A 72089-nucleotide genomic window follows, 5' to 3' on the forward strand; every position below is an offset into this window, starting at 1 on the left:
AGCCGCACTTCAATGTAGTGAAATAGGAAGATCTGTCAAGTAGTCTCTTATAGAAAAAGAAAGGTGTTCGTGCAACCATGATTTGACCATTCCGTCTACCCTCACTGGTACGTAAGGTCATTGTTAGCCACATGGGCCGCTCGCTGTGGCAAAAAAATAGGCGTTTTTTTTAACAAGCTCGAGAAAAGAATAGTTTCGGAAAAAACGGGGTAGAGTAACGATAGTTTTATCGCCAATAGGGGGGGGGGGGGGTGGTTTTACGTCACACGGACGCCGTAGTGGAGGTCTACGGAGAATTTTGCCCAACTGGGGATCTTTAACGTGCGCTACGATGTACACGGGCGTCTTCGCAGTGTGCCTCCATTCAAACCGCATTCTCCGGAGCCGGGGATTAGCCCGCAATTTCGCGCCGAGTATACTAGCGCCTTAGGTACTCAGCTACCCCGAAGGGTGACAGAGTAAGGTTATACAGGCATATGAATGTCATGAGTCCAGGTAGGTGTGCAGCGTTTCTCCAGCACTGCGGGTTTAAAGTGTATTTGGCCCAGGTTGTAGAGCTATTAGCTGAATATCTGGGGGTCATCACGAAAGCGATGGTTTGACATCATTAGGGCAGTTCGTGGATTTTCTCTGCTTTCTCGCCTACATGTACCATCGGGCCGTTTACTATCTCCTCACTATATCAATAATGAAGGGCTGTTTTCATGGCGAAACGGCATTACTAGCCTATAGGTGGAACAGGTTGTGTCCTAGGTATGTGACATTGCATATGCGCCTTTCTTAAGCGGACCCATTTGACGCGAACGTGTTTTCCTGGCTATATTTCGCTGATTACATATAGATCTTTCATAAAGTCAATGTAACCTCATTTAAATGCGTTGCCGAGACAGGGTACGTGCCACAGTTCAGTGGACGTATATAACGGCAATCAGTGTTACTGAAAAGGATACAGTTTTCATGTGCTTTCCTTCAAAAAACCGGCTCCGCCACACTTGCATCACTCAATGGGTGGGAGCAGGCTAGTGCCAGATTTATTGTACGCCCTTGACGTAAATATCGGTCACCGCATAGGCGTCTTTGCCATGTGCTTCTCTTCAACCAACCCAGCTCATTTCCACTTGCATAACTCGGTATACAAAACTAGGTGCGTGCCAAGCTGCAATGAACTTCCGTGAGGAGCATTTGCGCGACTGGAGATGAGCCACGAGCTATGTGGCCCTCTTATAAAGCTTGTTGACCCAAACGTGTAGAGCTACGTATGAGCCGCACTTCAATGTAGCGAAATTGGAAAGATCAGTCAAGTAGTCTATTACACAAAAAGAAAGGCGTTCCTGCAACCATGATTTGACCATTCCGTCTACTCTCACTGGTACGTAAGGTCTTTGTTAGCCACATGGGCCGCTCGCTGTGGCAAAAAATAGGCGTTTTTTTTAACAAGCTCGAGAAAAGAATAGTTTCGGAAAAAACGGGGTAGAGTAACGATATTTTTATCGCCAATAGGGGGGGGGGGTGGTTTTACGTCACACGAACGCCGTAGTGGAGGTATACGGAGAATTTTGCCCAACTGGGGATCTTTAACGTGCGCTACGATGCACACGGGCGTCTTCGCAGTGTGCCTCCATTCAAACTGCAATCTCCGGAGCCGGGGATTAGCCCGCAATTTCGAGCCGAGTATACTAGCGCCTTAGGTACTCGGCTACCCCGAAGGGTGACAGAGTAAGGTTATACAGGCATATGAATGTCATGAGTCCAGGTAGGTGTGCAGCGTTTCTCCAGCACGGCGGGTTTAAAGTGTATTTGGCCCAGGTTGTAGAGCTATTAGCTGAATATCTGGGGGTCGTCACGAAAGCGATGGTTTGACATCATTAGGGCAGTTCGTGGATTTTCTCTGCTTTCTCGAATACATGTACCATCGGGCCGTTTACTATCTCCTCACTATATCAATAATGAAGGGCTGTTTTCATGGCGAAACGGCATTACTAGCCTATAGGTGGAACAGATTGTGTCCTAGGTATGTGACATTGCATATGCGCCTCTCTTAAGCGGACCCATTTGACGCGAACGTGTTTTCCTGGCTATATTTCGCTGATTACATATAGATCTTTCATAAAGTCAATGTAACCTCATTTAAATGCGTTGCCGAGACTGGGTACGTGCCACAGTTCAGTGGACGTATATAACGGCAATCAGTGTAACTGAAAAGGATACAGTTTTCATGTGCTTTCCTTCAAAAAACGGGCTCCGCCACACTTGCATCACTCAATGGGTGAGAGCAGGCTAGTGCCACATTTATTGTACGCCTTTGACGTAAATGTCGGTCACCGCATAGGCGTCTTTGCCATGTGCTTCTCTTCAACCAACTAAGCTCATTTCCACTTGCATAACTGGGCATACAAAACTAGGTGTGTGCCAAGCTGCAATGAACTTCCGTGAGGAGCATTTGCGCGACTGGAGATGAGCCACGAGCTATGTGCCCCTCTTATAAAGCTTGTTGACCCAAACATGTAGAGCTACGTATGAGCCGCACTTCAATGTAGCGAAATTGGAAAGATCAGTCAAGTAGTCTATTACACAAAAAGAAAGGCGTTCCTGCAACCATGACTTGACCATTCCGTCTACTCTCACTGGTACGTAAGGTCTTTGTTAGCCACATGGGCCGCTCGCTGCGGCAAAAAATAGGCGCTTTTTTTAACAAGCTCGAGAAAAGAATAGTTTCGGAAAAAACGGGGTAGAGTAACGATAGTTTTATCGCCAATAGGGGGGGGGGGGTGGTTTTACGTCACACGGACGCCGTAGTGGAGGTCTACGGAGAATTTTGCCCAACTGGGGATCTTTAACGTGCGCTACGATGCACACGGGCGTCTTCGCAGTGTGCCTCCATTCAAACAGCAATCTCCGGAGCCGGGGATTAGCCCGCAATTTCGAGCCGAGTATACTAGCGCCTTAGGTACTCGGCTACCCCGAAGGGTGACAGAGTAAGGTTATACAGGCATATGAATGTCATGAGTCCAGGTAGGTGTGCAGCGTTTCTCCAGCACTGCGGGTTTAAAGTGTATTTGGCCCAAGTTGTAGAGCTATTAGCTGAATATCTGGGGGTCGTCACGAAAGCGACGGTTTGACATCATTAGGGCAGTCCGTGGATTTTCTCTGCTTTCTCGCCTACATGTACCATCGGGCCATCCACTATCCCCTCACTATATCAATAATGAGGGGCTGTTTTCATGGCGAAACGGCATTACTAGCCTATAGGCGGAACAGGTTGTGTCCTAGGTATGTGATATGCATATGCGCCTCTCTTAGCTGACCCATTTGACACGAACCTGCTTTATGGCTATATTTCGCTGATTACATGTAGATCTTTCATAAAGTCAATGTAACCTCATTTAAATGCGTTGCCGAGACGGTACGTGCCACAATTTAGTGAACGTATGTAACGGCAATCAGTATAACTGAAAAGGAGACAGTTATCATGTGCTTTTCTTCAAAAAACGGGCTCCGCCAGCCTTGCATCAGTGAATACATGAAAGCAGGCTAGTTCCAGATTATTGTGCGTCTTTGACGTAAATCTCGGTCACCGCATAGGTGTCACTGCCATGTGCTTCTCTTCAACCAACCAAGCTCATTTCCACTTGCATAACTGGGTATACAAAACTAGGTGTGTGCCAAGCTAAAATGAACTTCCGTGATGAGCATTTGCGTCACTGGAGATGGGTCACGAGGTATGTGCCCTTTTTCAATAAAGCTTGTTGACCCCAACATGTAGCGCTACGTATGAGCCGCACTTCAATGTAGTGAAATAGGAAGATCTGTCAAGTAGTCTCTTATAGAAAAAGAAAGGTGTTCGTGCAACCATGATTTGACCATTCCGTCTACCCTCACTGGTACGTAAGGTCATTGTTAGCCACATGGGCCGCTCGCTGTGGCAAAAAAATAGGCGTTTTTTTTAACAAGCTCGAGAAAAGAATAGTTTCGGAAAAAACGGGGTAGAGTAACGATAGTTTTATCGCCAATAGGGGGGGGGGGGGGTGGTTTTACGTCACACGGACGCCGTAGTGGAGGTCTACGGAGAATTTTGCCCAACTGGGGATCTTTAACGTGCGCTACGATGTACACGGGCGTCTTCGCAGTGTGCCTCCATTCAAACCGCATTCTCCGGAGCCGGGGATTAGCCCGCAATTTCGCGCCGAGTATACTAGCGCCTTAGGTACTCGGCTACCCCGAAGGGTGACAGAGTAAGGTTATACAGGCATATGAATGTCATGAGTCCAGGTAGGTGTGCAGCGTTTCTCCAGCACTGCGGGTTTAAAGTGTATTTGGCCCAGGTTGTAGAGCTATTAGCTGAATATCTGGGGGTCATCACGAAAGCGATGGTTTGACATCATTAGGGCAGTTCGTGGATTTTCTCTGCTTTCTCGCCTACATGTACCATCGGGCCGTTTACTATCTCCTCACTATATCAATAATGAAGGGCTGTTTTCATGGCGAAACGGCATTACTAGCCTATAGGTGGAACAGGTTGTGTCCTAGGTATGTGACATTGCATATGCGCCTCTCTTAAGCGGACCCATTTGACGCGAACGTGTTTTCCTGGCTATATTTCGCTGATTACATATAGATCTTTCATAAAGTCAATGTAACCTCATTTAAATGCGTTGCCGAGACTGGGTACGTGCCACAGTTCAGTGGACGTATATAACGGCAATCAGTGTGACTGAAAAGGATACAGTTTTCATGTGCTTTCCTTCAAAAAACGGGCTCCGCCACACTTGCATCACTCAATGGGTGAGAGCAGGCTAGTGCCAGATTTATTGTACGCCTTTGACGTAAATGTCGGTCACCGCATAGGCGTCTTTGCCATGTGCTTCTCTTCAACCAACCCAGCTCATTTCCACTTGCATAACTGGGTATACAAAACTAGGTGTGTGCCAAGCTGCAATGAACTTCCGTGAGGAGCATTTGCGCGACTGGAGATGAGCCACGAGCTATGTGCCCCTCTTATAAAGCTGTTGACCCAAACATGTAGAGCTACGTATGAGCGGCACTTCAATGTAGCGAAATTGGAAAGATCAGTCAAGTAGTCTATTACACAAAAAGAAAGGCGTTCCTGCAACCATGATTTGACCATTACGTCTACTCTCACTGGTACGTAAGGTCTTTGTTAGCCACATGGGCCGCTCGCTGTGGCAAAAAATAGGCGTTTTTTTTTAACAAGCTCGAGAAAAGAATAGTTTCGGAAAAAACGGGGTAGAGTAACGATAGTTTTATCGCAAATAGGGGGGGGGTGGTTTTACGTCACACGGACGCCGTAGTGGAGGTCTACGGAGAATTTTGCCCAACTTGGTATCTTTAACGTGCGCTACGATGCACATGGGCGTCTTCGCAGTGTGCCTCCATTCAAACTGCAATCTCCGGAGCCGGGGATTAGCCCGCAATTTCGAGCCGAGTATACTAGCGCCTTAGGTACTCGGCTACCCCGAAGGGTGACAGAGCAATGTTATACAGGCATATGAATGTCATGAGTCCAGGTAGGTGTGCAGCGTTTCTCCAGCACTGCGGGTTTAAAGTGTATTTGGCCCAGGTTGTAGAGCTATTAGCTGAATATCTGGGGGTCGTCACGAAAGCGACGGTTTGACATTATTAGGGCAGTTCGTGGATTTTCTCTGCTTTCTCGCCTACATGCACCATCGGGCCATCCACTATCCCCTCACTATATCAATAATGAGGGGCTGTTTTCATGGCGAAACGGCATTACTAGCCTATAGGCGGAACAGGTTGTGTCCTAGGTATGTGATATGCATATGCGCCTCTCTTAGCTGACCCATTTGACACGAACCTGTTTTATGGCTATATTTCGCTGATTACATGTAGATCTTTCATAAAGTCAATGTAACCTCATTTAAATGCGTTGCCGAGACGGTACGTGCCACAATTTAGTGAACGTATGTAACGGCAATCAGTGTAACTGAAAAGGAGACGGTTATCATGTGCTTTTCTTCAAAAAACGGGCTCCGCCAGACTTGCATCAGTGAATGCATGAAAGCAGGCTAGTTCCAGATTATTGTGCGTCTTTGACGTAAATCTCGGTCACCACATAGGTGTCACTGCCATGTGCTTCTCTTCAACCAACCAAGCTCATTTCCACTTGCGTAACTGGGTATACAAAACTAGGTGTGTGCCAAGCTAAAATGAACTTCCGTGATGAGCATTTCCGTAACTGGAGATGGGCCACGAGGTATGTGCCACTTTTCAATAAAGCTTGTTGACCCCAACATGTAGCGCTACGTATGAGCCGCACTTCAATGTAGTGAAATAGGAAGATCTGTCAAGTAGTCGCTTATAGAAAAAGAAAGGTGTCCGTGCAACCATGATTTGACCATTCCGTCTACCCTCACTGGTACGTAAGGTCATTGTTAGCCACATGGGCCGCTCGCTGTGGCAAAAAAATAGGCGTTTTTTTTAACAAGCTCGAGAAAAGAATAGTTTCGGAAAAAATGGGGTAGAGTAACGATAGTTTTATCGCCAATAGGGGGGGGGGGTGGTTTTACGTCACACGGACTGCGTAGTGGAGGTCTACGGAGAATTTTGCCCAACTGGGGTTCTTTAACGTGCGCTACGATGCACACGGGCGTCTTCGCAGTGTGCCTCCATTCAAACTGCAATCTCCGGAGCCGGGGATTAGCCCGCAATTTCCCGCCGAGTATACTAGCGCCTTAGGTACTCGGCTACCCCGAAGGGTGACAGAGTAAGGTTATACAGGCATATGAATGTCATGAGTCCAGGTAGGTGTGCAGCGTTTCTCCAGCACGGCGGGTTTAAAGTGTATTTGGCCCAGGTTGTAGAGCTATTAGCTGAATATCTGGGGGTCGTCACGAAAGCGACGGTTTGACATCATTAGGGCGACAGTTCGTGGATTTTCTCTGCTTTCTCGCCTACATGTACCATCGGGCCATCCACTATCCCCTCAGTATATGAATAATGAGGGGCTGTTTTTATGGCGAAACGGCATTACTAGCCTATAGGCGGAACAGGTTGTGTCCTAGGTATGTGACATGCATATGCGCCTCTCTTAGCTGACCCATTTGACACGAACCTGCTTTATGGCTATCTTTCGCTGATTACATGTAGATCTTTCATAAAGTCAATGTAACCTCATTTAAATGCGTTGCCGAGACGGTACGTGCCACAATTTAGTGAACGTATGTAACGGCAATCAGTGTAACTGAAAAGGAGACAGTTTTCATGTGCTTTTCTTCAAAAAACGGGCTCCGCCAGACTTGCATCAGTGAATACATGAAAGCAGGCTAGTTCCAGATTATTGTGCGTCTTTGACGTAAATCTCGCTCACCGCATAGGTGTCACTGCCATGTGCTTCTCTTCAACCAACCAAGCTCATTTCCACATGCGCAACTGGGTATACAAAACTAGGTGTGTGCCAAGCTAAAATGAACTTCCGTGATGAGCATTTGCGTAACTGGAGATGGGCCACGAGGTATGTGCCACTTTTCAATAAAGCTTGTTGACCCCAACATGTAGCGCTACGTATGAGCCGCACTTCAATGTTGTGAAATAGGAAGATCTGTCAAGTAGTCTCTTATAGAAAAAGAAAGGTGTTCGTGCAACCATGATTTGACCATTCCGTCTACCCTCACTGGTACGTAAGGTCATTGTTAGCCGCATGGGCCGCTCGCTGTGGCAAAAAAATAGGCGTTTTTTTTAACAAGCTCGAGATAAGAATAGTTTCGGAAAAAACGGGGTAGAGTAACGATAGTTTTATCGCCAATAGGGGGGGGGGTGGTTTTACGTCACACGGACGCCGTAGTGGAGGTCTACGGAGAATTTTGCCCAACTGGGGATCTTTAACGTGCGCTACGATGCACATGGGCGTCTTCGCAGTGTGCCTCCATTCAAACTGCAATCTCCGGAGCCGGGGATTAGCCCGCAATTTCGAGCCGAGTATACTAGCGCCTTAGGTACTCGGCTACCCCGAAGGGTGACAGAGTAATGTTATACAGGCATATGAATGTCATGAGTCCAGGTAGGTGTGCAGCGTTTCTCCAGCACTGCGGGTTTAAAGTGTATTTGGCCCAGGTTGTAGAGCTATTAGCTGAATATCTGGGGGTCGTCACGAAAGCGACGGTTTGACATTATTAGGGCAGTTCGTGGATTTTCTCTGCTTTCTCGCCTACATGTACCATCGGGCCATCCACTATCCCCTCACTATATCAATAATGAGGGGCTGTTTTCATGGCGAAACGGCATTACTAGCCTATAGGCGGAACAGGTTGTGTCCTAGGTATGTGATATGCATATGCGCCTCTCTTAGCTGACCCATTTGACACGAACCTGTTTTATGGCTATATTTCGCTGATTACATGTAGATCTTTCATAAAGTCAATGTAACCTCATTTAAATGCGTTGCCGAGACGGTACGTGCCACAATTTAGTGAACGTATGTAACGGCAATCAGTGTAACTGAAAAGGAGACGGTTATCATGTGCTTTTCTTCAAAAAACGGGCTCCGCCAGACTAGCATCAGTGAATGCATGAAAGCAGGCTAGTTCCAGATTATTGTGCGTCTTTGACGTAAATCTCGGTCACCACATAGGTGTCACTGCCATGTGCTTCTCTTCAACCAACCAAGCTCATTTCCACTTGCGTAACTGGGTATACAAAACTAGGTGTGTGCCAAGCTAAAATGAACTTCCGTGATGAGCATTTGCGCGACGGGAGATGAGCCACGAGCTATGTGCCCCTCTTATAAAGCTTGTTGACCCAAACATGTAGAGCTACGTATGAGCCGCACTTCAATGTAGCGAAATTGGAAAGATCAGTCAAGTAGTCTATTACACAAAAAGAAAGGCGTTCCTGCAACCATGATTTGACCATTCCGTCTACTCTCACTGGTACGTAAGGTCTTTGTTAGCCACATGGGCCGCTCGCTGTGGCAAAAAATAGGCGTTTTTTTAACAAGCTCGAGAAAAGAATAGTTTCGGAAAAAACGGGGTAGAGTAACGATAGTTTTATCGCCAATAGGGGGGGGGGGGGGTGGTTTTACGTCACACGGACGCCGTAGTGGAGGTCTACGGAGAATTTTGCCCAAGTGGGGATCTTTAACGTGCGCTACGATGCACACCGGCGTCATCGCAGTGTGCCTCCATTCAAACTGCAATCTCCGGAGCCGGGGATTAGCCCGCAATTTCGAGCCGAGTATACTAGCGCCTTAGGTACTCGGCTACCCCGAAGGGTGACAGAGTAAGGTTATACAGGCATATGAATGTCATGAGTCCAGGTAGGTGTGCAGCGTTTCTCCAGCACTGCGGGTTTAAAGTGTATTTGGCCCAGGTTGTAGAGCTATTAGCTGAATATCTGGGGGTCGTCACGAAAGCGACGGTTTGACATCATTAGGGCAGTTCGTGGATTTTCTCTGCTTTCTCGCCTACATGTACCATCGGGCCATCCACTATCCCCTCACTATATCAGTAATGAGGGGCTGTTTTCATGGCGAAACGGCATTACTAGCCTATAGGCGGAACAGGATGTGTCCTAGGTATGTGACATTGCATATGCGCCTTTCTTAAGCGGACCCATTTGACGCGAACGTGTTTTCCTGGCTATATTTCGCTGATTACATATAGATCTTTCATAAAGTCGATGTAACCTCATTTAAATGCGTTACCGAGACTGGGTACGTGCCACAGTTCAGTGGACGTATATAACGGCAATCAGTGTAACTGAAAACGATACAGTTTTCATGCGCTTTCCTTCAAAAAACGGGCTCCGCCACACTTGCATCACTCAATGGGTGAGAGCAGGCTAGTGCCAGATTTATTGTACGCCTTTGACGTAAATGTCGGTCACCGCATAGGCGTCTTTGCCATGTGCTTCTCTTCAACCAACCCAGCTCATTTCCACTTGCATAACTGGGTATACAAAACTAGGTGTGTGCCAAGCTGCAATGAACTTCCGTGAGGAGCATTTGCGTGACTGGAGATGAACCACGAGCTATGTGCCCCTCTTATAAAGCTTGTTGACCCAAACATGTAGAGCTACGTATGAGCCGCACTTCAATGTAGCGAAATTGGAAAGATCAGTCAAGTAGTCTATTACACAAAAAGAAAGGCGTTCCTGCAACCATGATTTGACCATTCCGTCTACTCTCACTAATACGTAAGGTCTTTGTTAGCCACATGGGCCGCTCGCTGTGGCAAAAAATAGGCGTTTTTTTTAACAAGCTCGAGAAAAGAATAGTTTCGGAAAAAACGGGGTAGAGTAACGATAGTTTTATCGCCAATAGGGGGGGGGGGGGTTTACGTCACACGTACGCCGTAGTGGAGGTCTACGGAGAATTTTGCCCAACTGGGGATCTTTAACGTGCGCTACGATGCACACGGGCGTCTTCGCAGTGTGCCTCCATTCAAACTGCAATCTCCGGAGCCGGGGATTAGCCCGCAATTTCGAGCCGAGTATACTAGCGCCTTAGGTACTCGGCTACCCCGAAGGGTGACAGAGTAAGCTAATACAGGCATATGAATGTCATGAGTCCAGGTAGGTGTGCAGCGTTTCTCCAGCACTGCGGGTTTAAAGTGTATTTGGCCCAGGTTGTAGAGCTATTAGCTGAATATCTGGGGGTCGTCACGAAAGCGACGGTTTGACATCATTAGGGCAGTTCGTGGATTTTCTCTGCTTTTTCGCCTACATGTACCATCGGGCCGTTTACTATCTCCTCACTATATCAATAATGAAGGGCTGTTTTCATGGCGAAATGGCATTACTAGCCTATAGGTGGAACAGGTTGTGTCCTAGGTATGTGACATTGCATATGCGCCTCTCTTAAGCGGACCCATTTGACGCGAACGTGTTTTCCTGGCTATATTTCGCTGATTACATATAGATCTTTCATAAAGTCAATGTAACCTCATTTAAATGCGTTGCCGAGACAGGGTACGTGCCACAGTTCAGTGGACGTATATAACGGCAATCAGTGTAACTGAAAAGGATACAGTTTTCATGTGCTTTCCTTCAAAAAACGGGCTCTGCCACACTTGCATCACTCAATGGGTGAGAGCAGGCTAGTGCCACATTTATTGTACGCCTTTGACGTAAATGTCGGTCACCGCATAGGCGTCTTTGCCATGTGCTTCTCTTCAACCAACTAAGCTCATTTCCACTTGCATAACTGGGTATACAAAACTAGGTGTGTGCCAAGCTGCAATGAACTTCCGTGAGGAGCATTTGCGCGACTGGAGATGAGCCACGAGCTATGTGCCCCTCTTATAAAGCTTGTTGACCCAAACATGTAGAGCTACGTATGAGCCGCACTTCAATGTAGCGAAATTGGAAAGATCAGTCAAGTAGTCTATTACACAAAAAGAAAGGCGTTCCTGCAACCATGACTTGACCATTCCGTCTACTCTCACTGGTACGTAAGGTCTTTGTTAGCCACATGGGCCGCTCGCTGCGGCAAAAAATAGGCGTTTTTTTTAACAAGCTCGAGAAAAGAATAGTTTCGGAAAAAACGGGGTAGAGCAACGATAGTTTTATCGCCAATAGGGGGGGGGGTGGTTTTACGTCACACGGACGCCGTAGTGGAGGTCTACGGAGAATTTTGCCCAACTGGGGATCTTTAACGTGCGCTACGATGCACACGGGCGTCTTCGCAGTGTGCCTCCATTCAAACAGCAATCTCCGGAGCCGGGGATTAGCCCGCAATTTCGAGCCGAGTATACTAGCGCCTTAGGTACTCGGCTACCCCGAAGGGTGACAGAGTAAGGTTATACAGGCATATGAATGTCATGAGTCCAGGTAGGTGTGCAGCGTTTCTCCAGCACTGCGGGTTTAAAGTGTATTTGGCCCAAGTTGTAGAGCTATTAGCTGAATATCTGGGGGTCGTCACGAAAGCGACGGTTTGACATCATTAGGGCAGTCCGTGGATTTTCTCTGCTTTCTCGCCTACATGTACCATCGGGCCATCCACTATCCCCTCACTATATCAATAATGAGGGGCTGTTTTCATGGCGAAACGGCATTACTAGCCTATAGGCGGAACAGGTTGTGTCCTAGGTATGTGATATGCATATGCGCCTCTCTTAGCTGACCCATTTGACACGAACCTGCTTTATGGCTATATTTCGCTGATTACATGTAGATCTTTCATAAAGTCAATGTAACCTCATTTAAATGCGTTGCCGAGACGGTACGTGCCACAATTTAGTGAACGTATGTAACGGCAATCAGTATAACTGAAAAGGAGACAGTTATCATGTGCTTTTCTTCAAAAAACGGGCTCCGCCAGCCTTGCATCAGTGAATACATGAAAGCAGGCTAGTTCCAGATTATTGTGCGTCTTTGACGTAAATCTCGGTCACCGCATAGGTGTCACTGCCATGTGCTTCTCTTCAACCAACCAAGCTCATTTCCACTTGCATAACTGGGTATACAAAACTAGGTGTGTGCCAAGCTAAAATGAACTTCCGTGATGAGCATTTGCGTCACTGGAGATGGGTCACGAGGTATGTGCCCTTTTTCAATAAAGCTTGTTGACCCCAACATGTAGCGCTACGTATGAGCCGCACTTCAATGTAGTGAAATAGGAAGATCTGTCAAGTAGTCTCTTATAGAAAAAGAAAGGTGTTCGTGCAACCATGATTTGACCATTCCGTCTACCCTCACTGGTACGTAAGGTCATTGTTAGCCACATGGGCCGCTCGCTGTGGCAAAAAAATAGGCGTTTTTTTTAACAAGCTCGAGAAAAGAATAGTTTCGGAAAAAACGGGGTAGAGTAACGATAGTTTTATCGCCAATAGGGGGGGGGGGGTGGTTTTACGTCACACGGACGCCGTAGTGGAGGTCTACGGAGAATTTTGCCCAACTGGGGATCTTTAACGTGCGCTACGATGTACACGGGCGTCTTCGCAGTGTGCCTCCATTCAAACCGCATTCTCCGGAGCCGGGGATTAGCCCGCAATTTCGCGCCGAGTATACTAGCGCCTTAGGTACTCGGCTACCCCGAAGGGTGACAGAGTAAGGTTATACAGGCATATGAATGTCATGAGTCCAGGTAGGTGTGCAGCGTTTCTCCAGCACTGCGGGTTTAAAGTGTATTTGGCCCAGGTTGTAGAGCTATTAGCTGAATATCTGGGGGTCATCACGAAAGCGATGGTTTGACATCATTAGGGCAGTTCGTGGATTTTCTCTGCTTTCTCGCCTACATGTACCATCGGGCCGTTTACTATCACCTCACTATATCAATAATGAAGGGCTGTTTTCATGGCGAAACGGCATTACTAGCCTATAGGTGGAACAGGTTGTGTCCTAGGTATGTGACATTGCATATGCGCCTCTCTTAAGCGGACCCATTTGACGCGAACGTGTTTTCCTGGCTATATTTCGCTGATTACATATAGATCTTTCATAAAGTCAATGTAACCTCATTTAAATGCGTTGCCGAGACTGGGTACGTGCCACAGTTCAGTGGACGTATATAACGGCAATCAGTGTAACTGAAAAGGATACAGTTTTCATGTGCTTTCCTTCAAAAAACGGGCTCCGCCACACTTGCATCACTCAATGGGTGAGAGCAGGCTAGTGCCAGATTTATTGTACGCCTTTGACGTAAATGTCGGTCACCGCATAGGCGTCTTTGCCATGTGCTTCTCTTCAACCAACCCAGCTCATTTCCACTTGCATAACTGGGTATACAAAACTAGGTGTGTGCCAAGCTGCAATGAACTTCCGTGAGGAGCATTTGCGCGACTGGAGATGAGCCACGAGCTATGTGCCCCTCTTATAAAGCTGTTGACCCAAACATGTAGAGCTACGTATGAGCGGCACTTCAATGTAGCGAAATTGGAAAGATCAGTCAAGTAGTCTATTACACAAAAAGAAAGGCGTTCCTGCAACCATGATTTGACCATTACGTCTACTCTCACTGGTACGTAAGGTCTTTGTTAGCCACATGGGCCGCTCGCTGTGGCAAAAAATAGGCGTTTTTTTTTTAACAAGCTCGAGAAAAGAATAGTTTTGGAAAAAACGGGGTAGAGTAACGATAGTTTTATCGCAAATAGGGGGGGGGGTGGTTTTACGTCACACGGACGCCGTAGTGGAGGTCTACGGAGAATTTTGCCCAACTTGGTATCTTTAACGTGCGCTACGATGCACATGGGCGTCTTCGCAGTGTGCCTCCATTCAAACTGCAATCTCCGGAGCCGGGGATTAGCCCGCAATTTCGAGCCGAGTATACTAGCGCCTTAGGTACTCGGCTACCCCGAAGGGTGACAGAGTAATGTTATACAGGCATATGAATGTCATGAGTCCAGGTAGGTGTGCAGCGTTTCTCCAGCACTGCGGGTTTAAAGAGTATTTGGCCCAGGTTGTAGAGCTATTAGCTGAATATCTGGGGGTCGTCACGAAAGCGACGGTTTGACATTATTAGGGCAGTTCGTGGATTTTCTCTGCTTTCTCGCCTACATGTACCATCGGGCCATCCACTATCCCCTCACTATATCAATAATGAGGGGCTGTTTTCATGGCGAAACGGCATTACTAGCCTATAGGCGGAACAGGTTGTGTCCTAGGTATGTGATATGCATATGCGCCTCTCTTAGCTGACCCATTTGACACGAACCTGTTTTATGGCTATATTTCGCTGATTACATGTAGATCTTTCATAAAGTCAATGTAACCTCATTTAAATGCGTTGCCGAGACGGTACGTGCCACAATTTAGTGAACGTATGTAACGGCAATCAGTGTAACTGAAAAGGAGACGGTTATCATGTGCTTTTCTTCAAAAAACGGGCTCCGCCAGACTTGCATCAGTGAATGCATGAAAGCAGGCTAGTTCCAGATTATTGTGCGTCTTTGACGTAAATCTCGGTCACCACATAGGTGTCACTGCCATGTGCTTCTCTTCAACCAACCAAGCTCATTTCCACTTGCGTAACTGGGTATACAAAACTAGCTGTGTGCCAAGCTAAAATGAGCTTCCGTGATGAGCATTTGCGTAACTGGAGATGGGCCACGAGGTATGTGCCACTTTTCAATAAAGCTTGTTGACCCCAACATGTAGCGCTAGGTATGAGCCGCACTTCAATGTAGTGAAATAGGAAGATCTGTCAAGTAGTCGCTTATAGAAAAAGAAAGGTGTTCGTGCAACCATGATTTGACCATTCCGTCTACCCTCACTGGTACGTAAGGTCATTGTTAGCCACATGGGCCGCTCGCTGTGGCAAAAAAATAGGCGTCTTTTTTAACAAGCTCGAGAAAAGAATAGTTTCGGAAAAAATGAGGTAGAGTAACGATAGTTTTATCGCCAATAGGGGGGGGGGGTGGTTTTACGTCACACGGACTGCGTAGTGGAGGTCTACTGAGAATTTTGCCCAACTGGGGTTCTTTAGCGTGCGCTACGATGCACACGGGTGTCTTCGCAGTGTGCCTCCATTCAAACTGCAATCTCCGGAGCGGGGGATTAGCCCGCAATTTCGAGCCGAGTATACTAGCGCCTTAGGTACTCGGCTACTCCGAAGGGTGACAGAGTAAGGTTATACAGGCATATGAATGTCATGAGTCCAGGTAGGTGTGCAGCGTTTCTCCAGCACGGCGGGTTTAAAGTGTATTTGGCCCAGGTTGTAGAGCTATTAGCTGAATATCTGGGGGTCGTCACGAAAGCGACGGTTTGACATCATTAGGGCAGTTCGTGGAATTTCTCTGCTTTCTCGCCTACATGTACCATCGGGCCATCCACTATCTCCTCACTATATCAATAATGAAGGGCTGTTTTCATGGCGAAACGGCATTACTAGCCTATAGGTGGAACAGGTTGTGTCCTAGGTATGTGACATTGCATATGCGCCTCTCTTAAGCGGACCCATTTGACGCGAACGTGTTTTCCTGGCTATATTTCGCTGATTACATATAGATCTTTCATAAAGTCAATGTAACCTCATTTAAGTGCGTTACCGAGACTGGGTACGTGCCACAGTTCAGTGGACGTATATAACGGCAATCATTGTAACTGAAAAGGATACAGTTTTCATGTGCTTTCCTTCAAAAAACGGGCTCCGCCACACTTGCATCACTCAATGGGTGAGAGCAGGCTAGTGCCAGATTTATTGTACGCCTTTGACGTAAATGTCGGTCACCGCATAGGCGTCTTTGCCATATGCTTCTCTTCAACCAACCCAGCTCATTTCCACTTGCATAACTGGGTATACAAAACTAGGTGTGTGCCAAGCTGCAATGAACTTCCGTGAGGAGCATTTGCGCGACTGGAGATGAGCCACGAGCTATGTGCCCCTCTTATAAAGCTTGTTGACCCAAACATGTAGAGCTACGTATGAGCCGCACTTCAATGTAGCGAAATTGGAAAGATCAGTCAAGTAGTCTATTACACAAAAAGAAAGGCGTTCCTGCAACCATGATTTGACCATTCCGTCTACTCTCACTGGTACGTAAGGTCTTTGTTAGCCACATGGGCCGCTCGCTGTGGCAAAAAATAGGCGTTTTTTTCACAAGCTCGAGAAAAGAATAGTTTCGGAAAAAACGGGGTAGAGTAACGATAGTTTTATCGCCAATAGGGGGGGGGGGGGGGGTTTACGTCACACGGACGCCGTAGTGGAGGTCTACGGAGAATTTTGCCCAACTGGGGATCTTTAACGTGCGCTACGATGCACACGGGCGTCTTCGCAGTGTGCCTCCATTCAAACTGCAATCTCCGGAGCCGGGGATTAGCCCGCAATTTCGAGCCGAGTATACTAGCGCCTTAGGTACTCGGCTACCCCGAAGGGTGACAGAGTGAGGTTATACAGGCATATGAATGTCATGAGTCCAGGTAGGTGTGCAGCGTTTCTCCAGCACTACGGGTTTAAAGTGTATTTGGACCAGGTTGTAGAGCTATTAGCTGAATATCTGGGGGTCGTCACGAAAGCGACGGTTTGACATCATTAGGGCGACAGTTCGTGGATTTTCTCTGCTTTCTCGCCTACATGTACCATCGGGCCATCCACTATCCCCTCAGTATATGAATAATGAGGGGCTGTTTTCATGGCGAAACGGCATTACTAGCCTATAGGCGGAACAGGTTGTGTCCTAGGTATGTGACATGCATATGGGCCTCTCTTAGCTGACCCATTTGACACGAACCTGCTTTATGGCTATCTTTCGCAGATTACATGTAGATCTTTCATAAAGTCAATATAACCTCATTGAAATGCGTTGCCGAGACGGTACGTGCCACAATTTAGTGAACGTATGTAACGGCAATCAGTGTAACTGAAAAGGAGACAGTTTTCATGTGCTTTTCTTCAAAAAACGGGCTCCGCCAGACTTACATCAGTGAATACATGAAAGCAGGCTTGTTCCAGATTATTGTGCCTCTTTGACGTAAATCTCGGTCACCGCATAGGTGTCACTGCCATGTGCTTCTCTTCAACCAACAGAGCTCATTTCCACTTGCATAACTGGGTATACAAAACTAGGTGTGTGCCAAGCTAAAATGAACTTCCGTGATGAGCATTTGCGTCACTGGAGATGGGTCACGAGGTATGTGCCCTTTTTCAATAAAGCTTGTTGACCCCAACATGTAACGCTACGGATGAGCCGCACTTCAATGTAGTGAAATAGGAAGATCTGTCAAGTAGTCTATTATAGAAAAAGAAAGGTGTTCGTGCAACCATGATTTGACCATTCCGTCTACTCTCACTGGTACGTAAGGTCTTTGTTAGCCACATGGGCCGCTCGCTGTGGCAAAAAATAGGCGTTTTTTTTAACAAGCTCGAGAAAAGAATAGTTTCGGAAAAAACGGGGTCGAGTAACGATAGTTTTATCGCCAATAGGGGGGGGGGTGGTTTCTACGTCACACGGACGCCGTAGTGGAGGTCTACGGAGAATTTTGCCCAAATGGGGATCTTTAACGTGCGCTACGATGCACACGGGCGTCTTCGCAGTGTGCCTCCATTCAAACTGCAATCTCCGGAGCGGGGGATTAGCCCGCAATTTCGAGCCGAGTATACTAGCGCCTTAGGTACTCGGCTACTCCGAAGGGTGACAGAGTAAGGTTATACAGGCATATGAATGTCATGAGTCCAGGTAGGTGTGCAGCGTTTCTCCAGCAAGGCGGGTTTAAAGTGTATTTGGCCCAGGTTGTAGAGCTATTAGCTGAATATCTGGGGGTCGTCACGAAAGCGATGGTTTGACATCATTAGGGCAGTTCGTGGATTTTATCTGCTTTCTCGCCTACATGTACCATCGGGCCGTTTACTATCTCCTCACTATATCAATAATGAAGGGCTGTTTTCATGGCGAAATGGCATTACTAGCCTATAGGCGGAACAGGTTGTGTCCTAGGTATGTGACATGCATATGCGCCTCTCTTAGCTGACCCATTTGACACGAACCTGCTTTATGGCTATCTTTCGCAGATTACATGTAGATCTTTCATAAAGTCAATATAACCTCATTGAAATGCGTTGCCGAGACGGTACGTGCCACAATTTAGTGAACGTATGTAACGGCAATCAGTGTAACTGAAAAGGAGACAGTTTTCATGTGCTTTTCTTCAAAAAACGGGCTCCGCCAGACTTGCATCAGTGAATACATGAAAGCAGGCTTGTTCCAGATTATTGTGCCTCTTTGACGTAAATCTCGGTCACCGCATAGGTGTCACTGCCATGTGCTTCTCTTCAACCAACAGAGCTCATTTCCACTTGCATAACTGGGTATACAAAACTAGGTGTGTGCCAAGCTAAAATGAACTTCCGTGATGAGCATTTGCGTCACTGGAGATGGGTCACGAGGTATGTGCCCTTCTTCAATAAAGCTTGTTGACCCCAACATGTAACGCTACGGATGAGCCGCACTTCAATGTAGTGAAATAGGAAGATCTGTCAAGTAGTCTATTATAGAAAAAGAAAGGTGTTCGTGCAACCATGATTTGACCATTCCGTCTACTCTCACTGGTACGTAAGGTCTTTGTTAGCCACATGGGCCGCTCGCTGTGGCAAAAAATAGGCGTTTTTTTTAACAAGCTCGAGAAAAGAATAGTTTCGGAAAAAACGGGGTAGAGTAACGATAGTTTTATCGCCAATAGGGGGGGGGGGTGGTTTTACGTCACACGGACGCCGTAGTGGAGGTCTACGGAGAATTTTGCCCAAATGGGGATCTTTAACGTGCGCCTACGATGCACACGGGCGTCTTCGCAGTGTGCCTCCATTCAAACTGCAATCTCCGGAGCGGGGGATTAGCCCGCAATTTCGAGCCGAGTATACTAGCGCCTTAGGTACTCGGCTACCCCGAAGGGTGACAGAGTAAGGTTATACAGGCATATGAATGTCATGAGTCCAGGTAGGTGTGCAGCGTTTCTCCAGCACGGCGGGTTTAAAGTGTATTTGGCCCAGGTTGTAGAGCTATTAGCTGAATATCTGGGGGTCGTCACGAAAGCGATGGTTTGACATCATTAGGGCAGTTCGTGGATTTTATCTGCTTTCTCGCCTACATGTACCATCGGGCCGTTTACTATCTCCTCACTATATCAATAATGAAGGGCTGTTTTCATGGCGAAACGGCATTACTAGCCTATAGGTGGAACAGGTTGTGTCCTAGGTATGTGACATTGCATATGCGCCTCTCTTAAGCGGACCCATTTGACGCGAACGTGTTTTCCTGGCTATATTTCGCTGATTACATATAGATCTTTCATAAAGTCAATGTAACCTCATTTAAATGCGTTGCCGAGACAGGGTACGTGCCACAGTTCAGTGGACGTATATAACGGCAATCAGTGTTACTGAAAAGGATACAGTTTTCATGTGCTTTCCTTCAAAAAACCGGCTCCGCCACACTTGCATCACTCAATGGGTGGGAGCAGGCTAGTGCCAGATTTATTGTACGCCCTTGACGTAAATATCGGTCACCGCATAGGCGTCTTTGCCATGTGCTTCTCTTCAACCAACCCAGCTCATTTCCACTTGCATAATTCGGTATACAAAACTAGGTGCGTGCCAAGCTGCAATGAACTTCCGTGAGGAGCATTTGCGCGACTGGAGATGAGCCACGAGCTATGTGCCCCTCTTATAAAGCTTGTTGACCCAAACATGTAGAGCTACGTATGAGCCGCACTTCAAAGTAGCGAAATTGGAAAGATCAGTCAAGTAGTCTATTACAAAAAAAGAAAGGCGTTCCTGCAACCATGATTTGACCATTCCGTCTACTCTCACTGGTACGTAAAGTCTTTGTTAGCCACATGGGCCGCTCGCTGTGGCAAAAAATAGGCGTTTTTTTTAACAAGCTCGAGAAAAGAATAGTTTCGGGAAAAACGGGGTAGAGTAACGATAGTTTTATCGCCAATAGGGGGGGGGGGTTTACGTCACACGGACGCCGTAGTGGAGGTCTACGGAGAATTTTGCCCAACTGGGGATCTTTAACGTGCGCTACGATGCACACGGGCGTCTTCGCAGTGTGCCTCCATTCAAACTGCAATCTCCGGAGCCGGGGATTAGCCCGCAATTTCGAGCCGAGTATACTAGCACCTTAGGTACTCGGCTACCCCGAAGGGTGACAGAGTAAGGTTATACAGGCATATGAATGTCATGACTCCAGGTAGGTGTGCAGCGTTTCTCCAGCACTGCGGGTTTAAAGTGCATTTGGCCCAGGTTGTAGAGCTATTAGCTGAATATCTGGGTGTCGTCACGAAAGCGACGGTTTGACATCATTAGGGCAGTTCGTGGATTTTCTCTGCTTTCTCGCCTACATGTACCATCGGGCCATCCACTCTCCCCTCACTATATCAATAATGAGGGGCTGTTTTCATGGCGAAACGGCATTACTAGCCTATAGGCGGAACAGGTTGTCTCCTAGGTATGTGACATGCATATGCGCCTCTCTTAGCTGACCCATTTGACACGAACCTGCTTTATGGCTATCTTTCGCTGATTACAAGTAGATCTTTCATAAAGTCAATGTAACCTCATTTAAATGGGTTGCCGAGACGGTACGTGCCACAATTTAGTGAACGTATGTAACGGCAATCAGTGTAACTGAAAAGGAGACAGTTTTCATGTGCTTTTCTTCAAAAAACGCGCTCCGCCAGACTTGCATCAGTGAATACATGAAAGCAGGCTAGTTCCAGACTATTGTGCGTCTTTGACGTAAATCTCGGTCACCGCATAGGTGTCACTGCCATGTGCTTCCCTTCAACCAACCAAGCTCATTTCCACTTGCATAACTGGGTGTACAAAACTAGGTGTGTGCCAAGCTAAAATGAACTTCCGTGATGAGCATTTGCGTCACTGGAGACGGGTCACGAGGTATGTGCCCTTTTTCAATAAAGCTTGTTGGCCCCAACATGTAGCGCTACGTATGAGCCGCACTTCAATGTAGTGATATAGGAAGATCTGTCAAGTAGTCTATTATAGAAAAAGGAAGGTGTTCGTGCAACCATGATTTGACTATTCCGTCTACTCTCACTGGTACGTAAGGTCTTTGTTAGCCACATGGGCCGCTCGCTGTGGCAAAAAATAGGCGTTTTTTTTTAACAAGCTCGAGAAAAGAATAGTTTCGGAAAAAACAGGGTAGAGTAACGATAGTTTTATCGCCAATAGGGGGGGTGGTTTTACGTCACACGGACGCCGTAGTGGAGGTCTACGGAGAATTTTGCCCAACTGGGGATCTTTAACGTGCGCTACGATGCACACGGCCGTCTTCGCAGTGTGCTTCCATTCAAACTGCAATCTCCGGAGCCGGGGATTAGCCCGCAATTTCGAGCCGAGTATACTAGCGCCTTAGGTACTCGGCTACCCCGAAGGGTGACAGAGTAAGGTTATACAGGCATATGAATGTCATGAGTCGAGGTAGGTGTGCAGCGTTTCTCCAGCACTGCGGGTTTAAAGTGTATTTGGCCCAGGTTGTAGAGCTATTAGCTGAATATCTGGGGGTCGTCACGAAAGCGACGGTTTGACATCATTAGGGCAGTTCGTGGATTTTCTCTGCTTTCTCGCCTACATGTACCATCGGGCCATCCACTATCTCCTCACTATATAAATAATGAGGGGCTGTTTTCATGGCGAAACGGCATTACTAGCCTATAGGCGGAACAGGTTGTGTCCTAGGTATGTGATATGCATATGCGCCTCTCTTAGCTGACCCATTTGACACGAACCTGCTTTATGGCTATATTTCGCTGATTACATGTAGATCTTTCATAAAGTCAATGCAACCTCATTTAAATGCGTTGCCGAGACGGTACGTGCCACAATTTAGTGAACGTATGTAACGGCAATCAGTGTAACTGAAAAGGAGACAGTTATCATGTGCTTTTCTTCAAAAAACGGGCTCCGCCAGACTTGCATCAGTGAATACATGAAAGCAGGCTAGTTCCAGATTATTGTGCGTCTTTGACGTAAATCTCGGTCACCGCATAGGTGTCACTGCCATGTGCTTCTCTTCAACCAACCAAGCTCATTTCCACTTGCGTAACTGGGTATACAAAACTAGCTGTGTGCCAAGCTAAAATGAGCTTCCGTGATGAGCATTTGCGTAACTGGAGATGGGCCACGAGGTATGTGCCACTTTTCAATAAAGCTTGTTGACCCCAACATGTAGCGCTACGTATGAGCCGCACTTCAATGTAGTGAAATAGGAAGATCTGTCAAGTAGTCTCTTATAGAAAAAGAAAGGTGTTCGTGCAACCATGATTTGACCATTCCGTCTACCCTCACTGGTACGTAAGGTCATTGTTAGCCACATGGGCCGCTCGCTGTGGCAAAAAAATAGGCGTTTTTTTTAACAAGCTCGAGAAAAGAATAGTTTCGGAAAAAACGGGGCAGAGTAACGATAGTTTTATCGCCAATAGGGGGGGGGGGTCGTTTTACATCACACGGACGCCGTAGTGGAGGTCTACGGAGAATTTTGCCCAACTGGGGATCTTTAACGTGCGCTACGATGCACACGGGCGTCTTCGCAGTGTGCCTCCATTCAAACTGCAATCTCCGGAGCCGGGGATTAGCCCGCAATTTCGAGCCGAGTTCTAGCGCCTTAGGTACTCGGCTACCCCGAAGGGTGACAGAGTAAGGTTATACAGGCATATGAATGTCATGAGTCCAGGTAGGTGTGCAGCGTTTCTCCAGCACGGCGGGTTTAAATTGTATTTGGCCCAGGTTGTAGAGCTATTAGCTGAATATCTGGGGGTCGTCACGAAAGCGATGGTTTGACATCATTAGGGCAGTTCGTGGATTTTCTCTGCTTTCTCGCCTACATGTACCATCGGGCAATCCACTATCCCCTCACTCTATGAATAATGAGGGGCTGTTTTCATAGCGAAACGGCATTACTAGCCTATAGGCGGAACAGGTTGTCTCCTAGGTATGTGACATGCATATGCGCCTCTCTTAGCTGACCCATTTGACACGAACCTGCTTTATGGCTATCATTCGCTGATTACATGTAGATCTTTCATAAAGTCAATGTAACCTCATTTAAATGCGTTGCCGAGACGGTACGTGCCACAATTTAGTGAACGTATGTAACGGCAATCAGTGTAACTGAAAAGGAGACAGTTTTCATGTGCTTTTCTTCAAAAAACGGGCTCCGCCAGACTTGCATCAGTGAATACATGAAAGCAGGCTAGTTCCAGATTATTGTGCGTCTTTGACGTAAATCTCGGTCACCGCATAGGTGTCACTGCCATGTGCTTCTCTTCAACCAACCAAGCTCATTTCCACTTGCATAACTGGGTATACAAAACTAGGTGTGTGCCAAACTAAAATGAACTTCCGTGATGAGCATTTGCGTCACTGGAGATGGGTCACGAGGTATGTGCCCTTTTTCAATAAAGCTTGTTGACCCCAACATGTAGCGCTACGTATGAGCCGCACTTCAATGTAGTGAAATAGGAAGATCTGTCAAGTAGTCTATTATAGAAAAAGAAAGGTGTTCGTGCAACCATGATTTGACCATTCCGTCTACTCTCACTGGTACGGAAGGTCTTTGTTAGCCACATGGGCCGCTCGCTGTGGCAAAAAATAGGCGTTTTTTTTAACAAGCTCGAGAAAAGAATAGTTTCGGAAAAAACGGGGTAGAGTAACGATAGTTTTCTCGCCAATAGGGGGGGGGGGGTGGTTTTACGTCACACGGACGCCGTAGTGGAGGTCTACGGACAATGTTTCTCAACTGGGGATCTTTAACGTGCGCTACGATGCACACGGGCGTCTTCGCAGTGTGCCTCCATTCAAACTGCATTCTCCGGAGCCGGTGATTAGCCCGCAATTTCGCGCCGAGTATACTAGCGCCTTAGGTACTCGGCTACCCCGAAGGGTGACAGAGTAAGGTTATACAGGCATATGAATGTCATGAGTCCAGGTAGGTGTGCAGCGTTTCTCCAGCACGGCGGGTTTAAAGTGTATTTGGCCCAGGTTGTAGAGCTATTAGCTGAATATCTGGGGGTCGTCACGAAAGCGATGGTTTGACATCATTAGGGCAGTTCGTGGATTTTCTCTGCTTTCTCGCCTACATGTACCATCGGGCCATCCACTATCCCCTCACTATATCAATAATGAGGGGCTGTTCTCATGGCGAAACGGCATTACTAGCCTATAGGCGGAACAGGTTGTCTCCTAGGTATGTGACATGCATATGCGCCTCTCTTAGCTGACCCATTTGACACGAACCTGCTTTATGGCTATCATTCGCTGATTACATGTAGATCTTTCATAAAGTCAATGTAACCTCATTTAAATGCGTTGCCGAGACGGTACGTGCCACAATTTAGTGAACGTATGTAACGGCAATCAGTATAACTGAAAAGGAGACAGTTATCATGTGCTTTTCTTCAAAAAACGGGCTCTGCCAGACTTGCATCAGTGAATACATGAAAGCAGGCTAGTTCCAGATTATTGTGCGTCTTTGACGTAAATCTCGGTCACCGCATAGGTGTCACTGCCATGTGCTTCTCTTCAACCAACCAAGCTCATTTCCACCTGCGTAACTGGGTATACAAAACTAGGTGTGTGCCAAGCTAAAATGAACTTCCGTGATGAGCATTTCCGTAACTGGAGATGGGCCACGAGGTATGTGCCACTTTTCAATAAAGCTTGTTGACCCCAACATGTAGCGCTACGTATGAGCCGCACTTCAATGTAGTGAAATAGGAAGATCTGTCAAGTAGTCTCTTATAGAAAAAGAAAGGTGTTCGTGCAACCATGATTTGACCATTCCGTCTACCCTCACTGGTACGTAAGGTCATTGTTAGCGACATGGGCCGCTCGCTGTGGCAAAAAATAGGCGTTTTTTTTAACAAGCTCGAGAAAAGAACAGTTTCGGAAAAAACGGGGTAGAGTAACGATAGTTTTATCGCCAATAGGGGGGGGGGGGGTGGTTTTACGTCACACGGACGCCGTAGTGGAGGTCTACGAAGAATTTTACCCAACTGGGGATCTTTAACGTGCGCTACGATGCACACGGGCGTCTTCGCAGTGTGCCTCTATTCAAACTGCAATCTCCGGAGCCGGGGATTAGCCCGCAATTTCGAGCCGAGTATACTAGCGCCTTAGGTACTCGGCTACCCCGAAGGGTGACAGAGTAAGGTTATACAGGCATATGAATGTCATGAGTCCAGGTAGGTGTGCAGCGTTTCTCCAGCACTGCGGGTTTAAAGTGTATTTGGCCCAGGTTGTAGAGCTATTAGCTGAATATCTGGGGGTCGTCACGAAAGCGACGGTTTGACATCATTAGGGCAGTTCGTGGATTTTCTCTGCTTCCTCGCCTACATGTACCATCGGGCCATCCACTATCCCCTCACTATATGAATAATGAGGGGCTGTTTTCATGGCGAAACGGCATTACTAGCCTATAGGCGGAACAGGTTGTCTCCTCGGTATGTGACATGCATATGCGCCTCTCTTAGCTGACCCATTTCACACGAACCTGCTTTATGGCTATCTTTCGCTGATTACATGTAGATCTTTCATAAAGTCAATGTAACCTCATTTAAATGGGTTGCCGAGACGGTACGTGCCACAATTTAGTGAACGTATGTAGCGGCAATCAGTGTAACTTAAAAGGAGACAGTTTTCATGTGCTTTTCTTCAAAAAACGGGCTCCGCCAGACTTGCATCAGTGAATACATGAAAGCAGGCTAGTTCCAGACTATTGTGCGTCTTTGAAGTAAATCTCGGTCACCGTATAGGTGTCACTGCCATGTGCTTCTCTTCAACCAACCAAGCTCATTTCCACTTGCATAACTGGGTATACAAAACTAGGTGTGTGCCAAGCTAAAATGAACTTCCGTGATGAGCATTTGCGTCACTGGAGACGGGTCACGAGGTATGTGCCCTTTTTCAATAAAGCTTGTTGACCCCAACATGTAGCGCTACGTATGAGCCGCACTTCAATGTAGTGAAATAGGAAGATCTGTCAAGTAGTCTATTATAGAAAAAGAAAGGTGTTCGTGCAACCATGATTTGGCCATTCCGTCTTCTCTCACTGGTACGTAAGGTCTTTGTTAGCCACATGGGCCGCTCGCTGTGGCAAAAAATAGGCGTTTTTTTTAACAAGCTCGAGAAAAGAATAGTTTCGGAAAAAACGGGGTAGAGTAACGATAGTTTTATCGCCAATAGGGGGGGGGGGTGGTTTTACGTCACACGGACGCCGTAGTGGAGGTCTACGGAGAATTTTGCCCAACTGGGGATCTTTAACGTGCGCTACGATGCACCCGTGCGTCTTCGCAGTGTGCCTCCATTCAAACTGCAATCTCCGGAGCCGGGGATTAGCCCGCAATTTCGAGCCGAGTATACTAGCGCCTTAGGTACTCGGCTACCCCGAAGGGTGACGAGTAAGGTTATACAGGCATATAAATGTCATGAGTCCAGGTAGGTGTGCAGCGTTTCTCCAGCGCTGCGGGTTTAAAGTGTATTTGGCCCAGGTTGTAGAGCTATTAGCTGAATATCTGGGGGTAGTCACGAAAGCGATGGTTTGACATCATTAGGGCAGTTCGTGGATTTTCTCTGCTTTCTCGCCTACATGTACCATCGGGCCGTTTACTATCTCCTCACTATATCAATAATGAAGGGCTGTTTTCATGGCGAAACGGCATTACTAGCCTATAGGTGGAACAGGTTGTGTCCTAGGTATGTGACATTGCATATGCGTCTCTCTTAAGCGGACCCATTTGACGCGAACGTGTTTTCCTGGCTATATTTCGCTGATTACATATAGATCTTTCATAAAGTCAATGTAACCTCATTTAAATGCGTTGCCGAGACTGGGTACGTGCCACAGTTCAGTGGACGTCAGTGTAACTGAAAAGGATACTGTTTTCATGTGCTTTCCTTCAAAAAACGGGCTCCGCCACACTTGCATCACTCAATGGGTGAGAGCAGGCTAGTGCCAGATTTATTGTACGCATTTGACGTAAATGTCGGTCACCGCATAGGCGTCTTTGCCATGTGCTTCTCTTCAACCAACCCAGCTCATTTCCACTTGCATAACTGGGTATACAAAACTAGGTGTGTGCCAAGCTGCAATGAACTTCCGTGAGGAGCATTTGCGCGACTGGAGATGAGCCACGAGCTATGTGCCCCTCTTATAAAGCTTGTTGACCCAAACATGTAGAGCTACGTATGAGCCGCACTTCAATGTAGCGAAATTGGAAAGATCAGTCAAGTAGTCTATTACACAAAAAGAAAGGCGTTCCTGCAACCATGATTTCACCATTCCGTCTACTCTCACTGGTACGTAAGGTCTTTGTTAGCCACATGGGCCCCTCGCTGTGGCAAAAATAGGCGTTTTTTTTAACAAGCTCGAGAAAAGAATAGTTTCGGAAAAAGCGGGGTAGAGTAACGATAGTTTTATCGCCAATAGGGGGGGGGGTGGTTTTACGTCACACCGACGCCGTAGTGGAGGTCTACGGAGAATTTTGCCCAACTGGGGATCTTTAACGTGCGCTACGATGCACATGGACGTCTTCGCACTGTGCCTCCATTCAAACTGCAATCTCCGGAGCCGGGGATTAGCCCGCAATTTCGAGCCGAGTATACTAGCGCCTTAGGTACTCGGCTACCCCGAAGAGTGACAGAGTAAGGTTATACAGGCATATGAATGTCATGAGTCCAGGTAGGTGTGCAGCGTTTCTCCAGCACGGCGGGTTTAAAGTGTATTTGGCCCAGGTTGTAGAGCTATTAGCTGAATATCTGGGGGTCGTCACGAAAGCGATGGTATGACATCATTAGGGCAGTTGGTGGATTTTCTCAGCTTTCTCGCCTACATGTACCATCGGGCCGTTTACTATCTCCTCACTATATCAATAATGAGGGGCTGTTTTCATGGCGAAACGGCATTACTAGCCTATAGGTGGAACAGGTTGTGTCCTAGGTATGTGACATTGCATATGCACCTCTCTTAAGCGGACCCATTTGACACGAACGTGTTTTCCTGGCTATATTTCGCTGATTACATGTAGATCTTTCATAAAGTCAATGTAACCTCACTTAAATGCGTTGCCGAGACTGGGTACGTGCCACAGTTCAGTGGACGTATGTAACGGCAATCAGTGTTACTGAAAAGGATACAGTTTTCATGTGCTTTCCTTCAAAAAACCGGCTCCGCCACACTTGCATCACTCAATGGGTGAGAGCAGGCTAGTGCCAGATTTATTGTACGCCTTGGACGTAAATGTCGGTCACCGCATAGGCGTCTTTGCCATGTGGTTCTCTTCAACCAACCCAGCTCATTTCCACTTGCGTAACTGGGTATACAAAACTAGGTGTGTGCCAAGCTGCAATGAACTTCCATGAGGAGCATTTGCGCGACGGGAGATGAGCCACGAGCTATGTGCCCCTCTTATAAAGCTTGTTGACCCAAACATGTAGAGCAACGTATGAGCCGCACTTCAATGTAGCGAAATTGGAAAGATCAGTCAAGTAGTCTATTACACAAAAAGAAAGGCGTTCCTGCAACCATGATTTGACCATTCCGTCTACTCTCCCTGGTACGTAAGGTCTTTGTTAGCCACATGGGCCGCTCGCTGTGGCAAAAAATAGGCGCTTTTTTTCTAACAAGCTCGAGAAAAGAATAGTTTCGGAAAAAACGGGGTAGAGTAACGATAGTTTTATCGCCAATAGGGGGGGGGGGGGGGGGGTTTACGTCACACGGACGCCGTAGTGGAGGTCTACGGAGAATTTTGCCCAACTGGGGATCTTTAACGTGCGCTACGATGCACACGGGCGTCTTCGCAGTGTGCCTCCATTCAAACTGCAATCTCCGGAGCCGGGGATTAGCCCGCAATTTCGAGCCGAGTATACTAGCGCCTTAGGTATTCGGCTGCCCCGAAGGGTGACAGAGTAAGGTTATACAGGCATATGAATATCATGAGTCCAGGTAGGTGTGCAGCGTTTCTCCAGCACAGCGGTTTTAAAGTGTATTTGGCCCAGGTTGTAGAGCTATTAGCTGAATATCTGGGGGTCGTCACGAAAGCGACGGTTTGACATCAATAGGGCGGCAGTTCGTGGATTTTCTCTGCTTTCTCGCCTACATGTACCATCGGGCCATCCACTATCCCCTCAGTATATGAATAATGAGGGGCTGTTTTCATGGCGAAACGGCATTACTAGCCTATAGGCGGAACAGGTTGTGTCCTAGGTATGTGACATGCATATGCGCCTCTCTTAGCTGACCCATTTGACACGAACCTGCTTTATGGCTATCTTTCGCTGATTACATGTAGATCTTTCATGAGGTCAATGTAACCTCATTTAAATGCGTTGCCGAGACGGTACGTGCCACAATTTAGTGAACGTATGTAACGGCAATCAGTGTAACTGAAAAGGAGACAGTTTTCATGTGCTTTTCTTCAAAAAACGGGCTCCGCCAGACTTGCATCAGTGAATACATGAAAGCAGGCTAGTTCCAGATTATTGTGCGTCTTTGACGTAAATCTCGGTCACCGCATAGGTGTCACTGCCATGTGCCTCTCTTCAACCAACCAAGCTCATTTCCACTTGCATAACTGGGTATACAAAACTAGGTGTGTGCCAAGCTAAAATGAACTTCCGTGATGAGCATTTGCGTCACTGGAGATGGGTCACGAGGTATGTGCCCTTTTTCAATAAAGCTTGTTGACCCCAACATGTAACGCTACGTATGAGCCGCACTTCAATGTAGCGAAATTGGAAAGATCAGTCAAGTAGTCTATTACACAAAAAGAAAGGCGTTCCTGCAACCATGATTTGACCATTCCGTCTACTCTCACTGGTACGTAAGGTCTTTGTCAGCCACATGGGCCGCTCGCTGTGGCAAAAAATAGGCGTTTTTTTTAACAAGCTCGAGAAAAGAATAGTTTCGGAAAAAACGGGGTAGAGTAACGATAGTTTTATCGCCAATAGGGGGGGGGTGGTTTTACATCACACGGACGCCGTAGTGGAGGTCTACGGAGAATTTTGCCCAACTAGGGATCTTTAACGTGCGCTACGATGCACACGGGCGTCTTCGCAGTGTGCCTCCATTCAAACTGCAATCTCCGGAGCCGGGGATTAGCCCGCAATTTCGAGCCGAGCATACTAGCGCCTTAGGTACTCGGCTACCCCGAAGGGTGACAGAGTAAGGTTATACAGGCATATGAATGTCATGAGTCCAGGTAGGTGTGCAGCGTTTCTCCAGCACTGCGGGTTTAAAGTGTATTTGGCCCAGGTTGTAGAGCTATTAGCTGAATATCTGGGGGTCGTCACGAAAGCGATGGTTTGACATCATTAGGGCAGTTCGTGGATTTTCTCTGCTTTCTCGCCTACATCTACCATCGGGCCGTTTGCTATCTCCTCACTATATCAATAATGAAGGACTGTTTTCATGGCGAAACGGCATTACTAGCCTATAGGTGGAACAGGTTGTGTCCTAGGTATGTGACATTGCATATGCGCCTCTCTTAAGCGGACCCATTTGACGCGAACGTGTTTTCCTGGCTATATTTCGCTGATTACATATAGATCTTTCATAAAGTCAATGTAACCTCATTTAAATGCGTTACCGAGACTGGGTACGTGCCACAGTTCAGTGGACGTATATAACGGCAATCAGTGTAACTGAAAAGGATACAGTTTTCATGTGCTTTCCTTCAAAAAACGGGCTCCGCCACACTTGCATCACTCAATGGGTGAGAGCAGGCTAGTGCCAGATTTATTGTACGCCTTTGACGTAAATGTCGGTCACCGCATAGGCGTCTTTGCCATGTGCTTCTCTTCAACCAACCCAGCTCATTTCCACTTGCATAACTGGGTATACAAAACTAGGTGTGTGCCAAGCTGCAATGAACTTCCGTGAGGAGCATTTGCGCGACTGGAGATGAGCCACGAGCTATGTGCCCCTCTTATAAAGCTTGTTGACCCAAACATGTAGAGCTACGTATGAGCCGCACTTCAATGTAGCGAAATTGGAAAGATCAGTCAAGTAGTCTATTACACAAAAAGAAAGGCGTTCCTGCAACCATGATTTGACCATTCCGTCTACTCTCACTGGTACGTAAGGTCTTTGTTAGCCACATGGGCCGCTCGCTGTGGCAAAAAATAGGCGTTTTTTTTAACAAGCTCGAGAAAAGAATAGTTTCGGAAAAAACGGGGTAGAGTAACGATAGTTTTATCGCCAATAGGGGGGGGGGTGGTTTTACGTCACACGGACGCCGTAGTGGAGGTCTACGTAGAATTTTGCCCAACTGGGGATCTTTAACGTGCGCTACGATGCACACGGGCGTCTTCGCGGTGTGCCTCCATTCAAACTGCAATCTCCGGAGCCGGGGATTAGCCCGCAATTTCGAGCCGAGTATACTAGCGCCTTAGGTACTCGGCTACCCCGAAGGGTGACAGAGTAAGGTTATACAGGCATATGAATGTCATGAGTCCAGGTAGGTGTGCAGCGTTTCTCCAGCACTGCGGGTTTAAAGTGTATTTGGCCCTGGTTGTAGAGCTATTAGCTGAATATCTGGGGGTCGTCACGAAAGCGACGGTTTGACATCATTAGGGCAGTTCGTGGATTTTCTCTGCTTTCTCGCCTACATGTACCATCGGGCCATCCACTATTACCTCACTATATCAATAATGAGGGGCTGTTTTCATGGCGAAACGGCATTACTAGCCTATAGGCGGAACAGGTTGTCTCCTAGGTATGTGACATGCATATGCGCCTCTCTTAGCTGACCCATTTGACACGAACCTCCTTTATGGCTATCTTTCGCTGATTACATGTAGAGCTTTCATAAAGTCAATGTAACCTCATTTAAATGCGTTGCCGAGACGGTACGTGCCACAATTTAGTGAACGTATGTAACGGCAATCAGTGTAACTGAAAAGGAGACAGTTTTCATGTGCTTTTCTTCAAAAAACGGGCTCCGCCAGACTTGCATCAGTGAATACATGAAAGCAGGCTAGTTCCAGATTATTGTGCGTCTTTGACGTAAATCTCGGTCACCGCATAGGTGTCACTGCCATGTGCTTCTCTTCAACCAACCAAGCTCATTTCCACTTGCATAACTGGGTATACAAAACTATGTGTGTGCCAAGCTAAAATGAACTTCCGTGATGAGCATTTGCGTCACTGGAGATGGGTCACGAGGTATGTGCCCTTTTTCAATAAAGCTTGTAGACCCCAACATGTAGCGCTACGTATGAGCCGCACTTCAATGTAGTGAAATAGGAAGATCTGTCAAGTAGTCTATTATAGAAAAAGAAAGGCGTTCGTGCTACCATGATTTGACCATTCCGTCTACTCTCACTGGTACGTAAGGTCTTTGTTAGCCACATGGGCCGCTCGCTGTGGCAAAAAATAGGCGTTTTTTTTTAACAAACTCGAGAAAAGATTAGTTTCGGAAAAAACGGGGTAGAGTAACAATTGTGTTATCGCCAATAGGGGGGGGGTTGGTTTTACGTCACACGGACGCCGTAGTGGAGGTCTACGGAGAATTTTACCCAACTGGGGATCTTTAACGTGCGCTACGATGCACACGGGCGTCTTCGCAGTGTGCCTCCATTCAAACTGCAATCTCCGGAGCCGGGGATTAGCCCGCAATTTCGAGCCGAGTATACTAGCGCCTTAGGTACTCGGCTACCCCGAAGGGTGACAGAGTAAGGTTATACAGGCATATGAATGTCATGAGTCCAGGTAGGTGTGCAGCGTTTCTCCAGCACGGCGGGTTTAAAGTGTATTTGGCCCAGGTTGTAGAGCTATTAGCTGAATATCTGGGGGTCGTCACGAAAGCGATGGTTTGACATCATTAGGGCAGTTCGTGGATTTTCTCTGCTTTCTCGCCTACATGTACCATCGGGCCGTTTACTATCTCCTCACTATATCAATAATGAAGGGCTGTTTTCATGGCAAAACGGCATTACTAGCCTATAGGTGGAACAGGTTGTGTCCTAGGTATGTGACATTGCATATGCGCCTGTCTTAAGCGGACCCATTTGACGCGAACGTGTTTTCCTGGCTATATTTCGCTGATTACATATAGATCTTTCATAAAGTCAATGTAACCTCATTTAAATTCGTTGCCGAGACTGGGTACGTGCCACAGTTCAGTGGACGTCAGTGTAACTGAAAAGAATACAGTTTTCATGTGCTTTCCTTGAAAAAACGGGCTCCGCCACACTTGCATCACTCAATGGGTGAGAGCAGGCTAGTGCCAGATTTATTGTACGCCTTTGACGTAAATGTCGGTCACCGCATAGGCGTCTTTGCCATGTGCTTCTCTTCAACCAACCCAGCTCATTTCCACTTGCATAACTGGGTATACAAAACTAGGTGTGTGCCAAGCTGCAATGAACTTCCGTGAGGAGCATTTGGGTGACTGGAGATGAGCCACGAGCTATGTGCCCCTCTTATAAAGCTTGTTGACCCAAACATGTAGAGCTACGTATGAGCCGCACTTCAATGTAGCGAAATCGGAAAGATCAGTCAAGTAGTCTATTACACAAAAAGAAAGGCGTTCCTGCAACCATGATTTCACCATTCCGTCTACTCTGACTGGTACGTAAGGTCTTTGTTAGCCACAGGGGCCGCTCGCTGTGGCAAAAAATAGGCGTTTTTTTTAACAAGCTCGAGAAAAGAATAGTTTCGGAAAAAACGGGGTAGAGTAACGATAGTTTTATCGCCAATAGGGGGGGGGGGGGTGGTTTTACGTCACACGGACGCCGTAGTGGAGGTCTACGGAGAATTTTGCCCAACTGGGGATCTTTAACGTGCGCTACGATGCACCCGTGCGTCTTCGCAGTGTGCCTCCATTCAAACTGCAATCTCCGGAGCCGGGGATTAGCCCGCAATTTCGAGCCGAGTATACTAGCGCCTTAGGTACTCGGCTACCCCGAAGGGTGACAGAGTAAGGTTATACAGGCATATAAATGTCATGAGTCCAGGTAGGTGTGCAGCGTTTCTCCAGCGCTGCGGGTTTAAAGTGTATTTGGCCCAGGTTGTAGAGCTATTAGCTGAATATCTGGGGGTAGTCACGAAAGCGATGGTTTGACATCATTAGGGCAGTTCGTGGATTTTCTCTGCTTTCTCGCCTACATGTACCATCGGGCCGTTTACTATCTCCTCACTATATCAATAATGAAGGGCTGTTTTCATGGCGAAACGGCATTACTAGCCTATAGGTGGAACAGGTTGTGTCCTAGGTATGTGACATTGCATATGCGTCTCTCTTAAGCGGACCCATTTGACGCGAACGTGTTTTCCTGGCTATATTTCGCTGATTACATATAGATCTTTCATAAAGTCAATGTAACCTCATTTAAATGCGTTGCCGAGACTGGGTACGTGCCACAGTTCCGTGGACGTCAGTGTAACTGAAAAGGATACTGTTTTCATGTGCTTTCCTTCAAAAAACGGGCTCCGCCACACTTGCATCACTCAATGGGTGAGAGCAGGCTAGTGCCAGATTTATTGTACGCATTTGACGTAAATGTCGGTCACCGCATAGGCGTCTTTGCCATGTGCTTCTCTTCAACCAACCCAGCTCATTTCCACTTGCATAACTGGGTATACAAAACTAGGTGTGTGCCAAGCTGCAATGAACTTCCGTGAGGAGCATTTGCGCGACTGGAGATGAGCCACGAGCTATGTGCCCCTCTTATAAAGCTTGTTGACCCAAACATGTAGAGCTACGTATGAGCCGCACTTCAATGTAGCGAAATTGGAAAGATCAGTCAAGTAGTCTATTACACAAAAAGAAAGGCGTTCCTGCAACCATGATTTCACCATTCCGTCTACTCTCACTGGTACGTAAGGTCTTTGTTAGCCACATGGGCCCCTCGCTGTGGCAAAAAATAGGCGCTTTTTTTCTAACAAGCTCGAGAAAAGAATAGTTTCGGAAAAAACGGGGTAGAGTAACGATAGTTTTATCGCCAATAGGGGGGGGGGGTGGTTTTACGTCACACCGACGCCGTAGTGGAGGTCTACGGAGAATTTTGCCCAACTGGAGATCTTTAACGTGCGCTACGATGCACACGGGCGTCTTCGCAGTGTGCCTCCATTCAAACTGCAATCTCCGGAGCCGGGGATTAGCCCGCAATTTCGAGCCGATTATACTAGCGCCTTAGGTACTCGGCTACCCCGAAGGGTGACAGAGTAAGGTTATACAGGGATATGAATGTCATGAGTCCAGGTAGGTGTGCAGCGTTTCTCCAGCACGGCGGGTTTAAAGTGTATTTGGCCCAGGTTGTAGAGCTATTAGCTGAATATCTGGGGTCGTCACGAAAGCGATGGTTTGACATCATTAGGGCAGTTCGTGGATTTTCTCTGCTTTCTCGCCTACATGTACCATCGGGCCGTTTACTATCTCCTCACTATATCAATAATGAAGGGCTGTTTTCATGGCGAAACGGCATTACTAGCCTATAGGTGGAACAGGTTGTGTCCTAGGTATGTGACATTGCATATGCGTCTCTCTTAAGCGGACCCATTTGACGCGAACGTGTTTTCCTGGCTATATTTCGCTGATTACATATAGATCTTTCATAAAGTCAATGTAACCTCATTTAAATGCGTTGCCGAGACTGGGTACGTGCCACAGTTCCGTGGACGTCAGTGTAACTGAAAAGGATACTGTTTTCATGTGCTTTCCTTCAAAAAACGGGCTCCGCCACACTTGCATCACTCAATGGGTGAGAGCAGGCTAGTGCCAGATTTATTGTACGCATTTGACGTAAATGTCGGTCACCGCATAGGCGTCTTTGCCATGTGCTTCTCTTCAACCAACCCAGCTCATTTCCACTTGCATAACTGGGTATACAAAACTAGGTGTGTGCCAAGCTGCAATGAACTTCCGTGAGGAGCATTTGCGCGACTGGAGATGAGCCACGAGCTATGTGCCCCTCTTATAAAGCTTGTTGACCCAAACATGTAGAGCTACGTATGAGCCGCACTTCAATGTAGCGAAATTGGAAAGATCAGTCAAGTAGTCTATTACACAAAAAGAAAGGCGTTCCTGCAACCATGATTTCACCATTCCGTCTACTCTCACTGGTACGTAAGGTCTTTGTTAGCCACATGGGCCCCTCGCTGTGGCAAAAAATAGGCGCTTTTTTTCTAACAAGCTCGAGAAAAGAATAGTTTCGGAAAAAACGGGGTAGAGTAACGATAGTTTTATCGCCAATAGGGGGGGGGGTGGTTTTACGTCACACCGACGCCGTAGTGGAGGTCTACGGAGAATTTTGCCCAACTGGAGATCTTTAACGTGCGCTACGATGCACACGGGCGTCTTCGCAGTGTGCCTCCATTCAAACTGCAATCTCCGGAGCCGGGGATTAGCCCGCAATTTCGAGCCGATTATACTAGCGCCTTAGGTACTCGGCTACCCCGAAGGGTGACAGAGTAAGGTTATACAGGGATATGAATGTCATGAGTCCAGGTAGGTGTGCAGCGTTTCTCCAGCACGGCGGGTTTAAAGTGTATTTGGCCCAGGTTGTAGAGCTATTAGCTGAATATCTGGGGTCGTCACGAAAGCGATGGTTTGACATCATTAGGGCAGTTCGTGGATTTTCTCTGCTTTCTCGCCTACATGTACCATCGGGCCGTTTACTATCTCCTCACTATATCAATAATGAAGGGCTGTTTTCATGGCGAAACGGCATTACTAGCCTATAGGTGGAACAGGTTGTGTCCTAGGTATGTGACATTGCATATGCGCCTCTCTTAAGCGGACCCATTTGACGCGAACGTGTTTTCCTGGCTATATTTCGCTGATTACATATAGATCTTTCATAAAGTCAATGTAACCTCATTTAAATGCGTTGCCGAGACTGGGTACGTGCCACAGTTCAGTGGACGTATATAACGGCAATCAGTGTAACTGAAAAGGATACAGTTTTCATGTACTTTCCTTCAAAAAACGGGCTCCGCCACACTTGCATCACTCAATGGGTGAGAGCAGGCTAGTGCCAGATTTATTGTACGCCTTTGACGTAAATGTCGGTCACCGCATAGGCGTCTTTGCCATGTGCTTCTCTTCAACCAACCCAGCTCATTTCCACTTGCATAACTGGGTATACAAAACTAGGTGTGTGCCAAGCTGCAATGAACTTCCGTGAGGAGCATTTGCGCGACTGGAGATGAGCCACGAGCTATGTGCCCCTCTTATAAAGCTTGTTGACCCAAACATGTAGAGCTACGTATGAGCCGCACTTCAATGTAGCGAAATTGGAAAGATCAGTCAAGTAGTCTATTACACAAAAATAAAGGCGTTCCTGCAACCATGATTTGACCATTCCGTCTACTCTCACTGGTACGTAAGGTCTTTGTTAGCCACATGGGCCGCTCGCTGTGGCAAAAAATAGGCGTTTTTTTTAACAAGCTCGAGAAAAGAATAGTTTCGGAAAAAACGGGGTAGAGTAACGATAGTTTTATCGCCAATAGGGGGGGGGTGGTTTTACGTCACACGGACGCCGTAGTGGAGGTCTACGGAGAATTTTGCCCAACTGGGGATCTTTAACGTGAGCTACGATGCACACGGGCGTCTTCGCAGTGTGCCTCCATTCAAAGTGCAATCTCCGGAGCCGGGGATTAGCCCGCAATTTCGAGCCGAGTATACTAGCGCCTTAGGTACTCGGCTACCCCGAAGGGTGACAGAGTAAGGTTATACAGGCATATGAATGTCATGAGTCCAGGTAGGTGTGCAGCGTTTCTCCAGCACTGCGGGTTTAAAGTGTATTTGGCCCAGGTTGTAGAGCCATTAGCTGAATATCTGGGGGTCGTCACGAAAGCGACGGTTTGACATCATTAGGGCAGTTCGTGGATTTTCTCTGCTTTCTCGCCTACATGTACCATCGGGCCATCCACTATCCCCTCACTATATCAATAATGAGGGGCTGTTTTCATGGCGAAACGGCATTACTAGCCTATAGGCGGAACAGGTTGTGTCCTAGGTATGTGATATGCATATGCGCCGCTCTTAGCTGACCCATTTGTCACGAACCTGCTTTATGGCTATATTTCGCTGATTACATGTAGATCTTTCATAAAGTCAATGTAACCTCATTTAAATGCGTTGCCGAGACGGTACGTGCCACAATTTAGTGAACGTATGCAACGGCAATCAGTGTAACTGAAAAGGAGACAGTTATCATGTGCTTTTCTTCAAAAAACGGGCTCCGCCAGACTTGCATCAGTGAATACATGAAAGCAGGCTAGTTCCAGATTATTGTGCGTCTTTGACGTAAATCTCGGTCACCGCATAGGTGTCACTGCCATGTGCTTCTCTTCAACCAACCAAGCTCATTTCCACTTGCGTAACTGGGTATACAAAACTAGCTGTGTGCCAAGCTAAAATGAACTTCCGTGATGAGCATTTGCGTAACTGGAGATGGGCCACGAGGTATGTGCCACTTTTCAACAAAGCTTGTTGACCCCAACATGTAGCGCTACGTATGAGCCGCACTTCAATGTAGTGAAATAGGAAGATCTGTCAAGTAGTCTCTTATAGAAAAAGAAAGGTGTTCGTGCAACCATGATTTGACCATTCCGTCTACCCTCACTGGTACGTAAGGTCATTGTTAGCCACATGGGCCGCTCGCTGTGGCAAAAAATAGGCGTCTTTTTTAACAAGCTCGAGAAAAGAATAGTTTCGGAAAAAACGGGGCAGAGTAACGATAGTTTTATCGCCAATAGGGGGGGGGGGTCGTTTTACGTCACACGGACGCCGTAGTGGAGGTCTACGGAGAATTTTGCCCAACTGGGGATCTTTAACGTGCGCTACGATGCACACGGGCGTCTTCGCAGAGTGCCTCCATTCAAACTGCCATCTCCGGAGCCGGGGATTAGCCCGCAATTTCGAGCCGAGTATACTAGCGCCTTAGGTACTCGGCTACCCCGAAGGGTGACAGAGTAAGGTTATACAGGCATATGAATGTCATGAGTCCAGGTAGGTGTGCAGCGTTTCTCCAGCACGGCGGGTTTAAAGTGTATTTGGCCCAGGTTGTAGAGCTATTAGCTGAATATCTGGGGGTCGTCACGAAAGCGATGGTTTGACATCATTAGGGCAGTTCGTGGATTTTCTCTGCTTTCTCGCCTACATGTTCCATCGGGCCGTTTACTATCTCCTCACTATATCAATAATGAAGGGCTGTTTGAACTTTGAACTTTGAACTTTGAACTTTATTTGTATCTATACAACGTACAGATAGCAGGGGCACAGACAAAAAGCCATAAAATCGGCTTGACTAGGTCTGTGTCCCTTATTGGTTTCTTTGGCATCACGTAGCAATGCGTGCACAAGTACAAGATGAACAATAAAAAATATAAACAATATGTGGATAAATGGGACTATTTATACGAAGTTACTTCGCACTGCTTCGAAAAAATTAACATGAATGCAGATATAGTATTGTCATACAAGTTACGAAAACCACGAACAGGAAAAAAAACAAAATGCAGACATTATGAATCCCTTTTCATTTACGGGTAACATTCACAGAAATACAAAACTAAATAGGTCACTGTGCAATTACAGCTTAGAACACGTATACATCAGAACAAAACACAAAGAAAAACACTAAGCATTCAAGTGAATGTCAATATGAGTGGCAAGTTTGGCCACCCAATTGAAATGATAATAAGTAGGGTGATTAATGAAAAGAGTTAAGTAGAGATGGTAGTTCATGGCGCAGCATTTGATTCCCGTAGTTAGTTCTTGAGTGCGGAATATGCCAAGTTTCTCTGTGACGTGTACTGAAACTGCTTGTATTTAGTGTTAGCCTTGACAAGTGCACAAGAAAATGAGTGCTACCTTTTCTTTCCGTAAAAAAGCGTTTCAGCAAAATTGTATTGTAGACCGATTTTATCGGCGCTATATCTAATTGACAAAAAAGAGGATCAGTATGCGCATCGAATGAAGAGTTTGAAATTGCACGGATGGCTTTCTTTTGCAATAAATATAGAATGTTGATGTTACTGCTAGTCGTGTTGCCCCATACGAGGTGACAATAGTTAACATGAGATAAGAAAAGAGAATTATAAAGTAGGAGCTTCACTCTTAATGGTAAAAGGAAGCGTAATCTTATTAGTATTCCAACAACACGTGCAAGTTTGTTAGCAATAATGTTGACATGGTCATTCCACAGTATATTCTCTTGGAATATGACACCTAAGCTTTTAACCGATGGTACTATGTCTATGAAAGATGTGCCTATTTTTAGATGTCCGTCAATACTGTGCCTTTTGTTTTTTGGCTGGAAAAGCACGCCTTTTGTTTTGGTAGTATTAATAGTTAATGAGTTGAATAAGCTCCACTTGTTTATTTGGGCTAGTGTATCATTAGCAACACATAGTAATTCTTTCACGTCCTTAGAAGTTATGAACAAACTAGTGTCGTCGGCATAGATAACAAATTGGGCGTTGGTATTGATATTAGTTATGTCATTTATATACAGGTTAAACAATAGTGGTCCTAGTATGCTTCCTTGAGGAACTCCAGTGAATATAGGCAAATTTTTTGAACAGTTGTTACCTACGACAACGGTCTGATACCTGTACTGCAAATAACTTCTAATTAAGTTCAGGAAAGTTCCCCTAAAGCCATAAATGTCAAGTTTTGTTAGTAGAGTGTCGTGATTAAGGGTGTCAAAAGCCTTCGAAAAATCAATAAAGACACCGAGAGTAAGTAAATTGTCTTCAAAGCCTCGTAAAATTATCTCTTTTTGCATCAGTAAAGCTATTTCTTTTGAACAACCTTTTCTAAACCCATACTGGTAATCCGTAATTACATTGTGCTTTTTACAAAAAGAGGTTACTCTGGTATTAATCAATTTCTCAAGACATTTAGAAAAAATAGGCAGGATCGATATCGGCCTATAATTTGAGAGGTCTTTTCTGTCGCCAGATTTGAAAAGTGCTGTTACCTTCGCTATTTGCATGCGCCGAGGAAATATGCCATTCGCCAATGAAAGATTGTACACGTGCTCTAAGACAGGACAGATTAGGTCTAGAACATGCTTAGCTGGGCGAATCTGCAAATCATCAATATCGCAACTTTTGCTATTTCGAAGGCTGAGAAACGTGCTGTAGATTTCATGAGTGTTAGTGGGGCTTAGGAATGCACTTTCGACGACTTTTGGTTTTACGTATTCTGTGCAACGAGGATCGTAGGAACTATTCACCAGTGATACAAAGTGATTGTTAAAAGCGTCAGCCAATGCCGTGCCTGATGTCGGCTGATTATTTATTTCTAACTCTTCTGCATTCTCTGGCTGATTGTTTACACGAAGTAAACTGTTTAGTTTTTTCCAGGTGATATCGGTTCGCATTATCGTTTCTTGATTAAAAAATTTCTCGAAATATTGCGCTTTTGCTGCCCTTAGAGTACCATTAACTTTATTCCGGAATTTTTTGAACTCTGCTAAATCTGTTGCATCCCTTGTGCCTAGGAATTGCTTGAAAAGAGCATCTTTTTGTTTGATCAACTTCAACGTACTGTCAGTAATCCAAGGTTTCCTTGCTTTTCTCGCTTTTTTTGTTTTGCGTTTAAACGACTTTCTGTAAGCGCACTGAAAAAATGATAAAAACAACTCGTACGCTTTGTCACAGACTTTTTCGTTATACACGTCTTGCCAGTTTATGCGCAATATTTCATTGCGAAATTTCTCAAGTGTGAATGGGTTAATATCCTGAAATGTGAAGTGTTTATCTTTAGAAAGACGCGAGGGCAACACAGGTGAATTAATAAGTAGAAAGATAGGCAATTGGTCACTGACGTGAGCAGTGATTACGCCCGATTCAATGTTTTCTGTGTCAAAATTCGTAATGAAAACATCGAGTAAACTTTGGCTGTCACCTTGAACACGAGTAGGAGCAGTAATTGTATTAATGCAAGCATTTGATTCAAGTACCCGCAATGTGTCTCTGCGAAGTGGGCTATCGTGTAACATGTTAATATTAATATCACCACCCAAAACTAAACTGTAGTCGTTATCGTTAACCCAGGATAGCAGGTTGTCGATGTATTTAAGAAAATTAACCACATTCCCTCCCGGTGAGCGATATACCACAGAAAAAATGCTGCGACCATGAAGAACAGTCAAAATTTCAAAATCAGCAGTAATTTGAGTAACGTCTTTCAACAATTCGCAATGCAAGTTAGTCCTTGTAAGCAACAGGACACCGCCGCCTTTTTTATTGCAGCGATTCAGATAATGACAGACATAGTCTGATATTTGCAGCACTTCATCGTTGCGATACCATGTTTCGCACCGCATGACAATGTCAAATAAAAAACCAAAAGAAGACAGCAATGCGTTGAGATCATCGTCCTTATTGCGTGCAGATTGCGTGTTTAAATGTAAAAAGGACGTGCACTTACTTCTCTTAGAAAATATTTTACCAACGTCAGTTGGTGTGAACAGTCTTTGAGCCATGTTTAACTGCTGCAGTAAGGACGACGCCCGATGCACACTAGCAAGTGCTTACTCCATTTTATCAAGGTCTTGAACTGCAGATATGCGTAGTGCCCGTGACGTGTCAGTTTTCCGCGCGAAAATTCTACCATCCCGAGTCCACGCGTACTTCCACTGTTTGTTTTCTTCCGCGCAACAACTTGCCCAAGAAGCTTCTTTAGTGTTGGGCACAGGTGCTCATTTACGAAAATAGAAGCATGACCAGATTGACCGAATTCAGTGGCGGATATACGCTTCTTTCGCGCCTTTTCAATGAGCCCATCACGCTTTGAACGCGAACGAAACTGAACGACAATATTCGGACAGCCACCATCTTTCCGCGGCACACGGTGACAAACATCGATGTCTGCGTCACAGATAGGCTCATTGACCAGGCTGCCGAGCTTCGCTACTATTGCAAAAGGATTGTCATTTTCAGTGAATGGCACACCTTTAATTTCAACGTTTCTGCTTCTAGAGTATTGTTCCTGGGTTGTCACCCTCTCCTCAAGGCCAGACACTTGCCCTACAAGTTCCTGACATTTGGCTGTCAAAGCAGCGTTTTCCTTTTTTAAGGAAGCGTTTTCCTTTTCAATTGCAGCACACCGTGTCGTCATTGCGTCAAACTGGGTGCTGAAGAAATCAATGGAATGTTTCATATCTTTGAATTCCTTTCGGAGTTCTTTTTCAATAGCGCTTCGCATATCACGCATGTCTTGCCGAATGTCTTTTAAGAACCTGGTTAGTTCAGGCATCACCCTAGTACCGGACATTTACACTTCACGTTTGGCAGCAGTGACGGAGTAAGTAAGAAAAGGAAACATAAAAGATTGCGCACAAACCTGTGTGTAGGACCATCAACGTAAGTAAATATGTCGGCTCCGCCGCCACTGCTGCCAAAGTGCCGGTCAGGTAGACGATGCAGGTCCTTTATAGCCAGGGGCAGTGCCAGTTGAAGGTCAGGGGGCGCTGATTCTACTCGGAAAGCTACGTCAGCTGTAAGCGCGTATGCCACCCAACTGAAGACGGTATGATGTGGCAAAACGGGAACAATCCCGCGCAGACGCAGCCGTGACGTCCCCAAGTGGCAGTCGACGTCGTTGCGGCTCGAGGCAGGCAAAAACCTGTGTGTAGGACCATCAACGTAAGTAAATATGTCGGCTCCGCCGCCACTGCTGCCAAAGTGCCGGTCAGGTAGACGATGCAGGTCCTTTATAGCCAGGGGCAGTGCCAGTTGAAGGTCAGGGGGCGCTGATTCCACTCGGAAAGCTACGTCAGCTGTAAGCGCGTATGCCACCCAACCGAAGACGGTATGATGTGGCAAAACGGGAACAATCCCGCGCAGACGCAGCCGTGACGTCCCCAAGTGGCAGTCGACGTCGTTGCGGCTCGAGGCAGGCAAAAACCTGTGTGTAGGACCATCAACGTAAGTAAATATGTCGGCTCCGCCGCCACTGCTGCCAAAGCTGCGAAACGGCATTACTAGCCTATAGGTGGAACAGGTTGTGTCCTAGGTATGTGATATTGCATATGCGCCTCTTTTAAGCGGACCCATTTGACGAGAACGTGTTTTCCTGGCTATATTTCGCTGATTACATATAGATCTTTCATAAAGTCAATGTAACCTCATTTAAATGCGTTGCCGAGACTGGGTACGTGCCACAGTTCAGTGGACGTATATAACGGCAATCAGTGTAACTGAAAAGGATACAGTTTTCATGTGCTTTCCTTCAAAAAACGGGCTCCGCCACACTTGCATCACTCAATGGGTGAGAGCAGGCTAGTGCCAGACTTATTGCACGCCTTTGACGTAAATGTCGGTCACCGCATAGGCGTCTTTGCCATGTGCTTCTCTTCAACCAACCCAGCTCATTTCCACTTGCATAACTGGGTATACAAAACTAGGTGTGTGCCAAGCTGCAATGAACTTCCGTGAGGAGCATTTGCGCGACTGGAGATGAGCCACGAGCTATGTGCCCCTCTTATAAAGCTTGTTGACCCAAACATGTAGAGCTACGTATGAGCCGCACTTCAATGTAGCGAAATTGGAAAGATCAGTCAAGTAGTCTATTACACAAAAAGAAAGGCGTTCCTGAAACCATGATTTGACCATTCCGTCTACTCTCACTGGTACGTAAGGTCTTTGTTAGCCACATGGGCCGCTCGCTGTGGCAAAAAATAGGCGTTTTTTTTTAACAAGCTCGAGAAAAGAATAGCTTCGGAAAAAACGGGGTAGAGTAACGATAGTTTTATCGCCAATAGGGGGGGGGGGTGGTTTTACGTCACACGGACGCCGTAGTGGAGGTCTACGGAGAATTTTGCCCAACTGGGGATCTTTAACGTGCGCTACGATGCACACGGGCGTCTTCGCAGTGTGCCTCCATTCAAACTGCAATCTCCGGAGCCGGGGATTAGCCCGCAATTTCGAGCCGAGTATACTAGCGCCTTAGGTACTCGGCTACCCCGAAGGGTGACAGAGTAAGGTTATACAGGCATATGAATGTCATGAGTCCAGGTAGGTGTGCAGCGTTTCTCCAGCACTGCGGGTTTAAAGTGTATTTGGCCCAGGTTGTAGAGCTATTAGCTGAATATCTGGGGGTCGTCACGAAAGCGACGGTTTGACATCATTAGGGCAGTTCGTGGATTTTCTCTGCTTTCTCGCCTACATGTACCATCGGGCCATCCACTATCCCCTGACTATATCAATAATGAGGGGCTGTTTTCATGGCGAAACGGCATTACTAGCCTATAGGCGGAACAGGTTGTGTCCTAGGTATGTGATATGCATATGCGCCTCTCTTAGCTGACCCATTTGACACGAACCTGCTTTATGGCTATATTTCGCTGATTACATGTAGATCTTTCATAAAGTCAATGTAACCTCATTTAAATGCGTTGCCGAGACGGTACGTGCCACAATTTAGTGAACGTATGTAACGGCAATCAGTATAACTGAAAAGGAGACAGTTATCATGTGCTTTTCTTCAAAAAACGGGCTCCGCCAGACTTGCATCAGTGAATACATGAAAGCAGGCTAGTTCCAGATTATTGTGCGTCTTGGACGTAAATCTCGGTCACCGCATAGGTGTCACTGCCATGTGCTTCTCTTCAACCAACCAAGCTCATTTCCACCTGCGTAACTGGGTATACAAAACTAGGTGTTTGCCAAGCTAAAATGAACTTCCGTGATGAGCATTTCCGTAACTGGAGATGGGCCACGAGGTATGTGCAAATTTTCAATAAAGCTTGTTGACCCCAACATGTAGCGCTACGTATGAGCCGCACTTCAATGAAGTGAAATAGGAAGATCTGTCAAGTAGTCTCTTATAGAAAAAGAAAGGTGTTCGTGCAACCATGATTTGACCATTCCGTCTACCCTCACTGGTACGTAAGGTCATTGTTAGCCACATGGGCCGCTCGCTGTGGCAAAAAAATAGGCTTTTTTTTTAACAAGCTCGAGAAAAGAATAGTTTCGGAAAAAACGGGGTAGAGTAACGATAGTTTTATCGCCAATAGGGGGGGGGTGGTTTTACGTCACACGGACGCCGTAGTGGAGGTCTACGGAGAATTTTGCCCAACTGGGGATCTTTAACGTGCGCTACGATGCACACGGACGTCTTCGCAGTGTGCCTCCATTCAAACTGCATTCTCCGGAGCCGGGGATTAGCCCGCAATTTCGCGCCGAGTATACTAGCGCCTTAGGTACTCGGCTACCCCGAAGGGCGACAGAGTAAGGTTACACAGGCATATGAATGTCATGAGTCCAGGTAGGTGTGCAGCGTTTCTCCAGCACGGCGGGTTTAAAGTGTATTTGGCCCAGGTTGTAGAGCTATTAGCTGAATATCTGGGGGTCGTCACGAAAGCGATGGTTTGACATCATTAGGGCAGTTCGTGGATTTTCTCTGCTTTCTCGCCTACATGTACCATCGGGCCGTTTACTATCTCCTCACTATATCAATAATGAAGGGCTGTTTTCATGGCGAAACGGCATTACTAGCCTATAGGTGGAACAGGTTGTGTCCTAGGTATGTGACATTGCATATGCGCCTCTCTTAAGCGGACCCATTTGACGCGAACGTGTATTCCTGGCTATATTTCGCTGATTACATATAGATCTTTCATAAAGTCAATGTAACCTCATTTAAATGCGTTGCCGAGACTGGGTACGTGCCACAGTTCAGTGGACGTATATAACGGCAATCAGTGTAACTGAAAAGGATACAGTTTTCATGTGCTTTCCTTCAAAAAACGGGCTCCGCCACACTTGCATCACTCAATGGGTGAGAGCAGGCTAGTGCCAGATTTATTGTACGCCTTTGACGCAAATGTCGGTCACCGCATAGGCGTCTTTGCCATGTGCTTCTCTTCAACCAACCCAGCTCATTTCCACTTGCATAACTGGGTATACAAAACTAGGTGTGTGCCAAGCTGCAATGAACTTCCGTGAGGAGCATTTGCGCGACTGGAGATGAGCCACGAGCTATGTGCCCCTCTTATAAAGCTTGTTGACCCAAACATGTAGAGCTACGTATGAGCCGCACTTCAATGTAGCGAAATTGGAAAGATCAGTCAAGTAGTCTATTACACAAAAAGAAAGGCGTTCCTGCAACCATGATTTGACCATTCCGTCTACTCTCACTGGTACGTAAGGTCTTTGTTAGCCACATGGGCCGCTCGCTGTGGCAAAAAATAGGCGTTTTTTTTAACAAGCTCGAGAAAAGAATAGTTTCGGAAAAAACGGGGTAGAGTAACGATAGTTTTATCGCCAATAGGGGGGGGGGGGGTGGTTTTACGTCACACGGACGCCGTAGTGGAGGTCTACGGAGAATTTTGCCCAACTGGGGATCTTTAACGTGCGCTACGATGCACCTGGGCGTCTTCGCAGTGTGCCTCCATTCAAGCTGCAATCTCCGGAGCCGGGGATTAGCCCGCAATTTTGAGCCGAGTATACTAGCGCCTTAGGTACTCGGCTACCCCGAAGGGTGACAGAGTAAGGTTATACAGGCATATGAATGTCATGAGTCCTGGTAGGTGTGCACCGTTTCTCCAGCACTGCGGGTTTAAAGTGTATTTGGCCCAGGTTGTAGAGCTATTAGCTGAATATCTGGGGGTCGTCACGAAAGCGACGGTTTGACATCATTAGGGCAGTTCGTGGATTTTCTCTGCTTTCTCGCCTACATGTACCATCGGGCCATCCACTATCCCCTCACTATATCAATAATGAGGGGCTGTTTTCATGGCGAAACGGCATTACTAGCCTATAGGCGGAACAGGTTGTGTCCTAGGTATGGGATATGCATATGCGCCTCTCTTAGCTGACCCATTTGACACGAACCTGTTTTATGGCTATATTTCGCTGATTACATGTAGATCTTTCATAAAGTCAATGTAACCTCATTTAAATGCGTTGCCGAGACGGTACGTGCCACAATTTAGTGAACGTATGTAACGGCAATCAGTGTAACTGAAAAGGAGACAGTTATCATGTGCTTTTCTTCAAAAAACGGGCTCCGCCAGACTTGCATCAGTGAATGCATGAAAGCAGGCTAGTTCCAGATTATTGTGCGTCTTTGACGTAAATCTCGGTCACCGCATAGGTGTCACTGCCGTGTGCTTCTCTTCAACCAACCCAGCTCATTTCCACTTGCATAACTGGGTATACAAAACTAGGTGTGTGCCAAGCTGCAATGAACTTCCGTGAGGAGCATTTGCGCGACTGGAGATGAGCCACGAGCTATGTGCCCCTCTTATAAAGCTTGTTGACCCAAACATGTAGAGCTACGCATGAGCCGCACTTCAATGTAGCGAAATTGGAAAGATCAGTCAAGTAGTCCATTACACAAAAAGAAAGGCGTTCCTGCAAGCATGATTTGACCATTTCGTCTACTCTCACTGGTACGTAAGGTCTTTGTTAGCCACATGGGCCGCTCGCTGTGGCAAAAAATAGGCGTTTTTTTTAACAAGCTCGAGAAAAGAATAGTTTCGGAAAAAACGGGGTAGAGTAACGATAGTTTTATCGCCAATAGGGGGGGGGGTGGTTTTACGTCACACGGACGCCGTAGTGGAGGTCTACGGAGAATTTTGCCCAACTGGGGATCTTTAACGTGCGCTACGATGCACACGGGCGTCTTCGCAGTGTGCCTCCATTCAAACTGCAATCTCCGGAGCCGGGGATTAGCCCGCAATTTCGAGCCGAGTATACTAGCGCCTTAGGTACTCGGCTACCCCGAAGGGTGACAGAGTAAGGTTATAGAGGCATATGAATGTCATGAGTCCAGGTAGGTGTGCAGCGTTTCTCCAGCACTGCGGGTTTAAAGTGTATTTGGCCCAGGTTGTAGAGCTATTAGCTGAATATCTGGGGGTCGTCACGAAAGCGACGGTTTGACATCATTAGGGCAGTTCGTGGATTTTCTCTGCTTTCTCGCCTACATGTACCATCGGGCCATCCACTATCCCCTCACTATATCAATAATGAGGGGCTGTTTTCATGGCGAAACGGCATTACTAGCCTATAGGCGGAACATGTTGTCTAGGTATGTGGTATGCATATGTGCCTCTCTTAGCTGACCCATTTGACACGAACCTGCTTTATGGCTATATTTCGCTGATTACATGTAGATCTTTCATAAAGTCAATGTAACCTCATTTAAATGCGTTGCCGAGACGGTACGTGCCACAATTTAGTGAACGTATTTAACGCCAATCAGTACAACTGAAAAGGAGACAGTTATCATGTGCTTTTCTTCAAAAAACGGGCTCCGCCAGACTTGCATCAGTGAATACATGAAAGCAGGCTAGTTCCAGATTATTCTGCGTCTTTGACGTAAATCTCGGTCACCGCATAGGTGTCACTGCCATGTGCTTCTCTTCAACCAACCAAGCTCATTTCCACTTGCATAACTGGGTATACAAAACTAGGTATGTGCCAAGCTAAAATGAACTTCCGTGATGAGCATTTGCGTCACTGGAGATGTGTCACGAGGTATGCGTCCTTTTTCAATAAAGCTTGTTGACCCCAACATGTAGCGCTTCGTATGAGCCGCACTTCAATGTAGTGAAATAGGAAGATCTGTCAAGTAGTCTATTATAGAAAAAGAAAGGTGTTCGTGCAACCACGATATGACCATTCCGTCTACTCTCACTGGTACGTAAGGTCTTTGTTAGCCACATGGGCCGCTCGCTGTGGCAAAAAAATAGGCGTTTTTTTTAACAAGCTCGAGAAAAGAATAGTTTCGGAAAAAACGGGGTAGAGTAACGATAGTTTTATCGCCAATAGGGGGGGGGGGGGGGGGGGTTTACGTCACACGGACGCCGTAGTGGAGGTCTACGGAGAATTTTGCCCAACTGGGGATCTTTAACGTGCGCTACGATGCACACGGGCGTCTTCGCAGTGTGCCTCCATTCAAACTGTAATCTCCGGAGCCGGGGATTAGCCCGCAATTTCGAGCCGAGTATACTAGCGCCTTAGGTACTCGGCTACCCCGAAGGGTGACAGACTAAGGTTATACAGGCATATGAATGTCATGAGTCCAGGTAGGTGTGCAGCGTTTCTCCAGCACTGCGGGTTTAAAGTGTATTTGGCCCAGGTTGTAGAGCTATTAGCTGAATATCTGGGGGTCGTCACGAAAGCGACGGTTTGACATCATTATGGCAGTTCGTGGATTTTCTCTGCTTTCTCGCCTAAATGTACCATCAGGGCCATCCACTATCCCCTCAGTATATGAATAATGAGGGGCTGTTTTCATGGCGAAACGGCATTACTAGCCTATAGGTGGAACAGGTTGTGTCCTAGGTATGTGACATGCATATGCGCCTCTCTTAGCTGACCCATTTGACACGAACCTGCTTTATGGCTATCTTTCGCTGATTACATGTAGATCTTTCATAAAGTCAATGTAACCTCATGTAAATGTGTTGCCGAGACGGTACGTGCGACAATTTAGTGAACGTATGTAACGGCAATCAGTGTAACTGAAAAAGGAGACAGTTTTCATGTGCTTTTCTTCAAAAAACGGGCTCCGCCAGACTTGCATCAGTGAATACAAGAAAGCAGGCTAGTTCCAGATTATTGTGCGTCTTTGACGTAAATCTCGGTCACCGCATAGGTGTCACTGCCATGTGCTTCTCTTCAACCAACCAAGCTCATTTCCACTTGCATAAGTGGGTATACAAAACTAGGTATGTGCCAAGCTAAAATGAACTTCCGTGATGAGCATTTGCGTCACTGGAGATGGGTCACGAGGTATGTGTCCTTTTTCAATAAAGCTTGTTGACCCCAACATGTAGCGCTACGTATGAGCCGCACTTCAATGTAGTGAAATAGGAAGATCTGTCAAGTAGTCTATTATAGAAAAAGAAAGGTGTTCGTGCAACCACGATTTGACCATTCCGTCTACACTCACTGGTACGTAAGGTCTTTGTTAGCCACATGGGCCGCTCGCTGTGGCAAAAAAATAGGCGTTTTTTTTAACAAGCTCGAGAAAAGAATAGTTTCGGAAAAAACGGGGTAGAGTAACGATAGTTTTATCGCCAATAGGGGGGGGGGGGGGGGGTGGTTTAACGTCACACGGACGCCGTAGTGGAGGTCTACGGAGAATTTTGCCCAACTGGGGATCTTTAACGTGCGCTACGATGCACACGGGCGTCTTCGCAGTGTGCCTCCATTCAAATTGCAATCTCCGGAGCCGGGGATTAGCCCGCAATTTCGAGCCGAGTATACTAGCGCCTTAGGTACTCGGCTACCCCGAAGGGTGACAGAGTAAGGTTATACAGGCATATGAATGTCATGAGTCCAGGTAGGTGTGCAGCGTTTCTCCAGCACGGCGGGTTTAAAGTGTATTTGGCCCAGGTTGTAGAGCTATTAGCTGAATATCTTGGGGTCGTCACGAAAGCGATGGTTTGACATCATTAGGGCAGTTCGTGGATTTTCTCTGCTTTCTCGCCTACATGTACCATCGGGCCGTTTACTATCTCCTCACTATATCAATAATGAAGGGCTGTTTTCATGGCGAAACGGCATTACTAGCCTATAGGTGGAACAGGTTGTGTCCTAGGTATGTGACATTGCATATGCGCCTCTCTTAAGCGGACCCATTTGACGCGAACGTGTTTTCCTGGCTATATTTCGCTGATTACATATAGATCTTTCATAAAGTCAATGTAACCTCATTTAAATGCGTTGCCGAGACTGGGTACGTGCCACAGTTCAGTGGACGTATATAACGGCAATCAGTGTAACTGAAAAGGATACAGTTTTCATGTGCTTTCCTTCAAAAAACGGGCTCCGCCACACTTGCATCACTCAATGGGTGAGAGCAGGCTAGTGCCAGATTTATTGTACGCCTTTGACGTAAATGTCGGTCACCGCATAGGCGTCTTTGCCATGTGCTTCTCTTCAACCAACCCAGCTCATTTCCACTTGCATAACTGGGTATACAAAACTAGGTGTGCGCCAAGCTGCAATGAACTTCCGTGAGGAGCATTTGCGCGACTGGAGATGAGCCACGAGCTATGTGCCCCTCTTATAAAGCTTGTTGACCCAAACATGTAGAGCTACGTATGAGCCGCACTTCAATGTAGCGAAATTGGACAGATCAGTCAAGTAGTCTATTACACAAAAAGAAAGGCGTTCCTGCAACCATGATTTGACCATTCCGTGTACTCTCACTGGTACGTAAGGCCTTTGTTAGCCACATGGGCCGCTCGCTGTGGCAAGAAATAGGCGTTTTTTTTAACAAGCTCGAGAAAAGAATAGTTTCGGCAAAAACGGGGCAGAGTAACGATAGTTTTAACGCCAATAGGGGGGGGGGGGGGTTTACGTCACACGGACGCCGTAGTGGAGGTCTACGGAGAATTTTGCCCAACTGGGGATCTGTAACGTGCGCTACGATGCACACGGGCGTCTTCGCAGTGTGCCTCCATTCAAACTGCAATCTCCGGAGCCGGGGATTAGCCCGCAATTTCGAGCCGAGTATACTAGCGCCTTAGGTACTCGGCTACCCCGAAGGGTGACAGAGTAAGGTTATACAGGCATATGAATGTCATGAGTCCAGGTAGGTGTGCAGCGTTTCTCCAGCACTGCAGGTTTAAAGTGTATTTGGCCCAGGTTGTAAAGCTATTAGCTGAATATCTGGGGGTCGTCACGAAAGCGACGGTTTGACATCATTATGGCAGTTCGTGGATTTTCTCTGCTTTCTGGCCTACATGTACCATCGGGCCATCCACTATCCCCTCACTATATCAATAATAAGGGGCTGTTTTCATGGCGAAACGGCATTACTAGCCTATAGGCGGAACAGGTTGTGTCCTAGGTATGTGATATGCATATGCGCCTCTCTTAGCTGACCCATTTGACACGAACCTGCTTTATGGCTATATTTCGCTGATTACATGTAGATCTTTCATAAAGTCAATGCAACCTCATTTAAATGCGTTGCCGAGACGGTACGTGCCACAATTTAGTGAACGTATGTAACGGCAATCAGTGTAACTGAAAAGGAGACAGTTATCATGTGCTTTTCTTCAAAAAACGGGCTCTGCCAGACTTGCATCAGTGAATACATGAAAGCAGGCAAGTTCCAGATTATTGTGCGTCTTTGACGTAAATCTCGGTCACCGCATAGGTGTCACTGCCATGTTCTTCTCTTCAACCAACCAAGCTCATTTCCACCTGCGTAACTGGGTCTACAAAACTAGCTGTGTGCCAAGCTAAAATGAACTTCCGTGATGAGCATTTCCGTAACTGGAGATGGGCCACGAGGTATGTGCCACCTTTCAATAAAGCTTGTTGACCCCAACATGTAGCGCTACGTATGAGCCGCACTTCAATGTTGTGAAATAGGAAGATCTGTCAAGTAGTCTCTTATAGAAAAAGAAAGGTGTTCGTGCAACCATGATTTGACCATTCCGTCTACCCTCACTGGTACGTAAGGTCATTGTTAGCCACATGGGCCGCTCGCTGTGGCAAAAAAATAGGCGTTTTTTTAACAAGCTCGAGAAAAGAATAGTTTCGGAAAAAACGGGGCAGAGTAACGATAGTTTTATCGCCAATAGGGGGGGGGGTGGTTTTACGTCACACGGACGCCGTAGTGGAGGTCTACGGAGAATTTTGCCCAACTGGGGATCTTTAACGTGCGCTACGATGCACACGGGCGTCTTCGCAGTGTGCCTCCATTCAAACTGCAATCTCCGGAGCCAGGGATTAGCCCGCAATTTCGAGCCGAGTATACTAGCGCCTTAGGTACTCGGCTACCCCGAAGGGTGACAGAGTAAGGTTATACAGGCATATGAATGTCATGAGTCCAGGTAGGTGTGCAGCGTTTCTCCAGCACGGCGGGTTTAAAGTGTATTTGGCCCAGGTTGTAGAGCTATTAGCTGAATATCTGGGGGTCGTCACGAAAGCGATGGTTTGACATCATTAGGGCAGTTCGTGGATTTTCTCTGCTTTCTCGCCTACAAGTACCATCGGGCCGTTTACTATCTCCTCACTATATCAATAATGAAGGGCTGTTTTCATGGCGAAACGGCATTACTAGCCTATAGGTGGAACAGGTTGTGTGCTAGGTATGTGACATTGCATATGCGCCTCTCTTAAGCGGACCCATTTGACGCGAACGTGTTTTCCTGGCTATATTTCCCTGATTACATATAGATCTTTCATAAAGTCAATGTAACCTCATTTAAATGCGTTGCCGAGACTGGGTACGTGCCACAGTTCAGTGGACGTATATAACGGCAATCAGTGTTACTGAAAAGGATACAGTTTTCATGTGCTTTCCTTCAAAAAACCGGCTCCGCCACACTTGCATCACTCAATGGGTGAGAGCAGGCTAGTGCCAGATTTATTGTACGCCTTTGACGTAAATGTCGGTCACCGCATAGGCGTCTTTGCCATGTGCTTCTCTTCAACCAACCCAGCTCATTTCCACTTGCATAACTGGGTATACAAAACTAGGTGTGTGCCAAGCTGCAATGAACTTCCGTGAGGAGCATTTGCGCGACGGGAGATGAGCCACGAGCTATGTGCCCCTCTTATAAAGCTTGTTGACCCAAACATGTAGAGCTACGTATGAGCCGCACTTCAATGTAGCGAAATTGGAAAGATCAGTCAAGTAGTCTATTACACAAAAAGAAAGGCGTTCCTGCAACCATGATTTGACCATTCCGTCTACTCTCACTGGTACGTAAGGTCTTTGTTAGCCACATGGGCCGCTCGCTGTGGCAAAAAATAGGCGTTTTTTTTAACAAGCTCGAGAAAAGAATAGTTTCGGAAAAAACGGGGTAGAGTAACGATAGTTTTATCGCCCATAGGGGGGGGGGGGGTGGTTTTACGTCACACGGACGCCGTAGTGGAGGTCTACGGAGAATTTTGCCCAAGTGGGGATCTTTAACGTGCGCTACGATGCACACGGGCGTCATCGCAGTGTGCCTCCATTCAAACTGCAATCTCCGGAGCCGGGGATTAGCCCGAAATTTCGAGCCGAGTATACTAGCGCCTTAGGTACTCGGCTACCCCGAAGGGTGACAGAGTAAGGTTATACAGGCATATGAATGTCATGAGTCCAGGTAGGTGTGGAGCGTTTCTCCAGCACGGCGGGTTTAAAATGTATTTGGCCCAGGTTGTAGAGCTATTAGCTGAATATCTGGGGGTCGTCACGAAAGCGATGGTTTGACATCATTAGGGCAGTTGGTGGATTTACTCTGCTTTCTCGCCTACATGTACCATCGGGCCGTTTACTATCTCCTCACTATATCAATAATGAAGGGCTGTTTTCATGGCGAAACGGCATTACTAGCCTATAGGTGGAACAGGTTGTGTCCTAGGTATGTGACATTGCATATGCGCCTCTCTTAAGCGGACCCATTTGACACGAACGTGTTTTCCTGGCTATATTTCGCTGATTACATATAGATCTTTCATAAAGTCAATGTAACCTCATTTAAATGCGTTGCCGAGACTGGGTACGTGCCACAGTTCAGTGGACGTATATAACGGCAATCAGTGTAACTGAAAAGGATACAGTTTTCATGTGCTTTCCTTCAAAAAACCGGCTCCGCCACACTTGCATCACTCAATGGGTGAGAGCAGGCTAGTGCCAGATTTATTGTACGCCTTTGACGTAAATGTCGGTCACCGCATAGGCGTCTTTGCCATGTGCTTCTCTTCAACCAACCCAGCTCATTTCCACTTGCATAACTGGGTATACAAAACTAGGTGTGTGCCAAGCTGCAATGAACTTCCGTGAGGAGCATTTGCGCGACTGGAGATGAGCCACGAGCTATGTGCCCCTCTTATAAAGCTTGTTGACCCAAACATGTTGAGCTACGTATGAGCCGCACTTCAATGTAGCGAAATTGGAAAGATCAGTCAAGTAGTCTATTACACAAAAATAAAGGCGTTCCTGCAACCATGATTTGACCATTCCGTCTACTCTCACTGGTACGTAATGTCTTTGTTAGCCACATGGGCCGCTCGCTGTGGCAAAAAATAGGCGTTTTTTTTAACAAGCTCGAGAAAAGAATAGTTTCGGAAAAAACGGGGTAGAGTAATGATAGTTTTATCGCCAATAGGGGGGGGGGGGGGGGGTTTACGTCACACGGACGCCGTAGTGGAGGTCTACGGAGAATTTTTCCCAACTGGGGATCTTTAACGTGCGCTACGATGCACACGGGCGTCTTCGCAGTGTGCCTCCATTCAAACTGCAATCTCCGGAGCCGGGGATTAGCCCGCAATTTCGAGGCGAGTATACTAGCGCCTTAGGTACTCGGCTACCCCGAAGGGTGACAGAGTAAGGTTATACAGGCATATGAATGTCATGAGTCCAGGTAGGTGTGCAGCGTTTCTCCAGCACTGCGGGTTTAAAGTGTATTTGGCCCAGGTTGTAGAGCTATTAGCTGAATATCTGGGGGTCGTCACGAAAGCGACGGTTTGACATCATTAGGGCAGTTCGTGGATTTTCTCTGCTTTCTCGCCTACATGTACCATCGGGCCATCCACTATCCCCTCACTATGTCAATAATGAGGGGCTGTTTTCATGGCGAAACGGCATTACTAGCCTATAGGCGGAACAGGTTGTGTCCTAGGTATGTGATATGCATATGCGCCTCTCTTAGCTGACCCATTTGACACGAACCTGCTTTATGGCTATATTTCGCTGATTACATGTAGATCTTTCATAAAGTCAATGTAACCTCATTTGAATGCGTTGCCGAGACGGTACGTGCCACAATTTAGTGAACGTATGTAACGGCAATCAGTGTAACTGAAAAGGAGACAGTTATCATGTGCTTTTCTTCAAAAAACGGGCTCCGCCAGACTTGCATCAGTGAATACATGAAAGCAGGCTAGTTCCAGATTATTGTGCGTCTTTGACGTAAATCTCGGCCACCGCATAGGTGTCATTGCCATGTGCTTCTCTTCAACCAACCAAGCTCATTTCCACCTGCGTAACTGGGTCTACAAAACTAGCTGTGTGCCAAGCTAAAATGAACTTCCGTGATGAGCATTTCCGTAACTGGAGATGGGCCACGAGGTATGTGCCACTTTTCAATAAAGCTTGTTGACCCCAACATGTAGCCCTACGTATGAGCCGCACTTCAATGTAGTGAAATAGGAAGATCTGTCAAGTAGTCTCTTATAGAAAAAGAAAGGTGTTCGTGCAACCATGATTTGACCATTCCGTCTACCCTCACTGGTACGTAAGGTCATTGTTAGCCACATGGGCCGCTCGCTGTGGCAAAAGAATAGGCGTTCTTTTTAACAAGCTCGAGAAAAGTATAGTTTCGGAAAAAACGGGGTAAAGTAACGATAGTTTTATCGCCAATAGGGGGGGGGTGGTTTTACGTCACACGGACGCCGTAGTGGAGGTCTACGGAGAATTTTGCCCAACTGGGGATCTTTAACGTGCGCTACGATGCACACGGGCGTCTTCGCAGTGTGCCTCCATTCAAACTGCAATCTCCGGAGCCGGGGATTAGCCCGCAATTTCGAGGCGAGTATACTAGCGCCTTAGGTACTCGGCTACCCCGAAGGGTGACAGAGTAAGGTTATACAGGCATATGAATGTCATGAGTCCAGGTAGGTGTGCAGCGTTTCTCCAGCACTGCGGGTTTAAAGTGTATTTGGCCCAGGTTGTAGAGCTATTAGCTGAATATCTGGGGGTCGTCACGAAAGCGACGGTTTGACATCATTAGGGCAGTTCGTGGATTTTCTCTGCTTTCTCGCCTACATGTACCATCGGGCCATCCACTATCCCCTCACTATGTCAATAATGAGGGGCTGTTTTCATGGCGAAACGGCATTACTAGCCTATAGGCGGAACAGGTTGTGTCCTAGGTATGTGATATGCATATGCGCCTCTCTTAGCTGACCCATTTGACACGAACCTGCTTTATGGCTATATTTCGCTGATTACATGTAGATCTTTCATAAAGTCAATGTAACCTCATTTGAATGCGTTGCCGAGACGGTACGTGCCACAATTTAGTGAACGTATGTAACGGCAATCAGTGTAACTGAAAAGGAGACAGTTATCATGTGCTTTTCTTCAAAAAACGGGCTCCGCCAGGCTTGCATCAGTGAATACATGAAAGCAGGCTAGTTCCAGATTATTGTGCGTCTTTGACGTAAATCTCGGTCACCGCATAGGTGTCACTGCCATGTGCTTCTCTTCAACCAACCAAGCTCATTTCCACCTGCGTAACTGGGTCTACAAAACTAGCTGTGTGCCAAGCTAAAATGAACTTCCGTGATGAGCATTTCCGTAACTGGAGATGGGCCACGAGGTATGTGCCACTTTTCAATAAAGCTTGTTGACCCCAACATGTAGCGCTACGTATGAGCCGCACTTCAATGTAGTGAAATAGGAAGATCTGTCAAGTAGTCTCTTATAGAAAAAGAAAGGTGTTCGTGCAACCTTGATTTGACCATTCCGTCTACCCTCAATGGTACGTAAGGTCATTGTTAGCCACATGGGCTGCTCGCTGTGGCAAAAAAATAGGCGTTTTTTTTAACAAGCTCGAGAAAAGAATAGTTTCGGAAAAAACGGGGTAGAATAACGATACTTTTATCGCCAATAGGGGGGGGGGGGTTTACGTCATACGGACGCTGTAGTGGAGGTCTACGGAGAATTTTGCCCAACTGGGGATCTTTAACGTGCGCTACGATGCACACGGGCGTCTTCGCAGTGTGCCTCCATTCAAACTGCAATCTCCGGAGCCGGGGATTAGCCCGCAATTTCGAGCCGAGTATACTAGCGCCTTAGGTACTCGGCTACCCCGAAGGGTGACACAGTAAGGTTATACAGGCATATGAATGTCATGAGTCCAGGTAGGTGTGCAGCGTTTCTCCAGCACGGCGGGTTTAAAGTGTATTTGGCCCAGGTTGTAGAGCTATTAGCTGAATATCTGGGGGTCGTCACGAAAGCGATGGTTTGACATCATTAGGGCAGTTCGTGGATTTTCTCTGCTTTCTCGCCTACATCTACCATCGGGCCGTTTACTATCTCCTCACTATATCAATAATGAAGGGCTGTTTTCATGGCGAAACGGCATTACTAGCCTATAGGTGGAACAGGTTGTGCCCTAGGTATGTGACATTGCATATGCGCCTCTCTTAAGCGGACCCATTAGACGCGAACGTGTTTTCCTGGCTATATTTCGCTGATTACATATAGATCTTTCATAAAGTCAATGTAACCTCATTTAAATGCGTTGCCGAGACTGGGTACGTGCCACAGTTCAGTGGACGTATATAACGGCAATCAGTGTAACTGAAAAGGGTACAGTTTTCATGTGCTTTCCTTCAAAAAACGGGCTCCGCCACACTTGCATCACTCAATGGGTGAGAGCAGGCTAGTGCCAGATTTATTGTACGCCTTTGACGTAAATGTCGGTCACCGCATAGGCGTCTTTGCCATGTGCTTCTCTTCAACCAACCCAGCTCATTTCCACTTGCATAACTGGGTATACAAAACTAGGTGTGTGCCAAGCTGCAATGAACTTCCGTGAGGAGCATTTGCGCGACTGGAGATGAGCCACGAGCTATGTGCCCCTCTTATAAAGCTTGTTGACCCAAACATGTAGAGCTACGTATGAGCCGCACTTCAATGTAGCGAAATTGGAAAGATCAGTCAAGTAGTCTATTACACAAAAAGAAAGGCGTTCCTGCAACCATGATTTGACCATTCCGTCTACTCTCACTGGTACGTAAGGTCTTTGTTAGCCACATGGGCCGCTCGCTGTGGCAAAAAATACGCGTTTTTTTTAACAAGCTCGAGAAAAGAATAGTTTCGGAAAAAACGGGGTAGAGTAACGATAGTTTTATCGCCAATAGGGGGGGGGGGTGGTTTTACGTCACACGGACGCCGTAGTGGAGGTCTACGGAGAATTTTGCCCAACTGGGGATCTTTAACGTGCGCTACGATGCACACGGGCGTCTTCGCAGTGTGCCTCCATTCAAATTGCAATCTCCGGAGCCGGGGATTAGCCCGCAATTTCGAGCCGAGTATACTAGCGCCTTAGGTACTCGGCTACCCCGAAGGGTGACAGAGTAAGGTTATACAGGCATATGAATGTCATGAGTCCAGGTAGGTGTGCAGCGTTTCTCCAGCACGGCGGGTTTAAAGTGTATTTGGCCCAGGTTGTAGAGCTATTAGCTGAATATCTTGGGGTCGTCACGAAAGCGATGGTTTGACATCATTAGGGCAGTTCGTGGATTTTCTCTGCTTTCTCGCCTACATGTACCATCGGGCCGTTTACTATCTCCTCACTATATCAATAATGAAGGGCTGTTTTCATGGCGAAACGGCATTACTAGCCTATAGGTGGAACAGGTTGTGTCCTAGGTATGTGACATTGCATATGCGCCTCTCTTAAGCGGACCCATTTGACGCGAACGTGTTTTCCTGGCTATATTTCGCTGATTACATATAGATCTTTCATAAAGTCAATGTAACCTCATTTAAATGCGTTGCCGAGACTGGGTACGTGCCACAGTTCAGTGGACGTATATAACGGCAATCAGTGTAACTGAAAAGGATACAGTTTTCATGTGCTTTCCTTCAAAAAACGGGCTCCGCCACACTTGCATCACTCAATGGGTGAGAGCAGGCTAGTGCCAGATTTATTGTACGCCTTTGACGTAAATGTCGGTCACCGCATAGGCGTCTTTGCCATGTGCTTCTCTTCAACCAACCCAGCTCATTTCCACTTGCATAACTGGGTATACAAAACTAGGTGTGCGCCAAGCTGCAATGAACTTCCGTGAGGAGCATTTGCGCGACTGGAGATGAGCCACGAGCTATGTGCCCCTCTTATAAAGCTTGTTGACCCAAACATGTAGAGCTACGTATGAGCCGCACTTCAATGTAGCGAAATTGGACAGATCAGTCAAGTAGTCTATTACACAAAAAGAAAGGCGTTCCTGCAACCATGATTTGACCATTCCGTGTACTCTCACTGGTACGTAAGGCCTTTGTTAGCCACATGGGCCGCTCGCTGTGGCAAGAAATAGGCGTTTTTTTTAACAAGCTCGAGAAAAGAATAGTTTCGGCAAAAACGGGGCAGAGTAACGATAGTTTTAACGCCAATAGGGGGGGGGGGGGTTTACGTCACACGGACGCCGTAGTGGAGGTCTACGGAGAATTTTGCCCAACTGGGGATCTGTAACGTGCGCTACGATGCACACGGGCGTCTTCGCAGTGTGCCTCCATTCAAACTGCAATCTCCGGAGCCGGGGATTAGCCCGCAATTTCGAGCCGAGTATACTAGCGCCTTAGGTACTCGGCTACCCCGAAGGGTGACAGAGTAAGGTTATACAGGCATATGAATGTCATGAGTCCAGGTAGGTGTGCAGCGTTTCTCCAGCACTGCGGGTTTAAAGTGTATTTGGCCCAGGTTGTAGAGCTATTAGCTGAATATCTGGGGGTCGTCACGAAAGCGACGGTTTGACATCATTATGGCAGTTCGTGGATTTTCTCTGCTTTCTGGCCTACATGTACCATCGGGCCATCCACTATCCCCTCACTATATCAATAATAAGGGGCTGTTTTCATGGCGAAACGGCATTACTAGCTTATAGGCGGAACAGGTTGTGTCCTAGGTATGTGATATGCATATGCGCCTCTCTTAGCTGACCCATTTGACACGAACCTGCTTTATGGCTATATTTCGCTGATTACATGTAGATCTTTCATAAAGTCAATGCAACCTCATTTAAATGCGTTGCCGAGACGGTACGTGCCACAATTTAGTGAACGTATGTAACGGCAATCAGTGTAACTGAAAAGGAGACAGTTATCATGTGCTTTTCTTCAAAAAACGGGCTCCGCCAGACTTGCATCAGTGAATACATGAAAGCAGGCAAGTTCCAGATTATTGTGCGTCTTTGACGTAAATCTCGGTCACCGCATAGGTGTCACTGCCATGTTCTTCTCTTCAACCAACCAAGCTCATTTCCACCTGCGTAACTGGGTCTACAAAACTAGCTGTGTGCCAAGCTAAAATGAACTTCCGTGATGAGCATTTCCGTAACTGGAGATGGGCCACGAGGTATGTGCCACTTTTCAATAAAGCTTGTTGACCCCAACATGTAGCGCTACGTATGAGCCGCACTTCAATGTTGTGAAATAGGAAGATCTGTCAAGTAGTCTGTTATAGAAAAAGAAAGGTGTTCGTGCAACCATGATTTGACCATTCCGTCTACCCTCACTGGTACGTAAGGTCATTGTTAGCCACATGGGCCGCTCGCTGTGGCAAAAAAATAGGCGTTTTTTTAACAAGCTCGAGAAAAGAATAGTTTCGGAAAAAACGGGGCAGAGTAACGATAGTTTTATCGCCAATAGGGGGGGGGGGTGGTTTTACGTCACACGGACGCCGTAGTGGAGGTCTACGGAGAATTTTGCCCAACTGGGGATCTTTAACGTGCGCTACGATGCACACGGGCGTCTTCGCAGTGTGCCTCCATTCAAACTGCAATCTCCGGAGCCAGGGATTAGCCCGCAATTTCGAGCCGAGTATACTAGCGCCTTAGGTACTCGGCTACCCCGAAGGGTGACAGAGTAAGGTTATACAGGCATATGAATGTCATGAGTCCAGGTAGGTGTGCAGCGTTTCTCCAGCACGGCGGGTTTAAAGTGTATTTGGCCCAGGTTGTAGAGCTATTAGCTGAATATCTGGGGGTCGTCACGAAAGCGATGGTTTGACATCATTAGGGCAGTTCGTGGATTTTCTCTGCTTTCTCGCCTACAAGTACCATCGGGCCGTTTACTATCTCCTCACTATATCAATAATGAAGGGCTGTTTTCATGGCGAAACGGCATTACTAGCCTATAGGTGGAACAGGTTGTGTGCTAGGTATGTGACATTGCATATGCGCCTCTCTTAAGCGGACCCATTTGACGCGAACGTGTTTTCCTGGCTATATTTCCCTGATTACATATAGATCTTTCATAAAGTCAATGTAACCTCATTTAAATGCGTTGCCGAGACTGGGTACGTGCCACAGTTCAGTGGACGTATATAACGGCAATCAGTGTTACTGAAAAGGATACAGTTTTCATGTGCTTTCCTTCAAAAAACCGGCTCCGCCACACTTGCATCACTCAATGGGTGAGAGCAGGCTAGTGCCAGATTTATTGTACGCCTTTGACGTAAATGTCGGTCACCGCATAGGCGTCTTTGCCATGTGCTTCTCTTCAACCAACCCAGCTCATTTCCACTTGCATAACTGGGTATACAAAACTAGGTGTGTGCCAAGCTGCAATGAACTTCCGTGAGGAGCATTTGCGCGACGGGAGATGAGCCACGAGCTATGTGCCCCTCTTATAAAGCTTGTTGACCCAAACATGTAGAGCTACGTATGAGCCGCACTTCAATGTAGCGAAATTGGAAAGATCAGTCAAGTAGTCTATTACACAAAAAGAAAGGCGTTCCTGCAACCATGATTTGACCATTCCGTCTACTCTCACTGGTACGTAAGGTCTTTGTTAGCCACATGGGCCGCTCGCTGTGGCAAAAAATAGGCGTTTTTTTTAACAAGCTCGAGAAAAGAATAGTTTCGGAAAAAACGGGGTAGAGTAACGATAGTTTTATCGCCCATAGGGGGGGGGGGTGGTTTTACGTCACACGGACGCCGTAGTGGAGGTCTACGGAGAATTTTGCCCAAGTGGGGATCTTTAACGTGCGCTACGATGCACACGGGCGTCATCGCAGTGTGCCTCCATTCAAACTGCAATCTCCGGAGCCGGGGATTAGCCCGAAATTTCGAGCCGAGTATACTAGCGCCTTAGGTACTCGGCTACCCCGAAGGGTGACAGAGTAAGGTTATACAGGCATATGAATGTCATGAGTCCAGGTAGGTGTGGAGCGTTTCTCCAGCACGGCGGGTTTAAAACGTATTTGGCCCAGGTTGTAGAGCTATTAGCTGAATATCTGGGGGTCGTCACGAAAGCGATGGTTTGACATCATTAGGGCAGTTGGTGGATTTACTCTGCTTTCTCGCCTACATGTACCATCGGGCCGTTTACTATCTCCTCACTATATCAATAATGAAGGGCTGTTTTCATGGCGAAACGGCATTACTAGCCTATAGGTGGAACAGGTTGTGTCCTAGGTATGTGACATTGCATATGCGCCTCTCTTAAGCGGACCCATTTGACACGAACGTGTTTTCCTGGCTATATTTCGCTGATTACATATAGATCTTTCATAAAGTCAATGTAACCTCATTTAAATGCGTTGCCGAGACTGGGTACGTGCCACAGTTCAGTGGACGTATATAACGGCAATCAGTGTAACTGAAAAGGATACAGTTTTCATGTGCTTTCCTTCAAAAAACCGGCTCCGCCACACTTGCATCACTCAATGGGTGAGAGCAGGCTAGTGCCAGATTTATTGTACGCCTTTGACGTAAATGTCGGTCACCGCATAGGCGTCTTTGCCATGTGCTTCTCTTCAACCAACCCAGCTCATTTCCACTTGCATAACTGGGTATACAAAACTAGGTGTGTGCCAAGCTGCAATGAACTTCCGTGAGGAGCATTTGCGCGACTGGAGATGAGCCACGAGCTATGTGCCCCTCTTATAAAGCTTGTTGACCCAAACATGTTGAGCTACGTATGAGCCGCACTTCAATGTAGCGAAATTGGAAAGATCAGTCAAGTAGTCTATTACACAAAAATAAAGGCGTTCCTGCAACCATGATTTGACCATTCCGTCTACTCTCACTGGTACGTAATGTCTTTGTTAGCCACATGGGCCGCTCGCTGTGGCAAAAAATAGGCGTTTTTTTTAACAAGCTCGAGAAAAGAATAGTTTCGGAAAAAACGGGGTAGAGTAATGATAGTTTTATCGCCAATAGGGGGGGGGGGGTTTACGTCACACGGACGCCGTAGTGGAGGTCTACGGAGAATTTTTCCCAACTGGGGATCTTTAACGTGCGCTACGATGCACACGGGCGTCTTCGCAGTGTGCCTCCATTCAAACTGCAATCTCCGGAGCCGGGGATTAGCCCGCAATTTCGAGGCGAGTATACTAGCGCCTTAGGTACTCGGCTACCCCGAAGGGTGACAGAGTAAGGTTATACAGGCATATGAATGTCATGAGTCCAGGTAGGTGTGCAGCGTTTCTCCAGCACTGCGGGTTTAAAGTGTATTTGGCCCAGGTTGTAGAGCTATTAGCTGAATATCTGGGGGTCGTCACGAAAGCGACGGTTTGACATCATTAGGGCAGTTCGTGGATTTTCTCTGCTTTCTCGCCTACATGTACCATCGGGCCATCCACTATCCCCTCACTATGTCAATAATGAGGGGCTGTTTTCATGGCGAAACGGCATTACTAGCCTATAGGCGGAACAGGTTGTGTCCTAGGTATGTGATATGCATATGCGCCTCTCTTAGCTGACCCATTTGACACGAACCTGCTTTATGGCTATATTTCGCTGATTACATGTAGATCTTTCATAAAGTCAATGTAACCTCATTTGAATGCGTTGCCGAGACGGTACGTGCCACAATTTAGTGAACGTATGTAACGGCAATCAGTGTAACTGAAAAGGAGACAGTTATCATGTGCTTTTCTTCAAAAAACGGGCTCCGCCAGACTTGCATCAGTGAATACATGAAAGCAGGCTAGTTCCAGATTATTGTGCGTCTTTGACGTAAATCTCGGCCACCGCATAGGTGTCATTGCCATGTGCTTCTCTTCAACCAACCAAGCTCATTTCCACCTGCGTAACTGGGTCTAAAAAACTAGCTGTGTGCCAAGCTAAAATGAACTTCCGTGATGAGCATTTCCGTAACTGGAGATGGGCCACGAGGTATGTGCCACTTTTCAATAAAGCTTGTTGACCCCAACATGTAGCCCTACGTATGAGCCGCACTTCAATGTAGTGAAATAGGAAGATCTGTCAAGTAGTCTCTTATAGAAAAAGAAAGGTGTTCGTGCAACCATGATTTGACCATTCCGTCTACCCTCACTGGTACGTAAGGTCATTGTTAGCCACATGGGCCGCTCGCTGTGGCAAAAGAATAGGCGTTCTTTTTAACAAGCTCGAGAAAAGTATAGTTTCGGAAAAAACGGGGTAAAGTAACGATAGTTTTATCGCCAATAGGGGGGGGGGTGGTTTTACGTCACACGGACGCCGTAGTGGAGGTCTACGGAGAATTTTGCCCAACTGGGGATCTTTAACGTGCGCTACGATGCACACGGGCGTCTTCGCAGTGTGCCTCCATTCAAACTGCATTCTCCGGAGCCGGGGATTAGCCCGCGATTTCGCGCCGAGTATACTAGCGCCTTAGGTACTCAGCTACCCCGAAGGGTGACAGAGTAAGGTTATACAGGCATATGAATGTCATGAGTCCAGGTAGGTGTGCAGCGTTTCTTCAGCACGGCGGGTTTAAAGTGTGTATGGCCCAGGTTGTAGAGCTATTAGCTGAATATCTGGGGGTCGTCACGAAAGCGACGGTTTGACATCATTAGGGCAGTTCGTGGATTTTCTCTGCTTTCTCGCCTACATGTACCATCGGGCCGTTTACTATCCCCTCACTATATCAATAATGAAGGGCTCTTTTCATGGCGAAACGGCATTACTAGCCTATAGGCGGAACAGGTTGTGTCCTAGGTATGTGATATGCATATGCGCCTCTCTTAGCTGACCCATTTGACACGAACCTGCTTTATGGCTATATTTCGCTGATTACATGTAGATCTTTCATAAAGTCAATGTAACCTCATTTAAATGCGTTGCCGAGACGGTACGTGCCACAATATAGTGAACATATGTAACGGCAATCAGTGTAACTGAAAAGGAGACAGTTATCATGTGCTTTTCTTCAAAAAACGGGCTCCGCCAGGCTTGCATCAGTGAATACATGAAAGCAGGCTAGTTCCAGATTATTGTGCGTCTTTGACGTAAATCTCGGTCACCGCATAGGTGTCACTGCCATGTGCTTCTCTTCAACCAACCAAGCTCATTTCCACTTGCGTAACTGGGTATACAAAACTAGGTGTGTGCCTAGCTAAAATGAACTTCCGTGATGAGCATTTACGTAACTGGAGATGGGCCACGAGGTATGTGCCACTTTTCAATAAAGCTTGTTGACCCCAACATGTAGCGCTACGTATGAGCCGCACTTCAATGTAGTGAAATAGGAAGATCTGTCAAGTAGTCTCTTATAGAAAAAGAAAGGTGTTCGTGCAACCTTGATTTGACCATTCCGTCTACCCTCAATGGTACGTAAGGTCATTGTTAGCCACATGGGCTGCTCGCTGTGGCAAAAAAATAGGCGTTTTTTTTAACAAGCTCGAGAAAAGAATAGTTTCGGAAAAAACGGGGTAGAATAACGATACTTTTATCGCCAATAGGGGGGGGGGGGGGGTTTACGTCATACGGACGCTGTAGTGGAGGTCTACGGAGAATTTTGCCCAACTGGGGATCTTTAACGTGCGCTACGATGCACACGGGCGTCTTCGCAGTGTGCCTCCATTCAAACTGCAATCTCCGGAGCCGGGGATTAGCCCGCAATTTCGAGCCGAGTATACTAGCGCCTTAGGTACTCGGCTACCCCGAAGGGTGACACAGTAAGGTTATACAGGCATATGAATGTCATGAGTCCAGGTAGGTGTGCAGCGTTTCTCCAGCACGGCGGGTTTAAAGTGTATTTGGCCCAGGTTGTAGAGCTATTAGCTGAATATCTGGGGGTCGTCACGAAAGCGATGGTTTGACATCATTAGGGCAGTTCGTGGATTTTCTCTGCTTTCTCGCCTACATCTACCATCGGGCCGTTTACTATCTCCTCACTATATCAATAATGAAGGGCTGTTTTCATGGCGAAACGGCATTACTAGCCTATAGGTGGAACAGGTTGTGCCCTAGGTATGTGACATTGCATATGCGCCTCTCTTAAGCGGACCCATTAGACGCGAACGTGTTTTCCTGGCTATATTTCGCTGATTACATATAGATATTTCATAAAGTCAATGTAACCTCATTTAAATGCGTTGCCGAGACTGGGTACGTGCCACAGTTCAGTGGACGTATATAACGGCAATCAGTGTAACTGAAAAGGGTACAGTTTTCATGTGCTTTCCTTCAAAAAACGGGCTCCGCCACACTTGCATCACTCAATGGGTGAGAGCAGGCTAGTGCCAGATTTATTGTACGCCTTTGACGTAAATGTCGGTCACCGCATAGGCGTCTTTGCCATGTGCTTCTCTTCAACCAACCCAGCTCATTTCCACTTGCATAACTGGGTATACAAAACTAGGTGTGTGCCAAGCTGCAATGAACTTCCGTGAGGAGCATTTGCGCGACTGGAGATGAGCCACGAGCTATGTGCCCCTCTTATAAAGCTTGTTGACCCAAACATGTAGAGCTACGTATGAGCCGCACTTCAATGTAGCGAAATTGGAAAGATCAGTCAAGTAGTCTATTACACAAAAAGAAAGGCGTTCCTGCAACCATGATTTGACCATTCCGTCTACTCTCACTGGTACGTAAGGTCTTTGTTAGCCACATGGGCCGCTCGCTGTGGCAAAAAATACGCGTTTTTTTTAACAAGCTCGAGAAAAGAATAGTTTCGGAAAAAACGGGGTAGAGTAACGATAGTTTTATCGCCAATAGGGGGGGGGGGGGGGTGGTTTTACGTCACACGGACGCCGTAGTGGAGGTCTACGGAGAATTTTGCCCAACTGGGGATCTTTAACGTGCGCTACGATGCACACGGGCGTCTTCGCAGTGTGCCTCCATTCAAACTGCAATCTCCGGAGCCGGGTTTTAGCCCGCAATTTCGAGCCGAGTATACTAGCGCCTTAGGTACTCGGCTACCCCGAAGGGTGACAGATTAAGGTTATACAGGCATATGAATGTCATGAGTCCAGGTAGGTGTGCAGCGTTTCTCCAGCACTGCGGGTTTAAAGTGTATTTGGCCCAGGTTGTAGAGCTATAAGCTGAATATCTGGGGGTCGCCACGAAAGCGACGGTTTGACATCATTAGGGCAGTCCGTGGATTTTCTCTGCTTTCTCGCCTACATGTACCATCGGGCCATCCACTATCCCCTCACTATATCAATAATGAGGGGCTGTTTTCATGGCGAAACGGCATTACTAGCCTATAGGCGGAACAGGTTGTGTCCTACGTATGTGATATGCATATGCGCCTCTCTTAGCTGACCCATTTGACACGAACCTGCTTTATGGCTATATTTCGCTGATTACATGTAGATCTTTCATAAAGTCAATGTAACCTCATTTAAATGCGTTGCCGAGACGGTACGTGCCACAATTTAGTGAACGTATGTAACGGCAATCAGTATAACTGAAAAGGAGACAGTTATCACGTGCTTTTCTTCAAAAAACGGGCTCCGCCAGACTTGCATCAGCGAATACATGAAAGCAGGCTAGTTCCAGATTATTGTGCGTCTTTGACGTAAATCTCGGTCACCGCATAGGTGTCACTGCCATGTGCTTCTCTTCAACCAACCAAGCTCATTTCCACTTGCATAACTCGGTTTACAAAACTAGGTGTGTGCCAAGCTAAAATGAACTTCCGTGATGAGCATTTGCGTCACTGGAGATGGGTCACGAGGTATGTGCCCTTTTTCAATAAAGCTTGTTGACCCCAACATGTAGCGCTACGTATGAGCCGCACTTCAATGTAGTGAAATAGGAAGATCTGTCAAGTAGTCTATTATAGAAAAAGAAAGGTGTTCGTGCAACCATGATTTGACCATTCCGTCTACTCTCACTGGTACGTAAGGTCTTTGTTAGCCACATGGGTCGCTCGCTGTGGCAAAAAATAGGCGTTTTTTTTTTAACAAGCTCGAGAAAAGAATAGTTTCGGAAAAAACGGGGTAGAGTAACGATAGTGTTATCGCCAATAGGGGGGGGGGGTGGTTTTACGTCACACGGACGCCGTAGTGGAGGTCTACGGAGAATTTTGCCCAACTGGGGATCTTTAACGTGCGCTACGATGCACACGGGCGTCTTCGCAGTGTGCCTCCATTCAAACTGCAATCTCCGGAGCCGGGGATTAGCCCGCAATTTCGAGCCGAGTATACTAGCGCCTTAGGTACTCGGCTACCCCGAAGGGTGACAGAGTAAGGTTATACAGGCATATGAATGTCATGAGTCCAGGTAGGTGTGCAGCGTTTCTCCAGCACGGCGGGTTTAAAGTGTATTTGGCCCAGGTTGTAGAGCTATTAGCTGAATATCTGGGGGTCGTCACGAAAACGATGGTTTGACATCATTAGGGCAGTTCGTGGATTTTCTCTGCTTTCTCGCCTACATGTACCATCGGGCCGTTTACTATCTCCTCACTATATCAATAATGAAGGGCTGTTTTCATGGCGAAACGGCATTACTAGCCTATAGGTGGAACAGGTTGTGTCCTAGGTATGTGACATTGCATATGCGCCTCTCTTAAGCGGACCCATTTGACGCGAACCTGCTTTATGGCTATATTTCGCTGATTACATGTAGATCTTTCATAAAGTCAATGTAACCTCATTTAAATGCGTTGCCAAGACGGTACGTGCCACAATTTAGTGAACATATGTAACGGCAATCAGTGTAACTGAAAAGGAGACAGTTATCACGTGCTTTCCTTCAAAAAACGGGCTCCGCCAGACTTGCATCAGCGAATACATGAAAGCAGGCTAGTTCCAGATTATTGTGCGTCTTTGACGTAAATCTCGGTCACCGCATAGGTGTCACTGCCATGTGCTACTCTTCAACCAACCAAGCTCATTTCCACTTGCGTAACTGGGTATACAAAACTAGGTGTGTGCCAAGCTAAAATGAACTTCCGTGATGAGCATTTGCGTAACTGGAGATGGGCCACGAGGTATGTGCCACTTTTCAATAAAGCTTGTTGACCCCAACATGTAGCGCTACGTATGAGCCGCACTTCAATGTAGTGAAATAGGAAGATCTGTCAAGTAGTCTCTTATAGAAAAAGAAAGGTGTTCGTGCAACCATGATTTGACCATTCCGTCTACCCTCAATGGTACGTAAGGTATTTGTTAGCCACATGGGCCGCTCGCTGTGGCAAAAAAATAGGCGTTTTTTTTAACAAGCTCGAGAAAAGAATAGTTTCGGAAAAAACGGGGTAGAGTAACGATAGTTTTATCGCCAATAGGGGGGGGGGTGGTTTTACGTCACACGGACGCCGTAGTGGAGGTCTACGGAGAATTTTGCCCAACTGGGGATCTTTAACGTGCGCTACGATGCACACGGGCGTCTTCGCAGTGTGCCTCCATTCAAACTGCAATCTCCGGAGCCGGGGATTAGCCCGCAATTTCGAGCCGAGTATACTAGCGCCTTAGGTACTCGGCTACCCCGAAGGGTGACAGAGTAAGGTTATACAGGCATATGAATGTCATGAGTCCAGGTAGGTGTGCGGCGTTTCTCCAGCACTGCGGGTTTAAAGTGTATTTGGCCCAGGTTGTAGAGCTATTAGCTGAATATCTGGGGGTCGTCACGAAAGCGACGGTTTGACATCATTAGGGCAGTTCGTGGATTTTCTCTGCTTTCTCGCCTACATGTACCATCGGGCCATCCACTATCCCCTCACTATATCAATTATGATGGGCAGTTTCCATGGCGAAACGGCATTACTAGCCTATAGGCGGAACAGGTTGTGTCCTAGGTATGTGACATGCATATGCGCCTCTCTTAGCTGACCCATTTGACACGAACCTGCTTTATGGCTATATT

This window comes from Dermacentor andersoni, unplaced genomic scaffold, assembly GCF_023375885.2.
Source record: "Dermacentor andersoni unplaced genomic scaffold, qqDerAnde1_hic_scaffold ctg00000058.1, whole genome shotgun sequence".
NCBI classification, from domain to species: domain Eukaryota; kingdom Metazoa; phylum Arthropoda; class Arachnida; order Ixodida; family Ixodidae; genus Dermacentor; species Dermacentor andersoni.